Here is a 53,455-nt window from a genome sequence, read left to right as displayed (position 1 = left end):
ACGTGGTCGGAACCGATGGAATTTAGTGCATTTAGAAGCGTCATGGCTGCCAACGTGGATGAGCTGCAAAATTTTGTCAGTGCTCTTGATAGTTTGTTTCTTCAATGTCAGAGATCTCAATGTAATCGGGATCCAATAGGATCAGAACATTGCAAGAACAAAATGGAAGACTATATTCTTATCGTAGTTGCTATGAAGACAGCTGTAGATGAAAATACAGCGCCAAATTCGTCGTTAAGAATTTTGCTTGGTAATTTGATTGCTGCAATGGAAAGAGAACTCGAAAAGTTAGCTGAGATTGTCGACAATTATCCCATCGAGGAAGTAAGAAATGTTATTTCGCTTTTGCCTAGTACGGGAGGAAGACCTGCATATAACATCACCAAGGTACAAATCGAACAGTTGAGAGAAACAGGGATGAAGTGGTGTAACATTGCAGAACTTTTGGGTGTGTCTGAGCGAACCCTTCAAAGACGAAGGATAGAATTCGGAATTGAACCAAGTTTCTCAGAAATTTCAGATTATGATCTGGATAATCAAATAAGAGAAATTCTCCAATTGACACCATATAGTGGTGAGTGTTACGTCAGAGGTAGTTTAAAAGGAAGACAGATAAATGTCCAAAGACATAGAGTTAGAGCTAGTATCCAAAGAGTCGATCCAATTGGTAGGAGTATACGAAAAAGGTATGCAATTTGTCGACGTGTCTACAACGTTCGTGGGGCAAACCATTTGTGGCATATTGACTCTAACCATAAATTGATATCATGGAGATTTGTAATTCATGGTTGCATTGATGGTTTTAGCAGAACAGTTATTTACCTAAAATGTTGCACAAACAATAGAGCAGACACTGTTCTTCGCTTGTTTGAAAACGGTGTGGGAGAGTTTGGCCTACCATCTAGAGTTCGAGGTGACCATGGCGTCGAGAATGTTGATGTGGCAAGATACATGGTTTATAACAGAGGCACCGATAGAGGCAGTTTTATCGCTGGTAGAAGTGTGCACAATCAGCGTATTGAGCGATTATGGGCAGAAGTCAACAGAGTTATGACAGCGCTATACAAGGATTTGTTCAAATTTCTAGAGAGAAGTGAACAACTTGATTCCCTTAATGAAGTACACCTTTTCGCTCTCCAGTATGTTTTTTACCTCGCATCAATGTATCCTTAGCTGAATTCCGAAGGCAGTGGAATCATCATGGAATGAGAACTGCCAATCATCAGTCACCATTAGCATTATGGCATACTAATATGATAACAGTCCCAGATGATTCGACAGTAATTAACTGGGAATCCTATGGAATTGACTACAGTACCTCAGGACAAGCAATTCAAACAAACAATAACATTGTTATTCCAATTCAGATATTGAACTTACTGAAGCACAACTCCATTACCTGCAACAAACGGTAAATCCTTCCCAGGATGATGGGAATAATGGTATAGGACATTTTTTAAATACAGTGGACATAGTTGGTGATTTTATTTCTGAGGAAACAATAGACATTTGAATTGTTTAATTAACTATAGTACCAGTAAAAACAAACATTGAAATTACATCAATCCCATAAACTATGTAATTTATTTCATTAAAACAACAAAGAACCTGCAGTACAAATTTTCTGCTTAACAATGTTAAAGTGATAGTTGTGCTGGAACAGTATCAGTGTTTATACTTATGAATTATAAAAAATTTCTTTATTAAACATACTATAAAGGCCACAGACATAAATCACCCTTTCAATGTGCTTCGAATATTTAGTATGATAAAATATCCATTGAAAACTTTGGAAAAAACATGGAAAACACATGATAAAAAAACTTGAAGTGCAATCAGCAAAAGCCATGTTTGTTACCTTGTTTAAAACTGCATATTAAAAATTTCATTAAAACTGAAATTTGAGAGGATGCAAGTATGAAACCTTTAACTTGTACTTCATGAATAATTCCCATTCTGTTCTAATTACCATCTCAATCATGCTTTTTCATTAAATACATGGAAGTTGCTCTGTGGAACCTAAACCAAACAAAAACTTAGACTACTATACATCGCTTAAACCAGTTTGTACTCTACACAATGTCAAATGACCATGACTGATACCCCCTCATAATGTTTAGGAACTCTTCAGCAAGAGCCAAATACGATTCATAAGTTGAGGGTAGCTCAATTAAGGGGGCACATGTACGAGCAATGGGCCGTCTTTCCACACCAGTGAGGGTACTGAATATAACTGTGATTGAATCGCAGGTGATGATATCACTTCCTGTGCAAAAATGCAAGAACTTTGCCAATGCTTGGCCTTCCAGGGACTTCACAAATCGCTTCAGGTGGGCAAGACTCTCTCGTTCAGCATCATTGGAAGGCTCTGCTCGAAATAGCTTTATAATTTTCTTTGCAGTAGGGGTCTTGCTTTTATACAACTCTTTGAGATCCTCAAAGGTTTGGAATGCTTTATGCTCTTGTAACATATGTAATATAGGAGCCCAACAGTTCACAATATATCTTGGTTTCTGTATCAGCTCCTGATGTGCCAATTCGTTGATTATTTCTTTAATATTTTCCTGCGATGCTACTCTAAAGCACTTCAAAGAAGACAAAAAGTCACTGACATCTTCAGCATCTTTGTCAAAGCTATCACCAAGACACTGATCCAGAACATCCTGGTCTTCAGCTGGGATATATTCTTTGAATGTGGCAAGTAGAAATTCCGTTGTGATGCATTCCTCCCCAAACAAGCATGATGCCATGAACAGAAGAAAGTTGAAGTGGGAAATAACCATAATTCTTGTACCATAGACAAGAATACGAGCAATAGCTTGCCATTCACGTTTCTGCATATCGTGCCTTATGAATGGTGTTTTCTCCTTCCTTCCCACAGCTAAAGACATAAAACAATTGTCCCAAAAATGTGTCAAAACATCCAATATAACACCCTTCCCTTTTCCTTTCTCTGGTTCACCACGTGCATCGATCACAACCACATCAAGATAACTGTTCAAAATGCTTGGGTCGGTAAATATTTCAGTTAAATCTTTACGGATGGTGGATCGGTGGACGGTGACTGTTTTGGGAAGCATTGGAGTGTACATTGATATTAAATGCAAATCGGCTAAAAAGACAAAGTGAAGAAATTAGTTTATTTGTTACAGGTTAATTAGAACATAATATTTTTAGTACAAATTCCTACCTTCATCCATATCAGAAAAAACCTGCCCTGTTTCAACATCAATAATTTCCTGCTGTGGACTATGAGTCTGATCTTCATGTTCACCAATTTCTTCATCAACAACATTGGGTGGAGCTGGTTGGGTGTTGACATTAATAGGAGGGTGGTTAGAGTTGACATTTATTTGATTAGGTTGGATGCTTGGGTCTGTTGGGTCTGTATAGGTTGGGTGTTGACATTGGCCTGCTCGGGTTGGGTGTTAAGACAAGGCAGTGTAGGCTGGCTATTAACATTTGTCAGGGAAGGCTGGGTATCAGCATCGGTTGGAGGGTGATTGGAATTGACATTTGTTAAAGGGGGGTGGGTGCCTGCATTCATTGTAGTAGGTTGGATGTCAAAATTGGCATGTTGGGGCTGGGTGTGGGAAGCAGGTATGTTGGAGTTGAAATTAAATGAATGGGGATGGGTGGTAACATTGCTTTCATCAGTTTGAAAATCCAGAAAACACTCATCTAATTCTTCTTCTTAGCTTGAGCACGGGTAGACAGAGGACTTGACAACATATTGGTTTGCTAAGGATGATAAAAGTATGTTGACAATCTCATCAAAAGTTTACTACAAACTAATGAAAACAGGATAAATGCTCATTATCACAGGACTTTAAGTGATTAGATTACAATTAGTCTAGTGAGTAGTAAGCACTTTGGTAATGTAAAGTACATGATGGCTTCTTGAGCAAAATTTTGTTAACATACTGTAAAACTTGCTTAACTCGTTTAACCGAGCAGATGGATTTCTGCATGTAGGCTATGTATGTATTTTGAATTAACAATATAAAATACCTGTGCTACATTTCTATATGACGCCAAGTCACTGAAAGAGTTGTTGATTTGGGCGGATATAAACAGGTTTATTTCTATACAGCCGCTGTAGCATGGCACCATCTATACCACGCTGTCCAGGTGCCAGTGATGCGACCACCAGACTTGAATGAACGGAAACTAATAATTCAATATCCACACCGGGTGGAATTTTACCATCAAAAGCCTCAATTATCGCTCTTTCGACTTCTATCATTGACTGACCTTTTGTAAATCTGCACCCTGAAACAACGTGCCCTCTTTCATTCAGAGCGAGACGTGTTCTTTGCCGGTGCACGACTTGGTCGTCAGGGCCGCTTAGTAAAACCAAATCTCGCAAAAATGACTTGTTTTCGCTAACGTTTGCTTTTTGTTTTCCCTCCTTGCGTGTCGAGCGCGAAGGTCGTTGACCTGGAAAATGTTGTCTTATACTGAGTAAGGTCTATATCTATTAGCTGTTGGTTCATTTGACAATCTTGAGTTGAAGGTCTTGAAGTAGATGATGGTCCGATGCTTGCATTATTGCCTGTAAAAGTGCGTCTCACCTCCGATTCGGTGTCGACTTGATTCAGTCGTCCTGATATCGCATCAGACCGTTCCCCGATTCTTGAAAACAATTGCCTTATGACATCGTTTGACTGTTCACGATTACCGTCCCGGTTCCCGTCCCGGTTCCCGTCTGCCATATTTGAATATATGAATACTTAATCAGCTATTTTTTGAAAATTTTTGAGTCTAAAGAATACTGCGGAGTGCGGTCAAAATGGCGAACGTAAAGCCAAATTAAGCCATGTATAGGTAAAACGCATGCGTGGGTTCCAAAAATAGCGGGAAAATGTCACCAAAACAACAAGCCCTGTCCTATTCGGAGTCATGCAATATTTGTCAATTTGTCATATCATATTCCGACCACGTACCGCTGACCAAAGGCACAGGCGAAAATCTCGAGTATCGTTTGCATTTTCTCAACTATCGCACACAGCAGCAAAACTCTCGACAATCGTATACGTTTCTCGACTTACAATAACAATTCTCGACAGTCGCTTACACTTTTCTCGACTATAGTATACATTTCTCATATATTGCATGCAATTCTCGTTTATCGCGTACACATCTCGACCTGCTTTTGTCCAGTTTGGCTTGCCATATAACACTTAGCTTAGTTTCTTCACCTCTTACTCCAAGCTGGGGACTGCTTATTCTTGCTGAGGTGGATTGTTACGCAACTCTTAATTGTGTTTAGTTATATGTGTGTTAAAATAGTCGCAAAAATAGAAAATATAACCTGGCAATGCTTAATTACTTTTCCTTTCTTGCATGCATTCCGTGGGATGCATTTTTAAACTAGTACAGGTTCTCATGTTTTTGATTTCTTTGGACATAAACAAAATGCCTTATAGATTTAGAAAATATGATAATAAATTTTCCGTGATTACTAGACAGAGATATAGCAATTCAAATGTAAACAAAGCGTTAGTTTACATTACTGATTGCATGTAACCCGGCCACCTTTAAGAAACCCAAACAAGTCAAAAGGAAGAAGAACGTACCAAATATTACGAACACTACCGGGTGGCGCAAAAAAATTTCCCCTTCTTAGATTTATCGTGATTGAAAAACTAATACAGATATCTTATTCAAATAAAGTTTTTTGAACGCTGTGATGTCTAACTTAATTTTGATATATGTCTTGAACAATTCTGTACAATATTAGTCGAGATCGAGCCGTTTAAAATAAAGGTGCATTTTTTGACGAAGCGAATAACATGACTAAATATCGCGACTTAAATAAGTTATTTTCAACTTCCACGATAGGCGTTCTTTAAAGCGTTTTTTATGTTGTCTTTGCATGTTTAAAGATTCTTAGATTAAAGTATTCGAAGTATAAGTGTATTTGATGTTAAAATGATACTGTTCATCGTTCGAACAAGGAGTTGCAATGCACAAGGGAACGAAAGCAAAGGAGCTGGCCCCCTTTGTTATAAACATGCCTCGTTTAACAATACAGCAACGAGTTTGGATTTGTTTGAAATATGCGAGGACTAATAATGCAAGGGAAGCTTTACGTCGATGGCAAATCATTGGAATAATATTCCATCTGCGAGCATAAAAACAGTGAGGATTTGCCAGACGAAGCTATCAATACTTTGTTCTTAGTGTTGCGTGCTGTTTTCAGTCTATTTTAGAACATATTTTGCTTCTCCCAGAAACGCTACCTTGAGTTTAAACGCCTAAAACTTGGCTAATATTGTATAGAAATGTACAAGGCTTACATTAAAATTTAAGTTAAACACCACTCCACTCAATAGACGTTACTTGAAAATGATATCTTTTTTAGTTTTTAAATTAAATTAAGTCAAAGGGGAGGAACATTTTTTTGAGCCACCCGGTGGTTAGCCAAAATTTTAAAGATTTGGTGGAGGAACGGCTTTTGGTATACCTCGGCTGTAAAATGCGTATAGCTTTAATTAAAAAACGTATACATGTGCATCATTGCGATGGATACCTGCACTCTAGTAACTCTAGTAACCTCTTTTCGTGGCTCCCTAGAGTTTTGTAAAAACTCTAGACAGCTGATTTGTTCATTGTTGTGCCGAATTAAACACGAATATTATGGACTAAAGATCAATAGTACTTTTGATTATATTGTACAGTGCGTTAGGGATTAGAAACGGTTGACGGATTAATTATGCCTAGCAAACAATGACGTGTCAACATGGCTGCAAATTTTAATTTTATTGCAATTATTTAGTGAATCCTTCGACGATTTTTTTTTATTTTTCACCAAATGCTTTGCAAGTCATTTATAGTAAACGACCGGACAATTTTTTAAAAAAGTTATCGATAGGATTTGTTTTAATTGCGTAAAACTACGTTTTCGTACTTTAATTTTTTTGGGTATCGATAACTTTTTTCTAAAATTATCCTGTCAATTAATAACCATCTGGCAAAACGTTCAGTAGAAAAAGAAGACATTTCGTTTGTGAAATAATCGTAATTTAACGATAATTGGTGCATGGCCATATTGAAACGTCACTGTTGCCATTGCAACGGCTTCTATAAATAGTTTTCAATACATTCAATGCAACTTTCCCAAAACTCTAGGAAGCCACCTTAATTCCCTTTTACCAGTTAAATGCTTCACCAATTAAATATTTGCCATCATTTTGAATTTGGATTTCCTGCCGTGCACTTTTGCTCACAATTCCCGTGCGGTTTCTTTTTCAATATTTTTACAAGAGCTTATGTCAAAAACTGTACAACACCTAGTAATATAAAAATATACTCAAATACATCAAACTATCAAAAACAATATGCGCATTGCGATTGAACCTGCGCCACTCTATATAATATTAAATATTTATTAGTATAGTATAGCGTAGTATAGTATAGTATACTTAAAAAGTAAAAATAACATGGCATAATTATAATGATTATAATGTTTAATGTTTCACACACTACGGATCTCCTTTTTTGCAGTCTTAGCAACTTCGAGTGTTTAAGGTTGAGGAGGCGGTACTTCTTGAATAACTACGCGCGAAATGGATCGCCAGCCAGTACACACGTATCCAATTTCGAATACTTCACACTTTCCCACTAAGAATCCAACGTGTATTTGGCCTTTTGGGATCTGATCGCAGTAGCCTTCAATATGCCGATGACGAAAAGGGTCATCTTTGCTGCCGTGTTCGTGGTACACAAGACCTTCAATAGTTGCTGGGTTTGCACATTCTGCGCCGTTAAATGTAAAATACCATCGAGCACAGTTATTGACTCCTGCCTTTACAGCACGAAGGTTTCCAGCAAAGAATACTCTCAAGGATGTGTTATCATATCTTTTATGAAAAGTCTAAACTGGCCTTTAGGATCACTGTTCTGAGTTACGAAATTGATGTAGGGTTCTGTCATCTTCTCTTTTTCCCGCTTATTTTTGTGAGATGACGAGAAAGAAAATCTGCTGGATTGTTTGCACCCGATTTATATATTATCTTGAACGCATATGCATGGTTGGAGGCGAACCACGGTACACGTCCAACCAACGTTGGAGGCGAACCACGGTACACGCCCAACCATAGTTGGAGGCGAACCACGGTACACGCCCAATCAACGTTGGAGGCGAACAACGGTACATGCCCAACCATGGTTGGAAGCGAACCACGGTAAACGCCCAGCCAACGTTGGAGGCGAACCACGGTACACGCCCAACCATAGTTGGAGGCGAACCACGGTACACGCCCAACCATGGTTGGAGGCGAACCACGGTACACGCCCAACCATGGTTGGAGGCGAACCACGGTAAACGCCCAGCCAACGTTGGAGGCAAACCACGGTACACGCCCAACCATAGTTGGAGGCGAACCACGGTACACGCCCAACCATAGTTGGAGGTGAACCACGGTACACGCCCAACCATGGTTGGGGGCGAAACACGGTACACGCCCAAGCTTGGTTGGAGGTGAACCACGGTACATCTTTAGCTGTACGGTGTCCATAAATAATTTCTAAAGGAATTGTTCAACTGCCGAAATTATCACGCCTCTTATAACGCCTCTTTTTCGCCATTTTTTGTGGGACAAAATCGCCGAGACTCCTACTGGGCTTGTGTCAGCGACAACAAATGTTCCGTTCGTTTTGTCGAAGTATGCCATATATGGCGCAGTGGCGAGTGTGTTCTTTAGCTTCTCAAACGCTGTTTGATGTTTTTGAGTCCACTCAAACCGAGCGTCTTTTTTTGTCAGTTCACGCAGTGGAGTGGTCAGGGTTGCAAAATCTCAAATGTATTTACTAGATAATTAGGCATACGAAGAAGGCTTCTGGTTTCATGCGCATTAGTTGGCTGAGGTGCGTTTGGTAAATCAACGACTCTCTTAAGATCAGGACTACAAACAACATTGGAGATGTTTATTATATATATATATTTATATATATATATTATAATATATATATTATATATATATATATATATATATAATATATATATATAAATATATATATATATATAAATATATATATATACATATATGTATATATATATATATATATATATATATATATATTATATAGATATATGTATATATTGTATATATATATATATATATTATATATTATATATATATATATATATATATATATGTATATATATATATATAATATTATATATATATATATTTTATATTATATATATATATATATATATATATTATATTATATATATATAATATATATATATATATATGTATATATCTAATTGTATGTGTTTGGTTCTTTTGATTCGAGACTCTGTTCGTCACGCCGTTTTTCAATCAAATTTAAGGTCTCGCAAAGCTCGCTTTCGTTTTTTCGATGAATTTTCGCTTATTATTATCTGTTCCTCTATTTCAAAATCAACCGTCTGCGAATTCACATGTTTCTGACATTGTTCTTTGCCTTGTATGGAATTGGTCTAACGTCTCGTTGTTTCCTTGCGTTGCCTGTCTGAATTGAAATACTTCGTACCTAATACCGTCGATTCTTTTGGGGATCGAAATATGTCTTGAATTTTTTGCTTCGCGACGTCGTAATCTGCGTCTGTTCCAGTCTTGTAAATCTCTCGAACTGTAGGTCCGGCTTGGTATAGTAACATACTTGGATACGTAATGTCACTTACAGTTAAATAGATGCATCTTAAAGTCCAAAATGCATCGCCCCTTGTTTTTTTCCGCCAGGGAACTTATGTCGCTTCGGCGGGATCTGGTGAACTCATAAGAATTTGCATATATTTTGGGTTTGTTTCTTTAATAAAGTCGGATGTCCGGATTCAGTCGCTATTGCAACAACTGCTGCGATATCAGTTCGTTTTGTAAGACAAAACAAATAACTTTATGCGTGGATTTATAATGAGCCAGTAAGTTGCGTTAATATCATGTATTTCGTTTAATAGTTGAACCAATGCGACTAAATATATGACTTTAAACAATAAATATATGGAAAGCAATTAAATAGAAGTTATCTTAAAAAATAATGTTCGCCCAGACGCAGTTTACTTGGATCCTATAGGTTGATATCCAGGAACGCAGGTAAAACATGTATTTAGTAACTTTTCTACTAATGGAATAATTATTGACACTACACATTTAATCATATAATATTTAGTAACCTTTCGCAGGCATATGAAATACGATACTACAGTATAATGATTACATGAAACTAAAATAACACGATATTTGACGGGACAGAGTACGACGCTTGTTACAAACAGACATTTATATATTTTTATGATCTGGAACTTCAACCGATAACGTTTTGCAGCGCTTATATACAGGTACTATTTAAACGCCTGGTTTTGAATTGCCAGATTATAAACAAACATATCATAGCAATGACATTTTTCTTCTCATACTCTATGGTAGTGTGTATAATCATATATCTTGTCCTTGATATATTGTTGTTGACGACTAAAGTTGTTATGTTTGTATGTATATTATAGAAACGATAATAAGTTCATATTTAAATTCCCCTACTTATTCAATAGCATTTGTTCAACATATTATAAAACAATTTTTAAATGGTTCCAAAATTTTGACGCCTGTTCTGGCGTAACTCCGGCGTAGCGCGTGCATGTGCCAGTCTTCAAAGCTTCTCAACATAAACAATACAGTTCATATCATTTAGATGCCTTGCGAACCTAAATGTTGTTCGATAGCCAAATTTCAGAAGCACATCGTACTTTAAAAACTATAGAAGTTCAATTGTTCAAAAATGTAAATAAACCGCATAATACATTCACTTTGTCTTACACTTTGCGTTTGGAATTCGCGCTTATATAGTTATATCAAATCTTCAATCCTGTGCAAACCGCGACGTGTCAACGCAGAAATAGCAGCAATATTATTAAAATAGGACAGAATATATATGTATTAAATATATTCTCACCCAATTAAATCTAAATATAACGAACAGCATCAAAAGAACCGTTTATTTGTTCCTCTTGGAGGAATTGCCGTATCATATGCGAGCGAAATCGATTCGCGCATCGGAAAATTAGCCAAAGCTGTGCACCACGTCTCAGTGGGAGACAAGACTGCATGTGACGTAGATAATTATGGTCTGATACACATTTCAAAGACTAGTATTTTCGCGCCAAAACACACTTGCGACGACCAAAAATAAAAAAAAACCAAGGCGAATTTTCAACTCCGTCGCTCACGCCGGAGTAATAACTGCGTAGTTAATCTATTACATTATTATGTCTAAAATTGGGCGAGATTGAAACCTGTCAAAACAATATCGACATTTAAAAACAAAAACTATAAATTTTAATTATCAGTGTTTTTTTTGATGAATCGCGCAATATGATTGGTTGCTTGCTGACATGCAGGTCCCGGTTTCGTTACTTTACTGATCTGTCAGGATCTGCAAACGTACAGATTAATTTCAATGCAATATTTAGTATAATATTCTCTTATTTATGATAATCAACATACAAAATTAATAAATCCCAGTTTAAGTGTTACGTATTCGCCCTCAGTGTTATCGACTCATCTCTCAGGGAGGTATATATTGTCCCTCATTATATCTTATGTGTGTGTCTAGATATCATGTTACATGATGACGTAACTATACATTTAAGAAGTAGTTAACCCTAATTTGGGTTTTAAGGTTTTATTCTTGATATTCAAGGCTGTTCGTCTACTCCCCGCGCTCGAAACACTTCACCTCCCAAATCCCGATCAGTAGTTAGTTAATAGTTAATCAATAGTTAAAGAGAGCAAAAATTATGCGTGCATGGGGTGAGAAATTGACAATTAAAAGACATGCATTGGCAACATTTTGACGAACCCTCAAATTACTTCTAAGATCATGTTACGATTATTTTAAAGCTTGCTCGTTATAGTGCAGTTTGGAGGGTGTATTGGAACATCTCCGCGGCAACGTTAGATCCGTAGTAGAGTCTCTTGTATCGATACAATCCTACTTGCATGCATCCTAACCTGGCCGTCTTTTTTGGAATTGCCACAATTGGAAGAACCCATGGTGTTGCTTCGTTTTCCGGAACTTCCTCAATGATATCAAGCTCTAGCGCGTTTTTCACTTTTTCTCTAATATTATATGGTGTACGCCGTTTGTGGTTGTGCTTTCGGAGTTTGGGTTTTATTAAAGTCTAGTTTAATTTTCCGGCTATAAAGCAATTTAGAGTGCTTATGAATGATGTTTTCAAGTGCTGTATCCTTTACTGGTGTGAGTTTGTCTATATGCAAGCTAACATGTCCGAGGTCTTGGGCCGTGGAAAACGAAAGTAAATTTCCACTATTTTCTCCTTTTGCTACGTAAAATGTTGCCACCAAAGAAATCCGCTTCCGTGTTTCTATATAACCGCTTCGAATTTGCCTAAAAATTAGACTGGTGATTCCGTATCGTATGTAGGCAAAAGCTTTCGTGCTTGTGCGATTTAATGTTATGGCTCAGCTTACCGTTACATTGACTTTGTTATTGCATGTCTTTCCGATCCAATATAAATAGCCATCGTCCGAAGACTTTCATTCTGGTCTAATGTTTTTAGATTCTTCGGCTTATTACTATATTAATTCTGGCTGTATTTTGATCTATATATGTTTATTTGTTTTCCCCCACAAACATGGGCGATATATATAATATATATATATATATATATATATATTAATATATATATATATATATATATGTAATATCTATCTGCGTTTGTTCCAGTCTTGAAAATCTCTCGCACTATCTCCAGGTCCGGCTTGGTATAGTAACATAGTTGGATCTGTAATGTAACTTGCTGTTAAATACCTGAATCTTAAAGTCCATAATGCATCGCCCCTTGTTTTTTCCGCGAGGGAACTTATGTCTCTCTTGCGGGATCTCGTGCATGACCTTATAAGAATTTGCATATTTTGAGTTTGTTTCTTTAATGAAGACGGATGTCCGGACTCAGTCGCTATTGCAACAACTCTGCGATACCAGTTCGTTTTGTAAGAAAGAACCATTGTGTATTTCATTTAATAGTTGAACCAATGCGACTAAATATATAACTTTAAACTAAATATATGGAAGGCAATTAAATAGGAATTATCTTCAGAAAATAATATTCGCCCAGACGTAATTTACTTGGATCCTATACGGTTGGTATCACAGGAACGCAGGTAAAACATATATTTAGTAACTATAATGGAATAATAGACAGTATACATTTACATTGTATAATATTATATATAGTTACCCTTGTCGCAGGCCATATGAATTACGATACTATACTCTATAGCATAATGATTATATGAAACTAAAAATAACACGATATTTGACGGGACAGAGTACAACGCTTGTTACATACAGACATTTATATTTTTATGACCGTGGAACTTCAACCTCGATAACGTTTTGCAGCGCTTATATGGACTTAATATTTAAACGCCTGTTTTTGAATTGCCAGATTATAAACAAATGTATAATAGCAATGGCATTTTTTCTTTTCATACTCTATGGTAGTGTGTATAATCATATATCTTGTCCTTGATTATATTTGTTGACGACTAAAATTGTTAGCTATGTTTTGTATGTATATTTTAGAAACGATAATAAGTTCATATTTAAATTACCCTGCTTGTTAATAGCATTCGTTAAACATATTATACTAAAACAAATTCTAAATGATTCCAAAATTTTGAACTCTGGAAAGTTTTAAACTGATAATAACTGCGTAGTTAGTCTATCACATTATTATGTCTAGAAAATTGGGCGAGACTTGAAGGCCTGTCAAAACAATATCGATACAATTTAAAAACAAAAACAATAAAATTTTTAATTATCAGTGTTTGTTTTGATGAATCGCGCAATATGATTGGTTGCTGACATGCAGGTCCCGGTTTCGTTACTTTACTGATCTGTCAGGATCTGCAAACGTACAGATTAATTTCAATACAATATTTCGTTAAATATTCCCTTATTTAATGATAATCAACAATACAAAATTAATAAATCCCAGAATAAGTGTTACGTATTCGCTTTCAGTGTTACCGATGCTCTCTGTATATATATATTGTCCCTTGCTATATCTTATGTTTGTGTCTTTTTAATTATCATGATACATGATGACATAACTACTACATTTAAGAAGCAGAAAAAATCTTATAGAAATAAGCCGAAAAGTTCACTGATAGAAAATAAGGCGAAAAGAATATAAACCTTAAAACCCAAAATCTGTGAGTGACAATTAATGTTGGGGAGAAACAATTCCAGAAACTGTGATTAAGACAGTAAAAATTATGCGTGGGGTGAGAAATTGACAAGACATGTATTGGCAACATTTTGAAGAACCCTCAAATTACTTCTAAAATCATGTTACGATTTTTTTATACAGTAGCTTGCTCGTTTCTTAATAGTTTGGATGAAAGAAAGATAAATTTAAACCGTACATTTGCGACGGGAATGTGCAACAAAACTGGGAGATGCAAAACGATAGCAAACGAAGTTGGCTTGTGGCTCTCGGGTCATTCTTTCTTGTTGGAATTGCGATTGGAATATCAAATTCTTTTGGTGTTTTGTTCACAAGCTGGACGGGAGAATTTCAAGAAAAGAGAACAAAAATTGGTATGTAGCACAAAGTAAATGAATTAAGTACTAAATTAATAACGACATTTCTTTATGAATATATTGTATATTATTTGAAGAGAAAAGAAAAACAGGTGTTCTTTCTTTATTAAAAAGCAGGCATTTTTTATATTGTCCCTGATCTTGTAAAAATTCAACAAGCACCATCTTTGAAAATATTCGGTCTGGTGTAACAAAAAATGTTTAATAAAACTCAAAGCCATTGTTTTCAGCCGTATTAAAAATGTGGTGCTATTTTAAACATTGACAGGGGGGGGGTGATCATGAAGAATAAAATCTAAAATTTGAAATTTTGTGATAAAAGTTCACAAAAATAAAAAATGAAATCTATTTTGTGAACTGAACCAAGAATCCTGAGATAGACCGCTTCAAAGCTTGTCCTTAATAGATCATTTGTGCTGAGTTCAATCCCTCCTTTTCCCTTTAATATTAACACCCCCCCCGGCGATCATCACATCTGCGGCACGTTGTATGTGTATATATATATATATATATATATATATATATATATATATATATATATATATATATATATATATATTTGAAGTAATTTACTATTTCTTAATCAGCGCTAACTATATATAATTATTTTCGTTTATTCAGCCTGGATTGGTTCCTTTCATTTCATTTGGTACATGTGTTTATGTCCAGCATGTGGTATCTTAACTCGGTATTTCAGTTTTCGACCAGTTGTCGTCCTAGGAAGCACTCTCTTTTGTCTTGGTCTACTACTCAGTTCATTTGTGAAGGACATTCCGCTGTTCTACTTAACATATGGCATAATATTTGGCACTGGGACATGCATGTTATATATGTCAAGCATAATAGTTTTGCCATTTTGTTTCCAAAGAAATTTAGCCGCAGCAACTGGGGTGGTAACTTCGGCAAATGGCGGTTTCACAATGTGGTGTGGACCGGTGTACGAATATCTAATACGACATTACGGATGGCGTGTCACATTAAGAATATTTTCATTATTTTTCATTCCCTTACTGTTTGCGTGTGCCCTGTTCCCGAGCAAAAAAACAAATACCTCGTGAAAAGAAAAATGACTTAAACATCAGGAAATCGTTTGGTAGAATGTTGAGAAATAAAGGATTTCTACTTTGGGTGTTTCTGATGACATTGGTGTATCTTGGACTCTTTGTTCCTCAGATGCATTTGGTAAGAATGTGCTTATGCGCTAATAAATATAACAAAACGATGCACTTAATATAGCAGCTGCTAAAAATCTAAGAAAAATAGATGAAAGCCAAGAAGATGCGGAATATTACCGGCATCGTTATCGTCTGACGACTTCAATAATTTCAAAAAATTAAATCCGAGACAGAAGCTAACGTAGGTTCTTCGTTTTTCAGAAAGATTTTTTTAAAAAGATTTATGCTACTTTCTACAAGGAAACTCGCCATTTCACAACTCACTTCACGTTTCTATGATTAATAATTTTTTATTTATCACTAATTATTATATTTCTTTTTCTCAAATCTTTCTCATTCTTTTAGATGTCGTTTTGTAAAGATGTTGGCATACCAACTTACATAAGCGTATACAACATTACCTTAATGTGTGGCATGGAGACTGCTGGAAAGGTTATCTCAGGAAAATTGGTTGATAAACTTAACTGGAGTGTTCATACCTATAATATTCTAGCTATATTAATTCTGGCCGTATCAATAACTTTGCTACCTTTGGCGAAGACGTCAACTCATATGTTCACTTTTTCTATTTTCTTTGGATTTGCTCTGGGAGTCCAGTCATTGTGTGTCATCATCATAACTCCTGAAGTGTCCCACCCGGATGACGCGAAGCACGCAGTGACTTATTTATTTGGGGCTCTCAGTATACCGGGGGGCATCGGGCCAGTTTTAGCAGGCAAGTAGTAATATGTTATATTTTGTGAAAATCAGCTTTGTTTGTCGTAAAAAAGCAGGTGGATGGGAACTGATAAAATGACTTCATCGTTCAGGTGGCAGTGCTTCATTTAATCGAAGATAAAAAAAAACTAAATGCACATACCGCAAAAATAATTTATATAATGTGAAAACTCCTAAATAAATTAAGACAGAGCCAAAAGGCACTGCATGACAAACGTCAAAGCGTCCTTTAGAATTTGGGACGTATTCCGATCACAGTGCACAAATCTACTAGGAAATTTTCCTTGTAGCTTAATTACGCAGAGCTAAGAATCCATTTTGCCCATTTTGTACATGCAGTTTTTCCACACATGAACAAACATTTTTTAACGAGGACTTCAGCCGTTTTTCAGAAGCTAAAATATTTTTCAATCAATTTTAGCATGGATATTCGACGTCACCCGCTCATATCGTTTAGCATTTTTCATTTCTGGGGGATTCTTCGCTTGTGCTGGTTGTCTTGCGAACCTGATTCAACTGATAACCTCTAAGACTACAAACGGCAGTTTGGTATTTGATTCGAGTGTAAAAGAGGGCGATAGCGAAGGCGTGGAAATAGATGAGAACCGGTGTTGATTTTTGCACAAATCATGCAGGTCAAGTCGAAGTTACCAGATCACAAACAAACGTAATCTTGACTTTTGTTGTTAACCCGTTTCAATAATTTTGGATACAAAAAGGCTAGTCAAAAGGTTCACCCAAGGTCATTGGCGTGGGCTGTTTAGTGCTGCGCACGCGCTAAATTTGAACGAGTAAAGATTGGTAAAAAGTGACCTGATTGCCAAAAAATTAATTTAATGCGAACTCAACAATGTAATTACCATTTCCCCAATTTCTTTCGACTGCAGTGTTTTATCATTTTTCTTTTTAGAAAAATGAGGAAAATGATAAAAAGCTGAATCAAAATTTAAACTTCGCTATATCAAATTAATAGAAGGCTTGAATTTCAATGGTATGTCATTTCGCATGCAGACATGAGATGCAGTGACTATGTCAATAAACCCAGTGGGGGATCTAGGAGTGTGCAAAATAAATCACTTTCACTTGAAACAGTTTTAGATACGTTCCAACATAACCAGGGAGCAGCGTTTTCAATTTTATTTTATGACATGAGCGTATTGGGCATGGCTATAGATGAGGAAATGGGGAGGCGACTTGGTATTAATGTATTACTATAATTATACTGCAGTACCTGTGTCATATTTTCGGTGTCTTCAAATTCACATTGAGAAAGTATGCCCCGGACCCCGAGTAACCAGCATGATGGTCCTTATCATTTACGCACTTACGTGATTATCAGCACGGCACTGCTATAATGCATAAAATGCGTTTTTTCACTGTAGAATATACTCGTAACTCCGAGTATTTCGAAAAGTCAAAATAACGAAATTTTAGAGCCATTTGAAAGCCCCAAAGTTCATATGTCCATGGTAAAAAGGAAACTGAGATGCGGTGATAAATACCTCCACTGAGGTGTATTTCCCACCCAAATTCTGGTGGGTTGCCTGGCACACAGTTCCTGCGTTAAACACTGACTAAGTTGCGTGATCGCTGTGCTTCTCACGTAATCCCTAAGCGCTCTGGGTGAGTCGGCAGAATCACAATCAAACTTTGACTTAAAGTCTCGTTCAATTTTCATATATTATCTGTATATAAGCGTACAGCGTGGCTATATCTATTTGTCTAATGTTGGATGTTTTTAGTACACACATGGCGTAGAAAACCAGAAACCTGTGTAAGTGGTGCACCCGGAGTTATGTCCAGCATGTGGTATCTTAACTCGATATTTCAGTTTTCGACCAGTTGTCGTCCTAGGAAGCACGCTCTTATGTCTTGGTCTACTACTCAGTTCATTTCTGAAGGACATTCCACTGTTCTACCTGACATATGGCGTAATATTTGGCACTGGGACATGCCTGTTATATATGTCAAGCATAATATAGTTTTGCCATTTTGTTTAGCCGCAGCAACTGAGGTGGTAACTTCAGCAAATGGTGGTTTTCCAATGTGGTGTGGATTGGCGTACGAATATTTAATACGAAATTACGGATGGCGTGTCATATTAAAAATGTTGTCATTATTTTTTCATTCCCTTACTGTTTTCGTGTGCCCTGTTCCCTAGCAAAAAGCAATTACCTCGTGAAAAGCAAAATGACTTAAAGGTCAGGAAATCGTTTGGTAGAATTTCTACTTTGGTTGTTTCTGATGACATTGGTGTTTCTTGGACTCTTTGCTTCTCAGATGCATTTGGTAAGGAAATGATGCGAGGGATGTGTGCAAAGTCTATTACATCATAAAACTGACTACCTCCTACCTACTAGGGCGGTGATCCCTAGCGCCTGCGGAGGAGGTAGTAAAACTGAAATCTCGTTTAAAGAAGAAGAAAAACTTGAGTTCTTTGCTTAAAGTTATTGAAACCACCATGTTTAATTACTATCTATTTTCACTTTCAAATGTTCTTCTAGATATCGTTCTGTAAAGATATTGGCATAACTTACATGAGCGAATACAACATTACCCAACATTACAGCTGGAAAGTTACTTTTGGGATAGATGATCGATAAACGCAAATGGAGTGTTCATACTTATAATATTTTGGCACTATTAACCCTGGCCGTATCCGTAACATTGCTACCTTTAGCAAAAACTTCAACTAATATATTTTTCTTTTCAATTTTCTTTGGTCTTGCCTATGGAGTTCAGTTATTGTGCGTCATTATTATAACTCTTGAAGTGCCCCACACGGATGACGTGAAGCACGCAGTGACTTACTTATTTTGGCTCCTCAGTATACCGGGGGGTGTCGGACCAGTTTTAGCAGGTGAGCAGTAGTTTACAAAGGTTTATATAATTCGTTTTAAAACAGTCATCAACTATAAAACCTCAACTACAACAAAAACTACAGGTTCACAACCAAGGTTTTTAGAGAGATAAATCTGAGGAATGGATTGCAATGTATTTAGTGGGTTTGCAACATTACACCTAACCTTAAAACTATAATACACGCAGCGGGGGCGTTTAGGGAACCTGCATTGTCGAGGCTGGCTGAATTTTGGAACATTTTTACATGCGAATAAGAAACATTTCAGGAGTTTGGAGTGATTTTAGTTCGTCCTTTTTCGACCTTTCATACTGTAATTGTTATTTCGAAGGGCTAATTAAAAATCTCTCAATTTATATAAATTGAAATTTAACGACGCCTTTTGTAAATGGCGAGTTGCTAAAATCTAAAATAGTCCTTCATCAATTACAGCATGGATATTCGACGTCACCCGCTTTTATCGTTTACCATTTTTTTATTTCAGGGGGATTCACCGCTTGTGCTTGTTGCAGGGGCGCCGTGGCCGGGGGGCCAGGGGGGGCCATGCCCCCCCCCCCAGGATTAAAACCTGTCGGGAAATTTACGAACATTGCATGTTGTCGGAGTATATCAATCATAACAGAGACTAAGCTATTTTTGCATTTGTGGCTGTGTTATGCTGAACAACCCAAAAGTATTTGAACTATCAGAAAATAGACGCGGTTATTTCTAATATTATACAGTACGACACTACCCCAATTTTTATTATACTGTTGTCGCGCAGGCTAAACTAGCTGTTTCTTCCGAACGTTTCCGGTTTCCGATAAACATATTTTCTATTAATATAACATTACGCAAGGGATGTAATTTTCGAAATGTCGGAGATTGGTGCGATAAAATCATGAATGGCGATGTATCTTCGACCGCATTTGTTGTTCAGTGAGTTTATACAGTTTATTGCATTATATGGTGACCATCTAAAGAAACACCAGCATGTTCCGTATCAGAATGCTGGAGCTACAGCAAATCCTTTTCAAGTTAGTACTTTTAGTCAAACGCTTCCTGACATACAAAGATAAGGTACCACGATAGTACAGCAGAAGAACTAAACTGATGAGAGGATTGAAGCAATTGCGAATATGTTTATATTTTGGTTATAAACAAATGTTGCGTATAGAATACGCTGTATGCTCATTCAGAGAGATTACAAAGCTATAATAGAGTATCGTGAAATAACGTATCGCGTTATTTGTTAATGCACGTGGATTAGAAATCTCTGTAATACAGTTTTCCCACAAACAGTTAACTGTATCAAAAATTATTCTTCTACTCAATTGAAAAGCGTATGTAAAACGTGAATATTTATCTGTCATTTTATTGTGCATGAAGCGTCAATTTAAATTAGTAGACGTAGCTCGTGATCTTTGTCATAGCAAATGCATGCGCGTCCTTGCCCAAAACCCCCTGTCAGTTTTATCAATATTCGTTACTTTTTTCTTATAAAGATGTCGGGAAAAAAACGTGCTGGTCGGAATAATGTTGCCTTTGGCCACCCCTACATTAGCACACCCACGGCGCCCCTGGCTTGTTGTCTTGCAAAACTAATTCAACTGATAACCTCAAAGACTACAAACCGTAGTTTGGTATTTGATTCAACAGCAAAAGCGCATAATATTGATGCCATGGAGATTAAAGAAAACGGGTGTTGATTATCTGCCGAGGCAACTTTGCTTGCTGAAACCTATAGCAAGTTGCTGAAGATTGAGAATGTCCATGTTCTGGGGGGGGGGGGGTTGTTCAGCACAACATGGTTTCATTAACTGGCAACAACTTAAGTGGGATTTTTGCCTAAAGGCTACGTTTGAATTGCCCTCAACTTACATTGTTCCTTCTTAAGCCCATTGGTTGTGCCCCAAAATATTGTGCTTTGGAAAGTTTAAAAAATAATAACAGTGTAGTTAGTGTATTATAGTATTATGTCTAGAAAATTGGGCGAGGCTTGGAACCTATCGATCAATGGTGGATCTAGCCAGGGGTGTGCAGAATAAATCTCTACAACTTAAAATCGTAATCACATTGACAGATTTTAAGGCAAAAATATTCTTTTCAAATCTATGACCACTTGTGTTGTTATAAAGGTGATTTGAATTTAAAATTAAGCTGTGTAATTTATTCTGCACACCCGTAGATCCGCCACTTTTGTCAATGGCAATGTCGATGAATAGATTAATATGAATATAATAATACAATTATACACCCCCACTTAAGCGGTCTATAGCTATTAATAGTAGCCACGTCCCTGATTTACATTGAATATTTCATTGAATTCAATGCATTTCAAGTACGTTCTGCTGTTATCATTAGCAACATTATACCTTTTCTATCTACCTAGTGGTTTTTGAATTACATTTTAAAGAAATTTGATGCACCAAAAAAGCGAGGAATTCTGACATAAACATTGTCACGCGATGTGGATATCCTCAGTAATCATCGTCTGTAATCCGATTTGGTATGTAGAATTGTGGGAGCGAATGCAGAATACCCCGCAATTTCTTAACGATTCTTAAATAACATGAATATGGATACGCAGTGAGTTAGTTAATACGTTAAGATAACGGGGCAGGTTAAAATAAAATGTAAAATTATACAGGTAAGCTTAAGGAGATTAATATATGACGTAATATATATGAATGTAGATAAAAGTCTTGAGTGGTACGTGGATACGCTGTGATAAGCAGTCGTTTGTTATTATGAATGTAGGCAATATGGCAGGATATAAATTTATTTAATCAACACTTGATTTAGGGACCGCGGAAGATCGTTTAGGGGGGGGAAATATTCATCTATTCACGTTAGCCGAGCGTAGAAAGTTAAAAACAGTCAATTTCAATAGAAACTAATAATGCCGAACTGAATATATGAATATTATTGCCTCCTCGACTTCACCTGGCATTTATCTGTGCTAAACTGCATATCAGTGTATATATAAAGCTAGAAGTTTATTTACAAATCGAAAACTAAATAGGATTGCATCGATTGATCACGGAATCACGAGAAAGTACAAAGGAATGACGTAATCAAACATCAACTAGACACTAGTCCTATACTCTACATTATGATCTAAAAACTTTCGCTATTCTTGGTCTAGGTAGTCTACGCATAGACGGAATATGGCGGAAATACCGTCTATGTAACAGCGCCAAATTCCGTGTTCTATAATTATTTATCCCCCAGAATCTGGGGGACGCTGTGTGATTGGCTACATATTTAATTAGGAAGCCTGATTGGCTACTCATGATCAACAAAGCTTTGATTGGTTTAGAGTGGAATAATAAAAAATATTTTTCGTGGGAGTCAACAACAAATGGCAAGCTGTTAAGCTCAAACACAAAGTCTTCTTTGCTCCGTCCTTGAACTAGGTATTTGTCCTCGCTCTCCTGATAATCTCTTTACAAAGGATACACTCGTGAGTACTCGACATTGGCATTTACATTGCAAATTGTTAACGAAGATCAAAAAGACGATAAGGTTTTTGTTGCAGACTCAAAGGAAGATCGACGAACGTGTGAATTGTGAAATTTGATCATAAATGTTTCGTGCATAAAATGCGAAAATTAATTACTAATTTCAATTCACGTCACATTTTGCATAAATTACAGTACACGAAATTTGGCTCTGATACGCAGACCCTCTTTTTCCCCGCCTTTCTATTTCGGGCATGGGTCTGCGGCGCAGGCTAGGTCTAGGAGGCGTGTTCAACATTTGAAACAATCAATTTTGACCTTGGCCTGCATTGTGTTCTTTTTTCCCCGAGTCGGCGCGAAGCGCTGTGCGAGGGTACTTATAGGAATTACAAGAGATTAGGAACTACAGGAGATTAGGAATTACAGGAGATTAGGAATTACAGGAGATTAGGAATTACAGGAGATTAGGAATTACAGGAGATTAGGAATTACAGGAGATTAGGAATTACACCCGGGTATTGTGACAGAACATAGCGGAATCCAAAGCTGTCCAAATTCTATGTCATGGACCATGGACGTTTAATGGTCATGAAACTTGTGCGCACGCGCAAATTTTTAACGAGTGAGGACTATGACACGTTATACCATCCGCCATCTTGAAAGCATTGATGGCATTAGGCAACCTCTCGCCTGTTATACCAGTGTTGATTAAATTTTTTTTATATTATATACTAGGGGAAGAGCAAGGAAAGTTTATCGCATTATTAAAAAAACGTTGTCTACCGAACAATTTAAACTTGTTTATCAAACGAGCTTTTGCAATTTATAATAAAACAAGGAATGAGTGCAACATTTTTAATATCGGAAATTATCAAGGTCTCGACATGACTCTCTTAACTCGACTTCACGATTCCTAATATTAAAAAATTTTCATTAAAAATAGTTTATTAAAAGATTTCAATTAATACTCAATTGAAACCCAATTAAAACTCGGATGTGGATTTAGTTTAAGAAGTCATTGATGCGCATGCACAATAATTACAATATCGGAATTCTACATGAATTCTAGTAAATGTAACGTCTGGGCTATACTTATTTAATAAATCATAGAATTTTATAAACACGTAATATCTATAAGGAAAAATAGCGCATATAACGCGAGTGTTCAAACATTAAAATAGTCTGTCTGTGAGTAAAGACAGTAAAAATCACGCGCAGGGTGAGAAACTGGCAATAAAGGACATTGCCAACATTTCAACGAACGCATAAATGACTTCTAAAATCATGTTATGATCTCTTTATAGCTTGCTCAGTTCTTGTATTAGTTTTGAATGAAAGAAAGATCTATAGACTTCAAACCATACATTTGCGACGGGAATGTGCGACAAAAACTGGGAGATGCAAAACGATAGCAAACGAAGTTGGCTTGTGGTTCTCGGGGCATTCTTTCTTGTTGGAATCGCGATTGGAATATCAAATTCCTTTGGTGTTTTATTCACAAGCTGGACGGGAGAATTTCAGGAAAACAGAACAAAAATTGGTAGGAAAGACAAAGTATCTGTACGGATATTTATAATTTATGTGCATATTTAATGGCAAACCCTATGATTATTTGCAAAAGTGATTGCAAAACACGAAATCAAACAAACGAAACTACAAAATATTTTCAGGAATGACAACCATGTTGTTATTATAAACATACACCAGCCACCTTTAGTCAAATTAATATAATTATACGCAAGGAAAACAATCAGAAAATCATTTAAAGAGAAAAGAAAAACAGGTTTCCTTTCTTTATTAAAAAGCAGGCATTTGACAATTTTTGTATTCTACTTGAAACGTTCAGGAGACAGCAAATTGAACGGGGAAACAAGATTGATCAGGAAACTGGAGCATAGTTTAAAGATAAAAATTTGTGTCGTTACTACTGCTACGCCTAACTATTCACAAACATTTCACTAAGTCACCGAAATGTATATACAAGTATTCGCGCTACTCCATCACGATAATGGAGATGAATCGATTACTTTAAAGCTTGTCCTTATGATAGATCAATTGTGCTGAATTCAATTCCTCCATTCTGCCTATGACTATAGTTACCCCCCCCCCTCAATTATCGCTATTATTTCTGGCTAGATATATGGACATATTTTATGGTTTATTGTTTACTAATTAGCGCTAACTATTTTCGTTTATTCAGCCTGGATTGGTTCGTTTCATTTCATTTGGTTCATGTGTTTATGTCCAGCATGTGGTATCTTAACTCGGTATTTCAGTTTTCGACCAATTGTCGTCCTAGGAAGCACTCTCTTATGTCTTGGTCTACTACTCAGTTCATTTGTGAAGGACATTCCACTGTTATACCTGACATATGGCGTGATATTTGGCACAGGGACATGCCTGTTATTTATGTCAAGCATAATAGTTTTGCCATTTTGTTTCCAGAGGCATTTAGCTGCAGCAACTGGGGTGTTGACTTCAGCAAATGGCGGCTTTACAATGTGGTGTGGACCAACATATGAATATTTAATACGACATTACGGATGGCGTGTTACATTAAGAATATTTTCATTATTTTTCATTCCCTTACTGTTTGCGTGTGCCCTGTTCCCTAGTAAAAAACAAATACCTCGTGAAAAGCAAAATGACTTAAACGTCAGGAAATCGTTTGGTAGAATGCTGAATAATAAAGGATTTCTACTTTGGGTGTTTCTGATGACATTGGTGTATCTTGGACTCTTTGTTCCTCAGATGCATTTGGTAAGAATGTGCTTATGTACTAATAACTCTAACAAAACGATGCCCTTAATAAAGTAGCTACTAAAAATTTAGGCAAAAATAGATGCAGAACATTGCGGGCATCGTTATCGTCTGACGACTTCAATAGTTTCAAAAAATTAAACCCGAGACAGAATGTCACGCAGGTTCTTCGTTTTACAGAAAGATCGTGTTTTGAAGGAGATAGACGCCACTTTCTACAAGCAAACCAGCCATTTCCCAACTCACTCTACGGTTCTATATACTATATATATTTGTCAATCTCTTAGATGTCATTTTGTAAAGATGTTGGTATACCAACTTACGTCAGCGTATACAACATTACCTTGATGTGCGGGATGGAAACAGCTGCAAAGCTTATCTCAGGAAAACTGGTTGATAAACTTAACTGGAGTGTTCATACCTATAATATTCTAGCTATTTTAACTCTGGCCGTATCAATAACTTTGCTACCTTTGGCGAAGACGTCAACTCATATGTTCACTTTTTCCATTTTCTTTGGATTTGCTCTGGGAGTCCAGGCATTGTGTGTCATCATCATAACTCCTGAAGTGTCCCACCCGGATGATGCGAAGCACGCAGTGACTTATTTATTTGGGGCTCTCAGTATACCGGGAGGCGTCGGGCCAGTTTTAGCAGGCAAGTAGTAATATGTTTTTTTTATATAGGTTCTGTGTATTTTAAATGTGATTGGTTCATTCGTAGTCACATGACTTTCAATAAATGCAATGTTTTCTGCCAGGAGAACGTGTGAAAAATTGTTGCGCGCTTCTTGTCATAACAAAGTAAATTGGGGTTTTTTGAAATGTTTTTGTTCCTATATAACAAAACACTTAATGTACACTACCTCGGGAAATAGTGAGGTTTGTTTGCCCTCGAGTCTCAATGTTTCCCTCGACTTCATCTCGGGAAACATTCAGACTCTTGGGAAACAAAACTCACTATTTCCCTCGGGAGCATACAGTAAGTGTATAATATAAAATTTTGTCAAAATCAGCTTTGTATGTCGTTAAAAAGCAGGTGGATATATAGGAACTAATAAGATGATTTCATCGTTCAGGTGGCAGTGCTTCATTTAACCTAAAATAAAAAAAAAAACTGAATGCACATATCGCTGTAATAATTTACATAATGTGAAAACATCCTAAATAAATTAAGACAGAGCCAAAAGGCACTGACAAACGTCAAAGCGTCCTTTAGAATTTGGGACGTATTCCGATCACAGTACACAGAGCTAATAGGAAATTTTACTTCTAGCTTAATTATGCAAAACTAAGAACCCATTTTCCCCATTGTGCACAGTTTTTCTACACGTGAACAAACCTTTTTGAACGAGGACTTCAGCCGTTTTTCAGAACGGAGCTAAAATATTTTTCAATCAATTTCAGCATGGATATTCGACGTCACCCGCTCATATCGTTTAGCATTTTTCATTTCTGGGGGATTCTTCGCTTGTGCTGGTTGTCTTGCAAACCTAATTCAACTGATAACCTCGAAGACTACAAACCGTAGTTTGGTATTTGATTCGAGTGTAAAAGAGGGCGATAGCGAAGCCGTGGAAATAGATGAGAACCGGTGTTGATTTTTCAAAATTCATGCAGGTCAAGTCGAAGCTACTAGATCGTAAACAAATGTAATCTTGACTTTGTGTAATAATTTTGTGTACAAAAAAGGCTAGGCAAAAGATTGACCGAAGGTCATGGACGTGGGTTGTTTAGTGTTGCGCACTAAATTTGAACGAGTAAAGATTGGTGAAAAGTGACCTGATTGCCAAAGAATTAATTTAATGCGAACTCAACAATGTAATCGTCATTTCCCCAATTTCTTTTGACTCCAATGTTTTACTATTTTTCTTTATACAAAAATGTGGAAAATGATAAAAAGCTGAAAGAAAATTTTAACTTCGCTATATATATATATATATATATATATATATATATATATATATATATATATATATATATATATATATATATATATATATCAAATTAAGAGAGTTTCAATGGCATGTGGTTTTGCTGACATGAGTTACAGTAACTACGTCAATAAACCCAGTGGGGGATTTAGGAGTGTGCAGAATAAATCACTTTAATTTGAAACAGTTTTAGATACGTTCCAATATAACCAAGGAGCAGCGTAGCAGGGTTTTCAATTTTATTTTATGACATAAGCTTATCAGGCATGGTTATAGAAGAGGAAATGGCGAGGCGACCCTGTATTAGGCTAGGGGTCTACCTGAAACTGCTTCAAAATATCAATTATGGGATTTGGGTGGAAATGGCTTGTCCAACATCTGAATAATGTTGTTAGATTATTTTTTGATATATATTTACAATAAACTCTGCAGAAGCGTTTTAAAACAGTGGCACTGGTTCAAATTTCGTTCTCATGGAATAACCATCAGGAATAACCATCATTGTTTTGCTCTGATTTACGATTCTTAATTTTGTCCCTCCCCTCCCAAAATACGAAAATACAATGCAGGCAAGCTCACTTAGCATTTAGCAGCGGTTGCTAGTTAAGCTCATGCGTTCGCATGTTCTGTGTTAATTGACAAAAATTGCAAAAATCATCCATTGCCGAACTTTTAGGGCCGTTTGAAAGCCCCAAAGTTCGGATGTCCATGGTAATAAGGAAACTTATGGAATGCGGGTCATTTTCACATCACACGGCGAGTTGGCTCAGTGATTGCTGCCAGACCGCTTTATTATATAATTCAACCTCATCACCCGCTGCGCTTAGCAAACACGCAACTTAGTCAGTGCATTGACGATCATTTTAGCGACTAGACGTCTTTTTCGTAGCTCTCGAAAGTTTCTATAATCTGCATTAACGATGAATATCGATGAAAACTTAGGTAATTCTAGGGATTTTACAGAATACACAAATAACGTCATTTTGGCAACCATGCAAGAAAGGCTGAATTGTTGAAGTCCGTTGATAAACTTCAGCGACCTATGGAACCCTATAGATGAATCACTGCTTATAAACTCGCGACAATCGCCATGAATTATGAAACCTTATCCGCGAAATACAAACTCTATTATCGACCAGAAAATTTTACGGCGTTCATTCCAGTGCCTTCATCCCACGGACAGTTTTGTTGTAAATATTCATTTGCTAAATATTAAAAATACGACCAAAACTGAATCATGCTTCTCTTTCACAATTACCGAACTGGTTAAAACAAGCAAAGCTGGCGGCAAAGCAACAGTTATTACATTGATGGCATTTGCCCCAGACGCTCGGTTATGTGTAGTACATCGTTGTTTGAACGAATATCTCCGGCCGCACGGAAAACCTGAGGTCCGATGATGGGCAACTGTTTATCAGCCGGCAGACAATACGTCGACGGATTAAAAACGTTGATGGCTCTGGCCGGGATAAACACTAAACTTTTCAAATCAAACCGCATTTTCAACAGCCAAGTGCGGCCTCAACGTCTGCAGCATCGCAAGCTGAACAGCCAATCAATGAAATCTTGAAGGTTGCAGGTTGGAAATCTGATTGTACATTTGCTAAGTATTACAACAAGACTATTATTCAATCAAATTGAGAATATACTGACAAGGTTCTATCAACCTAATATAATTTATATATGCTGTTCACTTAAGATTATATCACATCTGTTTTGTTCTTTCGAGAGCTTTGTGACAATTGACATGGTGTGCCTGCAACGCTTTAAAATCTCACGCGATCGCTAAGCGCAGCGGGTGATGAGGTAGAATATACGAAACTTACCTTTAGATAGAAGTTTGATCGTGATTCTGCCAAATAACCCAGGGCGCTTAGGAATTACGCGCCCTCCACTAAGGTGTATTTCCCACCCAAATTTTGCCGGGTTGCCTGGCACACAGTTCCTGCGATAAAGACTGACTAAGTTGCATGATCGCTGTGCTTCTTAAGTAATCCCTAAGCGCTCTGGGTGAGTCGGCAGAATCACGATCAAACTTCGACTTAAAGGTAAGTTTCGTTTGATTTTCATATCATCTGTATGCAAGTGTACAGCGTTGCTACATTTATTTGTCTAATGTTGGCTGTTTTTAGTATACACATAGCGTAGGAAACCAGAAACCTGTGAACACCATGGCACGCGTAATATAGAAGATAATTTATATTATATCGTTTATAAAGTATTGCTATAAATAGCAAAATTACATTATATCCCCATAAAATAGTTTCTGTTTATAGGGTCATGTCCGTACGTAAATGATACAGACCATGGTGTTCAGTGACCATTTTAAATTTTCTTCTTGGTCGCATACAAGTGACTGCGTACATATATCTATGACAGAAGTACAAACAGGCATTTGACTTCGTGAGGAGTTCGATCTGTTCCATATTTTCCGTACATAGCTACACATGAGGACAAAGGTCAACATATCGCAATAAAAGTCAATATATAAGAAAATTGTCATGTCGAACGACAGACTTCTCAATTTTACCCCCTTCCCCCCATGTCAATATTGCAAAACTTGTACTTTCGCTAAGGAAGTGTAAATTTGCCCTACATTTATATGCGGGCATGTGTACCTATGGATTCGTAATATATTACCTAAGCTTGAACAGATTGTGTTACAAAACCACATTGAAATAGGGGAGGAGATGTTTGTCTCTTGAGAGGATATTTTGTGGACGTTTTCAGGACGCATCTCTGATGATTTCATATTCACTATTACAGTATTACTCGTCTCTACCCGTACTGAGATTTCAAACGTTATACGCAGTTTCATATAAGTTTTCACAAAAAGCTAAACGCGGGCGGGTAGAATTCTGAGTCGTCATCTTTACATGCGGGCTTCAAACCGCGCTTCGATCGAACGCCCGGCCCGTATTCTCGAGCACTTCTCTTTTAACGGTTCAAGATATAAAATCTGAACCTAACCCGGATATCAGTGTCATGAGAAAGATAGCTAGTGTAAGAAGTGGATGATTTAGATCCTGCGGTCAACATGCATGATCTACTGATTTTCAGTACCGTGCGTAAATGATCAATGATAAGTAACGTCGCTACTCGAATAAGCGCCGCACTTTTACCAAAAATAATTTTGTAAGCACCGCTATTGAATTAGCGGGCAACTATTTACGAATGTATAAATAAACGCCATAGATTCTTTTTTTTAGCACGCGCTAAGCGTTACGTAACACGATTGAGATTTTGTTCACACAAGTATATAGCATTATATAACCAGTATATAACAAGTTTTATTATATAGCAAGTTTCGAAGTTCATCTGTTCCAGAATCTGATTGGTTAAAACTACGTCACGTGAAAGGCAGGGAATCCGAATGTTTACCACAAAATATTGTCAGTTTTGAATCAGTTTGATAGGAGGTTAATGCATTTAACAATCTACCTCCTCCGCAGGCTCTTTTCGGGCAATTATGGCGGGCAGTTGGTTAACCATCGTTGGTTGATTAATAAAACCGGAAGTCGTCACATCAGGCGACATATGACCTTTGAATCTCAGCCGAATTCTTTTTAAAATGAAAAGTGTCCCACGTTTTTGTCGCGTATCTTCATCTGTTGTTTCCTTTAAAACTTGCTATATAATAAAACACTTGCAGCGACTAACTTGCGTGTATTGTATTATTTGTATACATTATTTATACCACATGACAGACGGATTACCGCGGGCTTGCACAATCACAGGCGCCTGGCGCTCTAACCCACCGCACTTTATCGCATTACAATGCATTGCATTGATCTCCGCAGGAATGATGAAACAAAGCGATTGCGGCGCTCGCTGTTCTTTTGTAAAGGCATATATGTACCAGGAGTTACCAGCAGGGGATGAATTCAATCTTTTAAAATTTGATGTTTTATCGCGATTATATGTTCAAATAATAATGAAATAAATATATAATAGCATTGTTATTGTCCGCAAATTACTTGACTGACAGTTTAAATTGCATTATGTGAGATTTGTTGATACTTTTCAATCAAACGCTAGACATAATCAATAGTAAGGGAAAATGGAAGGTTACTGGTCACGAAATGTGTAATGATTTTAGCAGTCTTTTACGTGGCAACTAAACAAGAAATATTGACCGCCGAAATTATGAACGATTTTAATACTGGGTTGATCGTTTGAGCTAAAAGAAATCCCGAATGTAAAGATCCCACACAAATCGTGTTTACAGTGTGATATCAAGCTACTTGATAATCGGCATTCCTAGCGTCTGCACGCTAGGTAACAAAATAAATTATAAGGCAGTATACCCGAAATTGCCTTCTACATGCAATATGATCAAACTTCTAGTTCTAATCGTACTAAATGTTCTTTCATCCTGTGATTAAGATATACGTTAGACATTTGAGCTGAGCAATTTGTTCAATTGGAATAGGACAACAAAGAGGGGCAATGAAAAAAGATTCCAAACGAAGTTGTCTTGTGCTTCTGGGGGCGTTCTTCCTTGCTGGGATCCCGTTGGGGATAGTCAATTGTTTTGGTGTTTTATTTACCAGCTGGACAGAAGAATTTCAGGAAAACAGAACAACAATTGGTAGGTAATAATATTACGCAATCAAGTATCGGCTGAGTTGTGGGTGACCTTGGTATCTGACCTTGGTATGAGATTTAATTTGAGTAAAATTTTCTATGCTAAAATGTATTCTTCCGATATTGCTACGCAAGTTACTGTTATCATTCATAGACCCGGAGTGAGGGATTTTCGGCGAAATATTCCCGACATGATGATATTAAATATGATTTCTGAGGGCAATATTTCGCCGAATCTCCCGAGCGGAGGGTCAATAATATATTACACCAAAAATTATAATATTTGGCCCTGGCTAGCAGAAGAAAAAAACATTTCCCGCCATTTTCTTTATACACTCCCGTGAGGCTCACGTGACCACAACGCGTTTTTCCTCGAATTGATATTTTTCGGTGAATATAAAAAAATCTGCCCCTGCAGCGAATACGGATGACGCAAGGGGCGATACGGAGAAAAATTCCGTGATCACGTGTCAGAAATCTAGCTTTTTCATTGGACAGTTTGAATTCGAGGTTTCATTTAGCTGTAAATATTTTCCCCAAGGGGTGAGCTAAAACAAATAAAATTCCCCAGATCAATGTGTTAAAATTCAGCTCTATGATTTTTTTTCAAATAAGCTTTATTACTTTTTGAGTTGTCTTGAAAGTAAGGGGAAAGTGATTATTTTTCGCTAAAAGGAACGACAAAAAGGTACCATACCAGTTAGATTCAGGATATAATTTGCATCTCTGCAGTCAAACTGTAGCTTTTTGGTCTTAATTTTATGTGCTTTTTATACGATGATTACCTACAATCATGTGCAAAAATTATTGAGACACGGTCATGACACCTAGTATCTACCCCCCTCTCCCCCCAAAACAATGTTGTTTCTATGATACCAAGCCATTTGATTTGCCGAAAATATCACTCTCAACATTGTCAATGGGGGAAGGGGGGAATAGTCAATAGTTTAACGAAATACGTGACAAAATAGTTGTCAAAATGAAAAAAATGTGTTTAAAATACGTAAAGTCTCATAATTTTTGCACATGATTGTAGGTTTATCTGTAAAGTTTGTCAAGATATATTTAAGATTATACAAGACGGTTGAATTAATTCTGCACTGAATTAATTCCTTTATATTTATCTAGCCTGGATTGGCTCGTTTCATTTCATTTGGTTCATGTGTTTATGTCCAGCTTGTGGTATTTTAACTCGGAGTTTCAGTTTTCGACCAATTGTCGTCCTAGGAAGCACTCTCTTATGTCTTGGTCTATTACTCAGTTCATTTGTGAAGGACATTCCACTGTTCTACCTGACATATGGCGTAATATTTGGCACTGGGACATGCCTGTTATTTATGTCAAGCATAATAGTTATGCCATTTTGTTTCGAGAGACATTTAGCCGCAGCAACTGGGGTGGTGACCTCCGCAAATGGCAGTTTTCCAATGTGGTATGGACCGACATATGAATATTTAATACGACATTACGGATGGCGTGTCACATTAAGAATAGTTTCATTATTTTTCATTCCCTTACTGTTTGCGTGTGCCCTGTTCCCTAGCAAAAAGCAAATACCTCGTGAAAAGCAAAATGACTTGAATATTAGGAAATCGTTTGGTAGAATGTTAAAAAATAAAGGATTTCTACTTTGGTTGTTTCTGATGACATTGGTGTATCTTGGACTCTTTGTTCCTCAGATGCATTTGGTAAGGAAATGATACCAGGGATATGTACAAAGTTTTCATATAAAAACGGTAGTCTATGACATCATAAAACGGAAGCCTCATTAAAAGAGGAATAAAAAAATTGAGTTATTCGCTTAAATTTAGTGAACCCACCATTTTTAATACTATTTATTTCCACTTTCAATTTACCTTTTAGATATCATTCTGTAAAGATATTGGCATACCAACTTACGTCAGCGTATACAACATTACCTTGATGTGCGGCATGGAGACAGTTGGAAAGCTACTTTTGGGAAGGATGATCGATAAACGCAAATGGAGTGTTCATACTTATAACATTTTGGCACTATTAGTCCTGGCTGTATCCATAACATTGCTACCTTTAGCAAAAACTTCAACTCATATATTTCTCTTTTCAATTTTCTTTGGTCTTGCCTATGGAGTTCAGTGTTTGTGCGTCATTATTATAACTCCTGAAGTGCCCCACCCGGATGACGCGAAGCACGCAGTGACTTACTTATTTGGGCTCCTCAGTATACCGGGTGGGTTTGAACCAGTTTTAGCAGGTGAGCAGTAGTTTACGAAAGTTTATGTAATTCGTTTTAAAACAGTCAACAACTATATATAAACCCTCAACTACAACAAAAACTACTGGTTTACAACCAAGGTTTTTAGAGAGATGAATCTGAGGAATGGGTTGTAACGTATTTAGTGGGTTTGCTACATTACCTCTAACCTCGAAACTATAATACACGGAGCGGGGTCGTAAAGGGAACCTGCATTGTTGAGGCTGGTTTATGTTTGAGACATTTTAACTTGCAAATGAGAAACATTTCAGAAGTTTGGAGTGATTTTAGTTCGTCTTTTTTCGACTTTTCATACTGTAAGTATTATTTCGAAGGGCTGATTAAAAATCTCTCAAAAAATGGCGACTTGCTAAAATCTAAAATAGTCTCTTCATCAATTTCAGCATGGATATTCGACATCACCCGCTCTTATCGTTTAGCATTTTTTATTGCTGGGGGATTCATCGCTTGTGCTGGTTGTCTTGCAAACCTAATTCAACTGATAACGTCGAAGACTACAAACCGTAGTTTGGTATTTGATTCAACAGCAAAAGCGCATAATATTGATGCCATGGAGGTTAAAGAAAACGGGTGTTGATTATCTGCCGAGGCAGCTTTGCTTGCTGAAACCTGAAGATTGAGAATGTTCATGTTCTGGGGGGGGGGCGAGTGTTCAGCACAACATGGTTTCATTAACTGGCAACAGCTTAAGCGGGATTTTTGCCTAAAGGCTGCGTTTGAATTGCCCTCGACTTACATTGTTCCTTCTTAAGCCCATTGGTTGTGCCCCAAAATATTGTGCTTTAGAAAGTTTAAAAAATAATATCTTTTATGGTATTATGTCTAGAAGATTGGGTGAGGCTTGGAACCTGTCAATCAGTGGCGGATCTAGGGGTGTGAAGAATAAATTGCTGCGACTTAAAATCGGAATCACCTGGGCAGATTTTAATGCAAAAATATTCTTTTCAAATCTATAACCAACTGTGTTGTTATTTAAATTTAAAATTAAGCTGTGTAATTTATTCTGCACACCCGTAGATCCGCCACTGCTGTCAATAGCAATGTCGATGAATATATTAATATGAATACATTAATAAAATTATACATCCCCCACTTAAGCCGTCTATAGTTAGTAGACACGGCCCTGATTATTTACATTGAATAATAGATTGAAATCAATGTATTTCAAGTACGTATACGTTCTGCTCTTATCATTAGCGACATTACCTTTTCTATCTACCTAGTGGTTTTCGAATTACATTTTGAAGAAATTTGATGCACCAAAAAAGCGAGATATCTGAAATAAACATTGTCACGCGATGTGGATATTCTCAGTATATCATCGTCTGCAATCCGATTTGGTATGTAGAATTGTGGGAGCGAATTTTAAATAACATGGTTACATGGATATGGATACGCAGTGACTTAGTTAATATGTTAAGATAACGGGGCAGGTTAAAATAAAATATATAGTTATCCATAACATGGGAGCTATTAATCTCACCGCGTATCCAGTGAAATTGTAGCTGACGATATGATAATGCAGTAGAGCCAGAGGGGTATTCTGCAATATACATAGAGGCAAATGCAGCATGCGATACAAATGGCAAATAGCCACATTACATGACATTGATCTAAATTGGGTGTGGATTAATATAAAAATCGGTACTTATAATAAGTATACCTTTCAACAAGGCACGATATATCAACATTGATTCAGGGCCGCGGAAGATCGTTCAATGCATGGGGGAAAATATTCATCTATTCACGTTAGCCGAGCGTAAAAAGTTAAAGACAGTCAATATCAAAATAATAGTGTCGAAAGTGAATAATTATACGAATATTAGAGACCTTTAGCTTAAACAATATGACAAACCGCGAACAGACTGCAAACGGCTAATTTCAAATAACATTTAAAATTAGATTTTTGGCACATTCTCGCCCACAATTTGTCTCAGTAATCATTTTATGTTTGAAAATAAGGCACCAATTTTCTCGACCACAGAAACCTAGCATTTGTTTTGAAAATTAGAAATGAATTTTTCTGTTTGCCGTTGGAGGATTGTCGTAAACGCCAAGCTAAAGGTCTCTATTATTGCCTCCACGACTTAGCCATAATATTATGTTCACCGTTCACGTTAGCAGAGCTTAAAAACAGTCAATTTTAAACGAAACTAATCAGTGCCGAACGTGAATATATGTGACCTTCCACGGGGAAACATACGTTAACGCTATTTCGTTTGTTCCAAAATTTTCCAAAAGCGTGGTCATCCGTTTGATTTACCGTTCGTTGAAACGTTTGCCGGAATTTCGTTCATTGGCCTTGGACTTGGCTTAATTTTATTAAATTAAACATTTGCAATGTTACAACTTTATAGAAGAAGCGCAGAATGTGTTACACAGAAATAAACCTAGAATAGTAGGCTTGTAATGCATGGGGTTATATAATTTTAGCCTAATCGAATGCTATTTCGTGCGCTTCATGATTTCTTCTGAGCGTCATGCAGACATGAAAGGCTATAATTATTACTATTCAGTGCATGCTATAATTTCATTAACGTCAAATTTCACGTCAAAAACTCGAAATGCTTTCTTTCAAAAATTTATCGTTTTTTAATAGCCGGTAATGCAATGATTACAATCACTACTTTAATACTTCTGTAGCTTCCATAAAGCCAAAGTTCCCCACCCGCACAAACAACGTCGCAAGCTATATAATTATATTGAGCATTACGAGCCACATGCCTTGGGAAGGTGCTAATTAAATTGCATAACTATCGGAAGTCTCTAAATGGATTTTGCGTGTTACATATTATCAGGCCTGATATTATCTTACTTGTAAACCATATATATTTTTTATAAAAAAGACTTCATCTGGCATGAATAAAACTCATGCGTTTTTCAAATTTATTTATAGACTTTCAATTCACAAAATGTACTTGATATGTATATTGATGTATGCACATTTCAGCACAAAGTGATTGAAATTTTCAGAGCTCCAAGGAAAGGGAGATTATGCATTTTAGTATAATAGAGCGTAAATATATATCTTGATTTGTTTTCTCTTTATTCAATGGTCATCACACATGATTGCCATTTATAAACTAAGAACTTATATGCTTATGAGAACTTTGCTTTGGAAGCAACATTCTCCCCAACTGCATTATATGTCGCTACATGCGGAGCAAACGCCTGAGCAGGCGTCTTGTTTGGTTATAATTTGATTTTCCTCGACTAGCTCCTCGATTCGGAAACGTGGAACGCGGAAAGGTTCAAGTTTTACAAATGGTAGAGATTCTATGAGATCATTATTTTTGCTCTTTTGAAGGTTTTTAGGTTTTTTTCACCTCGACTTGACGATTCCTAATAATAAAAGTACCTCATTAAAAATAGTTTATACCCAATTAATACCAGTGGCGTAGCCAGCTGCCTGCCGTTTTAATCATACTATGCAAATTTTATGTTATTATCACTATTCATTTCTTTAGAAATTCATTGTTTTCACAGTCAATGAACACCAATATTAGCATAGCATGACTAATTTGCAGTGCGTGTTCAAACATTAACATTGTCTGTGAGTAAAGACAGTAAAAATCACGCGTAGGCTGGGTGAGAAACTGGCCTTAAAGGACATTGGCAACATTTCAACGAAGACTTAAATTACTTTTAAAATCATGTTATGATCTCTTTATAGCTTGCTCAGTTCTTGTAATAGTTTTGAGTGAAAGAAAGATAGAATTCCAAGCGTACAATTTGCCACGGGAATGTGCGACAAAAACCGGGAGATGCAAAACGATAGCAAACGAAGTTGGCTTGTGGCTCTCGGGGCATTCTTTCTTGTTGGAATCGCGATTGGAATATCAAATTCCTTTGGTGTTTTGTTCACAAGCTGGACGGGAGAATTTCAGGAAAACAGAACAAAAATTGGTAGGAAGGGCAAAGTCGATGACTTAAGTACTAAATTAATAACAACATATCTGTATGGGTATTCATAATTTATGTGTTAATTTAATAGAGTCCCCTATGATTATTTGCAATAGTGATTGCATGCTAAACACGAAATGAAAAAAACAAAACTACTACAAAATATTTGAAGGAATGACAACCATGTTGTTATAACAAACCCTACGCCAGCCACCTTTAGTCAATCTAATATATGCAATGCATGCACGCGTACATGATCTATAGGACTAAAGAAATGCAATTGGCTGGCTTAAGAAACAAGCTAAAATGTGGTTGGCTGACAAAACAAACAAGCGATGACTGATCAAATGCCTATATCACTTGTGGGATCTTTACGGATTTGAATAGAGCTTGAAAAATTAGTTTATAAGTTCTATACAACCCTTTTTGATATAGTTAAATAGTTTCGGAAATATTTACATATAAATATGACGATTTGTCTAAATTACCGTTGTGCTCGGGGGCCTGGGACTCAGGAACCGAGTTCTTGTCAAACATAATCTGATCAATTGTAATTTTACTTCAATCTTCCAATAACGTAAAATATTTTGAGAAAAACTCGCCCAGTTGCTACAGCCATACACAACGCACCGTTCCTGCATTTTTTTCTTGAAAAGCGCAAACTATATCGCCAGAACAGCTGAGCATTTTGTTGTCGCTGTCTAAAAATTGCGGGCGCATTTCTTCAAGAAGAATTTTAATTCTTCGAACGCCAAAAACATGTATTTTGAGGAGCTTTTTCTCCTTTTTTACTGGTTTGTTCATGGAAATAAGAGGGTGTATTCAAAGATTACGTTCCCGTGCTCGCATACAAGGGTATATATAACGACACTCTCGCGTAAATATTTGCGAAGGATTTTTATTTGCAAATGGGCGACAAGTTGAAGTATTTTACTCATTGTCAAAGTTTCAGGACCAGGCTACAGCAGTATGCAAACAACGAATTAACCCTATTTTACTCTTGACAGAAGCTGACATATTGTTGTTTCCACAGGTGTGTTCATTAATTTATTTGTCCCTTCTCACGCGAAATAATAAGTACCTTAACATGCATTTTTCTATAGAAATAACACCTTTTCCTCTTTCGATTTCGTGAAAACTGACCTTTGCCTTCAGTTATGAAGTATATTTTATGAAAGTTAAATCATGTTTTGCTTCATTGAAACATTAGCCACTCATGGGAAAAATGCTCTAGATGTTGTAATTTCACAAACTACTTATGCTCTGAAAATGCTATGTTGTAATATACTTACGAACTTCCTTCTGTATGAGTTTGCGATGATGTAAAAATTGCTGCAAAAGTAATTTTAATATGTCCAAGCATTGGTTGTTATGAATTATGAAAAGTCCTATTGATTGGTAAGTTTTAAGAATCTAACTGCAAACTTTAATATGGGCATGCTTGCTTTGTGAAGTTATGTGATGCTGTGGCACATATATAAAAATATTTTAAAATTTTTACCAGTGCCTCTCTCCGAAACATGGCTTAAAACTATCCATATTGTTCAAACTTCATAAAAAAGTTAGTGGGCATGCTGAGAAAAATGCGCACAATACTTATTTTTGTCTGTAAACAAACATATAAATTAGCCTGTGGGATATGTTACTTCCTATTTCTGATCATTTAACTAGAGTATAATAAAATTATTTGAGCAAAAATTTAGTACAACATTGCTTTCATCAAAATACAATAATGGGAAATCTTTAGAACCTTTTATGACATGATCTTTAGTACCTTTAGACCTAGAGGAAAAGGGGCTATAGAAAAATGCATGTTAAGGTACTTATTATTTCGCGTGAGAAGGGACAAATAGATTAATGAACACACCTGTGGAAACAACAATATGTCAGCTTCTGTCAAGAGTAAAATAGGGTTAATTCGTTGTTTGCATACTGCTGTAACCTGGTTCTGAAACCTTGACAATGAGTGAAATACTTCAACTTGTCGCCCATTTGCAAATAAAAATCCTTCGCAAATATTTACGCAAGAATGTCGTTATACCCTTGTATGCAAACACGGGAACGTAATCTTTGAATACACCCTTTTATTTCCATGAACAAACCAGTAAAAAAGGAGAAAAAGCTCCTCAAAATACATGTTTTTGGCGTTCGAAGAATTAAAATTCTTCTTGAAGAAATGCGCCCGCAATTTTTAGACAGCGACAACAAAATGCCCAGCTGTTTATCGCTGAAACTCTTCATGTTTACATTATAAAAGACGGCGTGTTTGCAAATCATTCCTAAGTCCCAGTCCCCCCAACAGACGTATTTTCGAAACTATTTAATTATATCAAAATAGGTTGTAGAACTTATAAACAAATTTTTCAAGCCCTATTCAAATCCGTAAAGATCCCACAAGTGATATAGGCACTTTAAAATTTTCTGTGACGTCTTTCAGCGGGGTTGTTCTCGTATAGATCATGGCTCTCGAGGAATGAAATTGCTTGTATTCTCAACGTTATTATATACAATATAGAATACACAAATACCGAAGTGGAGACATAAAAACAACAAATAGTTAGATATAAGTTTGAGATTAATTAGCTTTCCTGAAAACAATCCATTTTCGTTTTTCGATCGACGTTCGTTTCTAGTTCTACACTATTATAATTATAAAAGCCATGACCAGCCGACAATTTAAAAAGTAAGTTCAAGATTTTATAGTCTCAACCTCTGCCTTGCTTGATTCATATTTTCGCTCTCAAGATGACCTGTTTATTCGGAATTTGTTTCTTACTTTACTATAATATAAAGGTATGGTATTATAAATATATAAGGTATGTATAAAGGCGGAGTTCGGATATCAAACTTCAATACTATCAGAAAATCACATCAAGAGAAAAGAAAAACAGGTTTTCTTTCTTTGCTAAAAAGCAATCATTTGACAATTTTTGTATTGTAGCTACTTGATCTCGTAAACATTCAGGAGACAGCAACTTTCAAATTATTTGGTCTACCGGTAGTAAAAAAGTGTCTATCAAAAGCTCATGGTATCGGTTTTCAGAAGATTGATCAGGAAACTTGAGCATAGTTTGAAGATAAAAATTTGTGTCGTTACTACTCCTACGGCTAATTATTAAGAAACACTTCACTATGTCACCGAAATATACGTATATACACCTTTTTCGCGCGTTACTGAATCAAGAATCCGGAGATGAATCACTTTAAAGCTTGTTCTAAAAAAGATCAATTGTGCTGAATTCAATTCCTCCCTTCTGCCTATGAATTTGGTCATCCCCCCCTCAATTATCGCTACTATTTTCGGCTAGGTATATGGATATGTGATATGGTTTATTATTCACTAATCAGCGCCAACTATATTTTTTCGTTTATCCAGCCTGGATTGGTTCATTTCATTTCATTTGGTACATGTGTTTATGTCCAGCATGTGGTATCTTAACTCGGTATTTCAGTTTTCGACCAGTTGTCGTCCTAGGAAGCACCCTCTTATGTCTTGGTCTACTACTCAGTTCATTTGTGAAAGACATTTCACTGTTCTACCTGACATATGGCGTAATATTTGGCACTGGGACATGCTTGTTATATATGTCAAGCATTATAGTTTTGCAATTTTGTTTCCAGAGACATTTAGCCGCAGCAACTGGGGTAGTATCCTCCGCATCTGGAGGTTTTCCAATGTGGTATGGACCGGCGTGCGAATATTTAATACGACATTACGGATGGCGTGTCACATTAAGAATAGTTTCATTATTTTTCATTCCCTTACTGTTTGCGTGTGCCCTGTTCCCCAGCAAAAAACAAATACCTCGTGAAAAGGGGAATGGTTTGAACGTCCGAATATCGTTTGGTAGAATGTTGAAAAATAAAAGATTCCTAATTTGGGTGCTTCTAATGGTATTTGTCTATCTTGGACTCTTTGTACCTCAAGTTCACTTGGTAAGATAAGCTTATGTTTTTAAAACTTCTCACAAAACGGTTAGGATTTCAAACTGCTTTTGGCATGAATTATATATACATCTGATTTATGATATTCTTTGAACGATTTTCCGAAAGAGAAATTTGTATAAAAGCCTAAAAAATCTTTTAAACATCCTAAAAAAATCTCGTTCCAAAAAAATATTCGAGTAGTGGAAAAGCATATTGTATCCTTTGCCATTTTTCTTTTCAAATTATAATTTTCAATATTTCTTCAAGATATCTTTTTGTAAAGATATTGGCATACCAACTTACGTCAGCGTGTACAACATTACCTTGATGTGCGGCATGGAAACTGCGGGAAAAGTAATTTTGGGGAGGATGATCGATAAACGCAACTGGAGTGTTCATACTTATAACATTTTGGCACTACTAACTCTGGCTGTATCAATAACATTGCTACCTTTAGCAAAAACTTCAACCCACGTGTTTATTTTTTCAATTTTCTTTGGTTTTGCCCGTGGATTCCAGTCATTGTGTGTCATTATGATAACTCCTGAAGTGTCCCACCCGGATGACGCGAAGCACGCAGTGACTTACTTATTTGGGGCTCTCAGTATACCGGGGGGTGTCGGTCCAGTTTTAGCAGGTGAGAAGTAGTTCACATATTATTTCAAAACAGGCTATAAATGTCTTTAAAAACAGTATCACCGTCGGCTCTACGGTTTCAAATACATTTTCACATTCAGATTCAGATTCAGATTCAGACATGAATTTGAATATGAAAATAGCCGGGTATCTGACGTACAAAATGTGGAATAACTCCGCTTAAGCTTCTTTCCATGCAATAGATTCTCGATCTATGCATTAGGCATTATTTGATGATATTTTGAGTTTATTTGACCCAAGCACGAAGTCCAAAGCACAAATTTGAGTTTATTTGACCCAAGAACAAATTCGCAGAAGCTGCATGGCTAAAATGTAAATTTATGCAGCGTCGTATTGCGGTTTGTGATCAGTGAAATACTTCTCGTTATTTCTCTCAAAATGCGAACTATATATCTTCCATACTGAATGTCATTCTTTATATGGATATAATTAATTGTATCATTGAACTTTTGATTCGAAAGCGCTCGCCATTTAGTCAGGAAAATTCGCAAATCGCAGTCAATGAGAAACGCGACGGCGACCGGGGAGGGGCGTGTGAAGACCATACTTGGTTGCGTGGACGGGCTAAATTTTTAAATATATTTTGTCTCGAAACATTCTCAAATGCTAAAATGGTTTATTTATAATATTCAGGATGGATATTCGACGTTACTCGTTCATACCGTTTAGCATTTTTTATTTCTGGGGGATTCTTCGCTTGTGCTGGTTGTCTTGCGAACCTGATTGAAATGATCACAGCCACAAAGACAACGAACCGCAGGTTGGTGTTAGATTCAACAGCAAAAGAGAACGAGTCTGAAACCATAGTATTCAAAGCTGTTGGGTATCCAAAAGACATTCCTGATAGCGTTAAACACGCTAAGAAGTCTAAACTAATTCTTTGAACAAATTCAAACCATCAAAAATGAGAAATATATGAATTAAATGTTTGCATTTTTTGCTTCAATTTCTATAATTATTACAGGCCCATGTTTGGTCTACGCATAATATTAATAATATGTTTCGTACACACTGCTTAGTAAAAAACTTAATACATTATTATTAAAATCAATAAATATTCAAGGTACAATGAAGAACTAAGAAGGAAAATCGTTGTCTCTAATCATCAAAAATATATTATACGAAAACTATAAACACGGTGTATGTGCTTAACAAGGCTTGAGCATAATTATAAAGAATAATTATATACTTCAATAGTACATTAATGTCTGAAAAACGAGAAATCACTAGTGATATATGATTTTCAACGAGATCAGTCGTTACGATGATAAATTGATATCTGATCGCATGCTTATATCACTTGGTAACATGAAGTTATTAAAACTATTCCCATGCACGTGTTGTTGATAAGGAAACTGCGACCGGCATGAAAATACCATAAAAACCATATACCATATACCATATACCATAAAAAAAACGATGCCATGGAAAGTTACATAAATAAATTACACGGATAAATTTCAAATACCTTAATAACAACGCCATTAGTTGTTTTGTTTCTATAAGAATATTTTACATAAAAAGCCGCCAAAATGATTGCTTTTGAAGTTAAAGATGTAGTACTATTGTTCAACGGGTTCTATATAAATTAATGGGTTGAGCGAATATATCTGTAATTAAAACACCCAGCATACTAAGCGGGCAAGTTATCAAAAGTGGCTGATTAGCTAGCAAAGATTCGAACAACTTAAAATACCTATCCACCTGGCATTATCACTTAGTTACCAGAATATCACAGTAAATATTACATGATATCACTATTGTAAGCCGCGCTTAACCTTAGTGGTTTCGAAAAACAAACGTCTAAACTGTTTCCACCCCCCCCCCCCATTCGGGCAGATTCTGCATGATAAATCCGTGATCAGTGCACGTGGTAACTATAGCCCCGTTTACACTACCGCTCGATTTATTGGCACAGCATAGCTGAAATGGGTACCAAGCCCATTTCAGCAGTGCCCGGATGGACGTTTTCAATTGCGGGTAAGTGCGGTTTTTCCTACCACAAATTTTCCTAACTATTACTTGGAATTTGAAATTCGTATAGCTGAACGGAGAGAACTGTTGGAAATATCTTCAGGAATAATCGAATGGCAGGAAATCATCATTGAAGTAATTGTTGTTTTATTGCGAGTCCACTTGTCAACGTTGCTCGTGCAAAATATTGAAGCTATTTGTTAGAACTACAGTATCATGCTGTCTCGGTACTGTAAGGAAACTCATTAAAATCATTATTTGTATCCTAATGATAGCTCATCCCTTTTAACAAAAATTATAGACAAAAACCCCGTTTACACTACACTAGATTTATTGGCACGGCACGGCTAACCCCCATCCTCACCGTACCATTTTAGACGTGCCGTGCCTATATATCGAGTATAGTGTAAACGGGGCTTGGGGAAACAGACACGTTTCAAGTTAAAACGATTACGTGGCTAAAACATTAAATGATTTTTAATCTATAATAACACAATAACACTGACCCGTCAAAACAACTAATCTGATTTAATATAAAAGTTCTAGCCTATAGATGGTTACAATATGCATGCAATTAATATTTCCCCTATTGTAATTACTGATATTGCTCTTATAGTTATAAACTCTGGATATTTCGTTTTAAAAATCAGTGTGAATTCATTTCAAATTTGTAATTATTAAGTTTGAAGTCCTTTAAACCGCAGCGGTAGCAATTTTCCGGCATATTATAAAATAAGTCGGCTTGCCAGTATACCTATCACCTTAGCAAAGTTGCACTAGATTCAATTGTTTCTAAACAATATTTCTTTCCATAATATCTTCCTTTTTTCATCACATCTTTTGATTTTATGCTCTGGTTTTTTGTACCACGCGTTGGTGGTATAGTCAGCACGTTGCACTTTTCGCGCGCTAAACGCATTAAAACACTAGATGAGACTTTTCAGCTCATTATCTAGTATATTTAATACGTTAAAGATGAGGTAAAGTCCGTTCTGCGCATATATTCCGCGCATCAACACATTCCATCAGTGGGGGAGCAACTTTTGGAATGTTAATGATATGCGATATTAGCGCGTTGTATTACAAACGGCAGTTCGGGAGCACAATTATTTTATTTTATGTCGCAAGGCGAAGAGGCTCGAATTGCGAGTCACGACGATAACTTATCTTATCATAAGGCTACTAGAAAAAAGCAATATTATGCTGAAAGGACTGCTCCAATAATTTATTTGTTGAATGAGGCCCGAAATGGCGAGGCTATTATATTTGTCGTCGCTACAGACGCTACCTTCTCGCTTGTCCAACAATTACAAATATATAACGTTTTAAATAACGGCCGGTTTATTTACAAGCTTTGCTTTATATTTTCCTCAAAATATAACAATATTTTCTTCAAAATATAATATAAAATAAGCATATTCATCACAGATTACAGCAGGTCGTGCGAGAAGAAAATAAGAAAATTATAACGACGCAACGTCATGTAAAGATTATATAACCAACGTAAACAAACATTGTTATGCGCAGAATATATGCTCAGAACGGACTTTACATCATCTTTAAATAGACATGTTGAAAGTGCGACGTTTGACCTTCACGGCCACCACAGCTGACCAACGAATTCTTTTTTCTTGCTTTTTAAACACCTACAAAACTAGTATATTTTTATTCACAGTTAGGACACATACAGCCATCCACATTCCTTATGATAACTTTTATTTCACTTAAGGCGATATGTTTACAACTATTTTGTCCAGGGACGTGTTATCCTGCAATTATGTATGTGTGCATATATAGGAGGAATAAGATAATATCCTAAAATAAATGTAATGACAAATAATTGGCGGCCTTACTGCTCGGCAACTTACTGCTCGGCAACCAAATCGATATGATTTTTTTTGGAGAGGCATGAACGCGCGTTGCTTAGAGGCAGTATCATTATAATAATTATACCTTTTTCACCTTGAGGGTAACAAGGTATCGAAATCTAAGAACATCTGCAAGTTTGATGAGGCTCAAACATTTTTCTCAAGAAATTTTGGTCAGAAATTTAAGTTCGTTTAATTGTTAGACTGAGATGAGAGATTCACTGTACTGTTTTCAATATGAACCAAATATCTGACGAAATATCGTGCTATTCAGCCTATTCATATAAATAATGCATTGACCATACAAAATATTTGACTCTATGTGTAAAGAAATATCGTATGAGATCTTTTAACGATCTTTCATCGAATGTCAGACATTTCAGTTGGCAAAAAAATTTTTACTCAAGTATAAACATGAAATATGCAAAGCGTAATTTTCTATAGTTACGATCACCACAATTAAATTGAGAGAATTTTAAGAACAAAACAATATAGACAATTTAAATACCGGTAATAGAATGCTTTATTACTCATTAGGAAAGAATAATGACTTGTGATACTTAATCGAAACATTAAAAAGATGTTCACCTTAACTGTTTGTCGTGCAGGCAACAGAAAGGGATTTAAATTCTCATTAACTGAGATAAATTGTTGCAAAATGTGGGCTAGAGGCCTACTAAAAGACACAAGCCTGTTGTCAAAGGTTAATAAATTTATCTATATATATATATATAAATTTACAAGGCAAAATTTAATGAATTTAAGGTTAGAATGCATTGGAGTTGTATGCTGACGTGACATGATCGGCGTTTCAAAAATTCATTTACTATACCTATATGCATGTCCTTACATAATGTAATCAATGATTATAATGGAAACTAAACCATATTATACCAATGAACCTGATTAGCATTCACAGTTCTGTTACAAACCAATATAATCAAGCATATTAAATACATCGATATCACTCTAGATCGACTGAACTTATACCTATCCACATTTTTAAGACATTTTTATACTATGTGGCAATTTATCAGGAGACCAGTGCATACGGGCGATTTCTGCTTCTATTTCAGTTTCTTGACCTCGTGCACGAGTAACGTTATTTTATCACTAATCTTAATAATTAACTTACCTAATTGATAACATATATCAAAAGACAAAAATCGCAGCAAAAAATGTCCAATAAATCACGTGAATTGCCCCCTTAAGGAGGTACGCAACGATTTGTTAGAAACTGTTTGCCATGGCACTACTCAGTGAAATTTTGTTTACTTATAACCTAACGCGTCCTTTGAATCGTAGATGCGTGTATATTGTAATTATTAATATTGTTAATTTAATATTGTTTAAGTAGAGGCGAGGCCTTTGAGTTACTCAAGTGTTTTCTCTCTATATAACTTCCGCCTACCCTGGTGAGCAATATATTTAATTAATTTTGACTGTATTTACTCCTCTATATAAAGACCTGATTTGAGTTGATGCATACTAGAGCCTGTTTTGCGTTGCTGCCGAAAAGTTAAAGAATTTTCTAAAATGAGGACATCCATATTTTTGTTCGCTTTTGTGCTGCTGATTTCAGCAACATTGATCTTAGGTGAAGATGATGAAAATGTTGTGAACGACGTCTTGGAAAAGTAAGTGTCATTGTGTTCAGTTAGCAATAAAGAGTTAAAGAAACTTTATTTCTGCGAAGTTTCACAACCTATAAATACGATGAACCATTATTTTGGAATTTTAACCCATCCATATTATAAGCGTTGTTCTGTGCGTATATACCATGCGGAAGAAAAACTAATATTTTATCACAATTAATTTATGATAATAAAATAATAATGAAATATTTTATGAAAAGTGAGTGCATTGAAAGAGCTATTCACGCAAAGCTCATCTTCCATGCCGTTGACTGACTTGAAATAGACGTAATCTTTAGCTACATATGTGACCCTCCACGGGAAAACCAACATTAACGCTTTTCCGTTTAAATGGGCAAAAAAACGGATTACAAACGGTTAGTAAACGGATGCCGTAAAGCGTTTTCACGCTTCGTTAAAACGTTAAAACGGTTCGATGAAAAAATTTAACGCTTTCAAGAAAGCGTTTTTACGCTTTGGTGAAAGCGTTTGCACGGATACGAATAACCGTTTAAACGCACAGAAAAATGAACCGTTTTTTTGGATGGGCCTATTCATCCGTATAAACGGTTTGACGAATTTATATACCCAATTTCACGGACGAAACCAGACGATTTGGGGAATCCTTTGATCGCAGACCATGATACTGGTGTTTAAATCAAACAACGGTAAAATATGTCAACTGTCTGTTGCATGGGCATGTTTGATATACCGGGAGGGGGGAAATGATTAACAGGTAAACGCAAGTAGCGGGTGTAACATTATATACGTTGTTTATGTTCAGCTATGAGGGAGCGAGAGCTTCGATCGCTATCCGCACGTACACTACTCTTTATTGCTTCGTTATCCCAGTACAGCATGGATAATATTAAAATCATAAAATGGAGTAAAATTGTAAAAACAATAGCAAAATATACCTGAAGAACATGGCCACAGTCATGCCACTGCACTGACTGCAGACATATGTTATTATACATGCAGTCCAACAGCTTTAGGGCTAATTACGCTCCGTTGACAGCTACACATAAATAGCTACTTGATCAATGTCATATGTACCTAGTCAACGAAGTTAATTATAGGTAGTAGAAGCAAGCAGACCAGTAACAGTCATACAGTTGTGATTTGCCACTCGTGCGAAGCAATTTACTTTGTTGTTTATGTGTGGCCTTCCACACATAAACATACGTTAACGCTATTTGGTTCCTTGAAAAATATTGTTCATTATTCATTCGTTTCCCGTTCAATTAAACACTTCAAGCGTTCTTGCGTTCGTTGAAACGATTTTCGAGATCGTTCATTGTTCGAAATTGCCCGTTTGAACGCCTCGAGAAAAAAAGTTCGAAAATCGTTCCAAAAGCGTTCAACCGTTTTGATTTACCGTTCGTTGGAACGTTTGCTGGAATTTTGTTCAATCGCATTGGATTTGGTAGAACATTAGATTAAACATTTGCAATGTTACAACTTTATAGAAGAAGCGACGAATGTGTAACACATAATATTCCTAGAAACGTATTCAGTTCCTTAACAGAAGGCTTGTAGAGGGGTTACATCATTTTAGCCGAATCGAATGCTATTTCGTGCGCTTCAAGATTTCTCTTAGCGTTCAGTGCATGCAATTATGTCATTAAGGTCAAATTTCAAGTCATAAACTGAAAAAGCTTTCTTTCAAAAATTGATTTTTTTTTAATGCCGCGGCAATGCAATGGTTAGAATCTATGCTTTAATACTTTTGTTGTTTCCATAAAGCCAAAGTTCAACGCGCGCACAAACATGCAACGTCTCTAGCCATATATACCTTAAAAGCAGCATTACGTAGAATTGCATAGTTGTTGTGTGGTTGTTGGAAGTCGTTTAAATAGTCATTAGGATAGATACGAAGCAGCCTGATAGTATAGGAGCAAAACCGCGGATAACTGCATATCTATAGTATGCAATGATTAAAACCCTTATATAGTTGTGTAAACAATGAAATAAATGTAAATAACTATTAAACTATATCGCAATAATTGTATCAACAACAGACATAGATCTTTTGAAGCGCTTGATCGTGGACGCCGATGTTCACCGGCCGAGGGCGATCCGAATAAAACACTTCGCAACTTTCGGCAAAGTCAGATGCACCAAGCACTGAAGCACATTTATAATCAGGCATCTTATGTTTGGTTATAATTTGATTTCCCTCGACTAGCTCCTCGAATCGGAAACGTGGAACGCGGAAAAGCTCAAATTGTACAAATGATATAGATTGTATGAAAGTAATGAAAAAAATAGAACCACAAGGAAGTCGCCCAATGAACATCATAATATTCCTCACTGAAATTTAGCGTAGCTAAACTTTGATAGGCACAAAACACAAGCCATACTAATTGTTCAAAATAATCAGGATCATGTGACAAATATAACAAACCAGAAATTATAATCGATATTATACCATTTAACTATATATATAAGCTTTCTGGATATTAAACTAGAGCATAAGCAATGAAAGACACGGTCTACAAATTGCGTGTTTTACGAGGTAAAGTTTTAGCGCTATGTTTTTACCAAGTTTGTGCAATCCTTGCGCACACTGGCACAAGCCCAATTGGTAAAATTGGCAGCTGACATGCCGCAGCGTAAGCCTAATACAATATTGGGAATGGCGATAAGTTATATCTAAAAGAAACCCATTTCGTTCGATTATCATAGGTCTTACAAACATTTAAGCTTGACCTCACAGAAAATAAACATTAGAATTCTTATTTAACAGCTGCTTGGACAATAGGAAAATATTCACTAATTTTGATTTCGGTTCTCTTTATAAGGAAATTGCATTCCGGATATTAAATTGTAATCATGCATTTGGCATGTATGGTCATTGCACATTTGCGCTTTGAAGGCTGTTGCCAGCTATATAGATCGGCGCACGGGATCGGCGAAGTGAACAAATATGAAATGGCGCCAATCAAGTTCATAAGCACGCGGGTAAAGATCTTTACCAATAATTTCGCGAAGTCCTATCCCAAATATTTGCTGGATATTCAAATCTATGGATACGTCGAGGTGTTTTAACACGTGCATATAAAGGTATGAACACATATTGATTAATTTCTAGACTGTAGTGTTTGATATAAGGCATGTTTGATTAAAAATACTTTATGCATCAGTCGCGCTTGGAAATAATTCCCGTCAAGCATTGAAATCAGGCCCTATCGATGAAATCATGAATCATCAGATTTCGTATTACTGTTGGCTCGATCAAAACTTTATTTTTTTTGCCTTGTGTGCATATATATTTATTTGTTAAGTGTGTGCATATATATTTATTTGTTAAGTGCGCACTAAGGCTTATATGAAATTTTTGTAGACTATATGACAAAAGAAAGTTGCTGTTTGGTCAAGATCACTTTGGCTCAGTCGAACATCGTAAAATCGAACATCGTTTGCCAGAGGTTCAAAGAGGTTTGAGTACTTTAATTGGGTGGTCACAAAACTGAGATAACATAAATAGGTGCATCTGCACTCAAACACCAGAAATTTTTCTTAACCAAAAATTGCATGCAAATTCCTAAGTAATTTGTGTGTAGATGCAACCTTATTAATTCCTAAGCTGAGACAGGCAGGACAGGCAAATAAGATTTTTCCAGACACGAGAGTCAGTAGATACATTTTATGCATCAACACATAATGTTTCTGGAGAAGTCTTGCTTGCCGGGTAATCGTAGGCAGGGGGCACAAATTGTGTCACAATTAGATGTCTCGAAGATGATGTGGATTGATTTTTTGTTATAATGGTGAGTATAAACTCCCCTGTGCGTGCGTTTGGGATTGTCGCGTCTATATGGGCGACTGCACTGCTATATGCTTTGCAGAAAAAATTGTGCGCATTTTTGACAGTTTCGATCCGCTGTTTCTATAAGGGCAGTATATGTAATTGCTATATGTTTTGGCTAAAAAATTGTGCACCTTTGCGCCGGGATGGAGTATTAAGTTGCTTTTCAGGGCGGAAATCTTGACGTTTGGATTACAGAACGCAGGCCTTCGATCCCATATTCAACTAACAAAAACTTTTTTTCATGCAGTGTAGCGCAGATAGCGTATAATATTATTCAGATAACATGCTAGCTATATTCTACTGTTAAAGTTTTGGCAGATGCTCTAAAATATGGAAGGAGATAAAGTATTTCATTATGAAATATTTAGAGATATTTTGTGACCACCAAGAATTCTTAGTTAAGTAAGATTTGACATAGAGCTCATATTTTTCCTACAGAGGTCAAATCTTTTCAATAACATACATAAATATTGCGTCAATTTTAAGTACGGATTAGAATAATCTGATTATACAGCATAAGGCTATTATGACTGTGTAGTCGTGTGTTCTCAAAATGAAAGCATATATAACTAGTCTAAAAAGCGATCGATATGGCAGAAAAACGGCGATTTTATATATATCATACCGATCGTGATTTTTTACCAACCCATTTTCAAACTTCGACACGCACTGGCGAAGATTGGTTAAATGCACTTTGTTGAAAATATTGTGAAAATGTGTAATATAGCGTATATAAAAGTTGATATAATATAACAGGAAACTCGCACACGATCCTATAACGCATTAATTAGTTGTTTTTGCCAAAATGGATCATGAATGTGCGTATTTATTATATCTATATAAGTATTTGCATAACAAATACCAGATATCTCTCGTTATAATTAGTTGAATTATTTTGCATCTCAGATATGTTGCTTAGTATGTGTATAGAATTTAATTGCTGTAATAAATTTTAAACTATATGTCTTCTCACACGCACTATAGAAATAGGTACATTTATAATTGCGAAAAAGCATTTTGGGGCCTGTTGACCCAGGTGATGGGTTTCTGGCAGTGCAAGTTGGCAAATCATCAAGGGCGGCTGTGTCTTCGCTTCTGTGATAATACTTTATTGAAAGATAGACATATAATCAATCATACTTCTTTAATAAGCATTATAAACCTGAACTAGATTTGTTGTAATCAGTGATATATATATCTCACTTTGGTGTTCGACCCATTTTGCTTGCCTCTGATATATAAACATTTTATTACATTTTATATAGTTTTATACGATTAACTTTACAAGGTCGTCCTGACTGTTGGATGGAAATATTTAATTGCACGCTAG

General features: G+C 36.3%; 4 protein-coding genes, 2 long non-coding RNA genes and 1 pseudogene across 6 annotated transcripts; all 7 read left to right on the top strand.

Moving 5' to 3' along the window:
- Positions 1-31: 31 nt before the first annotated feature.
- Positions 32-1,676, top strand: LOC114536796 (annotated as a pseudogene).
- Positions 1,677-13,032: 11,356 nt separating this feature from the next.
- LOC114536820 lies at positions 13,033-15,566 on the top strand. Its single transcript, XR_003688488.1, has 3 exons — positions 13,033-13,172; positions 14,409-14,616; positions 15,241-15,566. It is a non-coding gene; the product is annotated as an uncharacterized LOC114536820 (long non-coding RNA).
- A 166-nt stretch (positions 15,567-15,732) lies between these two features.
- Positions 15,733-17,602, top strand: LOC114536819 (monocarboxylate transporter 13-like). The gene is made up of 3 exons (XM_028558161.1): positions 15,733-15,801; positions 16,140-16,509; positions 16,933-17,602. Exons 1-3 carry the CDS (start codon positions 15,757-15,759, stop codon positions 17,124-17,126), a joined length of 609 nt encoding a protein of 202 aa, XP_028413962.1. The 5' UTR covers positions 15,733-15,756; the 3' UTR covers positions 17,127-17,602.
- A 14,354-nt stretch (positions 17,603-31,956) lies between these two features.
- LOC114536817 (monocarboxylate transporter 10-like) lies at positions 31,957-34,925 on the top strand. The gene is made up of 6 exons (XM_028558160.1): positions 31,957-32,098; positions 32,513-32,617; positions 33,223-33,526; positions 33,638-33,782; positions 33,958-34,327; positions 34,732-34,925. Exons 1-6 carry the CDS (start codon positions 31,957-31,959, stop codon positions 34,923-34,925), a joined length of 1,260 nt encoding a protein of 419 aa, XP_028413961.1.
- A 3,187-nt stretch (positions 34,926-38,112) lies between these two features.
- Positions 38,113-42,506, top strand: LOC114536816 (monocarboxylate transporter 10-like). The gene is made up of 4 exons (XM_028558159.1): positions 38,113-38,254; positions 41,628-41,931; positions 42,043-42,187; positions 42,462-42,506. The coding sequence occupies exons 1-4, from the start codon at positions 38,113-38,115 to the stop codon at positions 42,504-42,506; spliced, it is 636 nt and encodes a 211-aa protein (XP_028413960.1).
- An 8-nt stretch (positions 42,507-42,514) lies between these two features.
- On the top strand, positions 42,515-43,738 carry LOC114536815 (monocarboxylate transporter 14-like). The gene is made up of 2 exons (XM_028558158.1): positions 42,515-42,815; positions 43,469-43,738. Exons 1-2 carry the CDS (start codon positions 42,515-42,517, stop codon positions 43,717-43,719), a joined length of 552 nt encoding a protein of 183 aa, XP_028413959.1. The 3' UTR covers positions 43,720-43,738.
- A 4,918-nt stretch (positions 43,739-48,656) lies between these two features.
- LOC114536798 lies at positions 48,657-53,016 on the top strand. Its single transcript, XR_003688486.1, has 3 exons — positions 48,657-49,047; positions 51,116-51,377; positions 51,658-53,016. It is a non-coding gene; the product is annotated as an uncharacterized LOC114536798 (long non-coding RNA).
- Positions 53,017-53,455: the final 439 nt, after the last annotated feature.

Source organism: Dendronephthya gigantea, unplaced genomic scaffold, assembly GCF_004324835.1.
Source record: "Dendronephthya gigantea isolate DGI-Jeju-01 unplaced genomic scaffold, DenGig_1.0 000147F, whole genome shotgun sequence".
NCBI classification, from domain to species: domain Eukaryota; kingdom Metazoa; phylum Cnidaria; class Anthozoa; order Malacalcyonacea; family Nephtheidae; genus Dendronephthya; species Dendronephthya gigantea.
Note: the sequence above shows the minus strand (reverse complement) of the source record. Positions and strands in the feature narration are given on the sequence as shown.

What these genes read in the sequence shown, in the direction of transcription:
- LOC114536819 (XM_028558161.1), top strand. Translation starts at nt 15,757, where the DNA reads ATGACATTGGTGTATCTTGGACTCTTTGTTCCTCAGATGCATTTG. An exon ending in TTGTTCCTCAGATGCATTTG is followed by an intron (nt 15,802 to 16,139) that starts GTAAGAATGTGC and finishes TCATTCTTTTAG; the next exon opens with ATGTCGTTTTGTAAAGATGT. An exon ending in CATCGGGCCAGTTTTAGCAG is followed by an intron (nt 16,510 to 16,932) that starts GCAAGTAGTAAT and finishes AATCAATTTTAG; the next exon opens with CATGGATATTCGACGTCACC.
- LOC114536816 (XM_028558159.1), top strand. Translation starts at nt 38,113, where the DNA reads ATGCAAAACGATAGCAAACGAAGTTGGCTTGTGGCTCTCGGGGCATTC. An exon ending in GGAAAACAGAACAAAAATTG is followed by an intron (nt 38,255 to 41,627) that starts GTAGGAAGGGCA and finishes TCGTTTATCCAG; the next exon opens with CCTGGATTGGTTCATTTCAT. An exon ending in TTGTACCTCAAGTTCACTTG is followed by an intron (nt 42,188 to 42,461) that starts GTAAGATAAGCT and finishes CTTTTTGTAAAG; the next exon opens with ATATTGGCATACCAACTTAC.
- LOC114536817 (XM_028558160.1), top strand. Translation starts at nt 31,957, where the DNA reads ATGAAAAAAGATTCCAAACGAAGTTGTCTTGTGCTTCTGGGGGCGTTC. An exon ending in ATTCGAGGTTTCATTTAGCT is followed by an intron (nt 32,618 to 33,222) that starts GTAAATATTTTC and finishes ATATTTATCTAG; the next exon opens with CCTGGATTGGCTCGTTTCAT. An exon ending in GTTTGAACCAGTTTTAGCAG is followed by an intron (nt 34,328 to 34,731) that starts GTGAGCAGTAGT and finishes CATCAATTTCAG; the next exon opens with CATGGATATTCGACATCACC.
- LOC114536815 (XM_028558158.1), top strand. Translation starts at nt 42,515, where the DNA reads ATGGAAACTGCGGGAAAAGTAATTTTGGGGAGGATGATCGATAAACGC. An exon ending in TGTCGGTCCAGTTTTAGCAG is followed by an intron (nt 42,816 to 43,468) that starts GTGAGAAGTAGT and finishes TATAATATTCAG; the next exon opens with GATGGATATTCGACGTTACT.